Genomic DNA, 72,089 nt, shown 5'->3' on the forward strand with positions numbered 1-72,089 from the left:
AGATATTAATGGGATGTAACAATTTAGAGTATTTCTGCCCATGGTTATTTATAATTATTATCTTTTATAAACTTTATTTGGAGACTCTATTTGTCTTTTGTAATCTTTATTGGAAACAGTTATTTTTCCAAATTTTAACAGAAGATATTGGCAACACAGATGAAAGACTGATGATCAATATTCTTGACATATCTGTTGTGGGGCCTATGGTTTTCTTGAAGCTAAGTATTACAATTGAAGACTGCAAACACCTAGCAGTGTTTGGAGATCAGCTCTTTAAAATGGTTAACCTTATGCCTTTAGTAGCTATATAAGTACTGAGAGGCTTGTCCAAAACTAGAATCTGTTTTTTAAATCACATTTGATGTTGTCTGTACTTATGTAAAAAAAAAAAAAAAAAAAAAAAAAAAAAAAAAAAAATACTCTCTGTAAAATATATAGAGTATTAGAATTCAAGGCATTCTCTTTCTTTTCATACTAAAAAATTTAACCTTTTTAAAAAACTTATTTGCATCGTTTCAGTTTTTTCAAATTATTGAAGTGCATTAAGCTGCAAATAGGTAGTGTTTTCTGCTAAAGATTGCTATGGGAAAGGCAAACATTCCTAAAGATTAAATGTATACAGTTTATATTGCTCAAGGTGGAGGATGTGATGATCCTTCTATTATAATGCATTGATGCATTTACCTAAATGATGACGTTCCACAAGTAGATATCCTAGAGACTTTGATACTCATACCTGGTTTTTGGTTGGGCAGAAGATACTGGTAATAAAATCAAATATGTTGCTGATGCCTAAGACATGGTTAGGGAACATGGAAAATATTCTAATTTGATAACTTTATGATATTAAAATGTTAGGTTTCTACTCATTAGAAGATGTTAGTAATATAATTCTATGCAAGAAGGTCCTAAACAAAATGACTGCTTTGAAGTTTAGGTGGAGTTAGGAGTGTGTTAGGAAAGTTTCTAGGTGTATGTTTCCTGCTTAGCCTCATAATTCTGCCTCATTTTTTGAGAATCAACTTAGGCAGGGAAAGTTCTGGAAATATGTAAGCCAAATAAGGATAGTGGTGGTGGAGGGATTTTGAAAAATGAGACACTTTTACTTTATACCTTATATTTTTCTGATACACATTGATGCTACGTGGCTTTCTTTTCCTATTTATAAAAAAAGCCTATATATCACAGCAGTTATTTTGAAAGGATCTTTTTAGGACATTTATGTCCTTAATTGCAGTATGGCCTTTGTTTAGGAAAGAAAACATGCCATAAACAACATTGTATTCTCATATCTGCACAGTTTCTAGCATAGAGTTGTACTCCATAAACGATTTACTTTATTCACTTGTGTTTACATGTAAGAAACAAACAAACCAAAACTCACACCTCTCTTTCCTTAAAACAACAGATAATCATTGGTAACATTTGGTGTGACCACTGTTGGATATCATCATTCCTTTACCTGCCCCAAATAGTCTGCTCAGGGACACCCTTAACATACTCCTTTTTCTCCTCAAGCTTTTCCTGCCACCCCCTGCCCCCATCCATCCACATAAACTCATGGGGAAGTAATCATTTGGTATCTATTTCTGCCACGTCTGTGTCATTACAAGCTCCCTTTCATCCGATTCTCCTCCTCTACAGCTACTGGCATAGTTCCACACCTCACCATTTTTGAGCACCACACTCTACCTCTCCCATGGAACACTGTAATAGCCTCCAAGCTGGTCTTTCTACCTTCAGAGTCTCATATTCCAATCCACCATGCACAGAGCGAGGCATCATGAATTTAAAAATGGAGTTAGTAATATATCTGCCGTGCTTAAAACAAAATATGAGTGGTTCCCTATTTCTTATAAGACAAAATCCAAGCTATGATAAAATAGAGATTCTTAAAATTGGTTAATATTTATGTTTAAAATCCTTATTTTCTGTGGATTACTCGATTCCTGAAACATGTTAGTTGGCTTTCATTTTTAGAGTAAACTGATAGACATCTATTTAAAAAACAAACAAACGCTAACCTGTTTAGAATTCTTTTTGAGTGTACAGTGGTCCTGGGTAAACAAATGTTATTTCTCTCCATTATAGTGATTTTTGCCATTTATATAATCTAAAATATGAGCTCAAGGATTAATGATATGTCAGGTCTTTTTAGAAATCTATTCTCACTGGCAATACAAACTACAAAAAGAGTCCACACTATTTAAGTGGAAATACATCAATCACGGAAATGAGCAGGCTGCAGGTCCAGGTCAATACCTTCCAGCCCATTAAACAGAGGGAAGGAAAGCAAGTTTGCTTACGTTCAATATGCCAGAGAGCAAGGATGAATAGCAATAACGCACGTCTCTGACTACAGCTTGCCAATATTAACTTAAAAAATTATCAATCATTAATCCATCACAGTCCTAATTATTACTGAACTTCTGCATTAACAGGAAAGGAAATTTAATGAAATAGGTTAAAGAGCTTTAGTTGAAAAAACCATCTTATTAGATTATATCTAAAAACCCATCCTGATACTAATGAACCTAGATATTTAAAAAGAGTCCTGTGACAAGATATGAAAGAGATTATGTCATAGAAGAAATTAGAAATTTTAAGATCTACTCATTTTCTAAACACAGAAATCTTGTTATTCTAACATTTATTCATGTATAAGGTGATGTAAGAAATTCTGGAGTGTTTTTATGTTATTAAGTATAAATAGTGAAGGAATGGATGTTCATTCTGCTTTCCTCCATCAAGTGAAACCCAATGACAATTGGGGGGAACAAAATTCTCATAATAGACTAAGATAGTGTGTGGTATTAACATGATGAGAGTTTAGTTGAGTCAGGACGATATAATGCACTCTGAGGGTGAAGCTTGAGTAGTTAAAACAGGAAGCCAGGCTGTTCAGTTGCAAATGCCTGTAATATTTAAACCTGGTCCATCTGTCATTTTTGTCCTTTCTCTTCTCTGGGTAGATATGGGGATGAGGCAGGGTTTCACTCCTTGCAATATGTCCGTGGAATAAGTGCAGAGTCAGAGATTCGTGAGGGTGCTTCATCATATACTTTCATAGTATGCTTCAAAAGTCTTTAATAACCTTTATCTTATTTTTGGTTTAAATTACTATGAAATCCTTGCAGTGCATTTTATATTTTTAATACATTGTATTAATATCTATAGAATCGAACCACTTATTGTATATTGTTTTTATATTACCCGTTTAATATTAGTGATTCTTTCAAATTTTCTTTTACAAGTGTTCATCTCAAACACACACAATTTCATTGCTGTGTTTTTATAATGATAACGTTTAGATAAAAATATAAATAAAGAAGACTCCATTTGGTTCTCCTGATTAGAGAATGAAAGCAGCAGGGGGGGAAAGGCTATCCTTCAAGATGATGAGAGTCAACATCAGTAAAGCAAGTGATGCTTGGAAGTAATATTTAAAGTTGAAAACAGAGTAAAGTAGTGGTTATTAGCTTCTAGAGCCTAAATGTACCCAGCACATGTGATAAGATCTTACATTTGATAATGCAAATGAAGTATAGTCATCCATTAATATCTAGAGAATCAGGGCCCCATAGCAAGCCCAAGATACACCTGACAATGTCTCCATTACTTTCAGTGGTCAGACACTGTGACACAGTGAATATAAGTATGTCCCAAAATATCAACATGCTGTTCTTTTATCTTGGTTTAGTATGTACACTATTCTTTTTAAAAACATTGTCATTGGTTCTTCATTTTAGCTTAATTTTTACTTTAAAAAATTATGAATGCAAATAATTTTAAACATCAAATAATTTTGCCAGCTTATGAAGACAGAGCAATTCCTCTCTCCCTGCAATTCCTATTCATCATAGGTTCTTACCTCTTTGAGCCATTTTAGTTTTTAATTCTTTTTTTTTTTTTTTTTCTGGTAGTTGTCGCCATATTTGCAAATAACTGAGCTTATAGTAAGTTTCTTAATTTTTCAATTTCAGAATGTTTGTATTTTTATTATAAAAAATGTCGTTCTATGAAGATTTTGCCATTTTTAGACTTTCACTTACTCGCCCAGTTTTCAAAACGACCCTTCCACCTTCAGCAAACTTTGTGTTTCAGTTTCTCAGGTTCCACTTCTACAGTAGTGACCTGCCACACCTCTGTCATGCTGAGGAAGGGGCTCTGAACATCCAACTACTTAGTACACAGACTTTCAGCTAGTCCTTCTGTTTCTAGCCTCACTTCCCGAGCCTTACTGGGCTTCTCTGGTAGTAGTCAGCCTAACTCCCCAGTTCAGCCCCTCCAGACCTAAGTTTCAGCTTTCTTCAGTATGCTTAATCAGCCAACACTGGTGTATGTACTTTTGAGTTTCCAAAATTTTGTCACTGTCAGCTTTTATCCTCTTCTCTTTGTTCTTGTGGAATTATACGGACTTTTATCCTTTTCTTTACATGTGTGAAGTTTCTGAGGAGAGCACAGGTCACAAGTTTTCATCCTGCCGTGTCTGTGTCATTGACGTGTTTTCTGTCTGTTATGTATGAACTCATTAGATATAATTCAAATGTAGTATTACACAAATGGGTTTATTTAAAATAGCTCAAATCTATATGCTCTTTCTTCTGCCTATAATTATTTTAATCAATTATCTTCATTTCAACAATTTATAAATTGTATATTACTAGTTCATTTCTTTTTCTTAAAACAACTATTCTTACATGTGCTCAATAACACTGAATTCTACTAACTGCATTAAAAAATAAAAGCTCATTTGACGTTTTTCAAATGTCTTCATAAATGATTACTCATTAGACTTCCCTCTGGCCCTGGGGAATAGTTGGCAAGAGGCAACCTTATCTTTACATTCACAGATAGAATGTCTGAGCCACTGAGGGACTGAGAAATTCCTGAGGTCACGCTAAAAATCAGTTGTGGTATTAAAATAAATTATTTCTGACCTCTATTGTTTTAATATAACCATGAGATATCAATCAGTTCTTCATAGTCAAATTCACCTAATTGCAATGACATATCTTCCAACATAATCTATGTTCACTATTTCCCAGAAGTATTTGAAGAAAAATTAAGAAAATGTATATATCACAAGTATATACTATAGATAGCACAAACATTCACTTGGAGAAGGGCCTACCCACCTGGTATATTTTTTCCTCATCTATACTTGTCAAAGATTCAAAATAATGTAATGCTGTCTAGGGCAAACCAGGCACTTGGTTACCGAAGACGTGAAAACCTATATGTGTGCTGTCTTTCCACTCAACCGTATAATGCAGCATTTTGCCATCTTTATTAAAAGTCTGACTTTGTACCACACCATGCATTTTATAATATTTCTATCTAAATGCAGATTTCTACATTCCATGTGTACAATGGAGTCAGGTTTTCCATAAAAATATCAGCAGGAGAGTACATTGAAATTCACTTTGCATATTAAAGAAATCTCTCTCTGAGATTCCTTCTTTTATTTGTTTTATCAACTCAAGCAATAAGCAAGAAAATTAGAGTTTCAGCAATGATGGAAAAGCTATTTATGATTTTATCAGCCTTGCTGCTTTTTTTTTCCTTCTTAGACAATTTACAGACTCTTAAGAGGAATCCAGTTTAAAATGTTTTGCTGGAAAATGAAATAAGTCTATCTGTATCATTTCACCCGAGTACTGTAGTACTCTATTACGGCGACAGCTTCACTTTGAGTAACATGCCCCCTGAATGCTTTTCTTCCCAATATCTACAGCACACATAAAATATGTCCCATAGGGATATGTTTCACTTGAAAACATTATTACAAATGTCATAATATTTTCCAGCATATATCTTACTGGAATGTTTGGGTCAGGAATGCAGTCAGAGTCTAACAGATCGAAAATAATGTCTCTACACTTATTGCAAAATTTTTAACAGAGAGCAAATTTGAAAATGACTATCACTGGAATTATGGCAAATTTCCAGCTAACTTATATGCAGTTTATTGAAGCTTTCCATATGCTCATAGACAATTAAGTATGTAAAGAATAAACATATACATGGATAATAAAGTACATGTGAAATTAAAGAAACAATACTTCTAAACCTATAAATACAAATATTAAAAAAAAGTTTCCCATATTTATTTTTTAAATTTATATTTAAAAATCCATCTTACCTCTTAAAATATTGTGTTATTAAAAGAAACCAAGGTAGGTTATATATACATAATATATATTCACAAACTAATGAGCATTTATATCTGAGGTAAAGCCTGTTATTAAACTGATGGCAATAACTTAGAATGTTTAAACAATTTGAATAAATTTGTCTATCCAGGTTGGTGAATATCTAAATTCAAATTGCTGAAGTGACCTGAAAACTATTATTTTATGTACATTGTTGTTTTGCCTTTGTATAGGTAGCTGACATTTATAGCATAAAAACAAGTAGTTTTCTACTGTTTTTTATTGTTCACCCAGATTCTACAACTTTTATGACCAAACTATTTTTAATTAATTTAATTTCTACATATGTGTTTTATATTTAAAAATAACAAATTTTAGCTTTTTCATTATTTACTGTATTTGCAACATGGAGAAACTGCTTAGGAGAGAAATGGAATACTACAGTTTATTTTTCTAAGTCTCAATGGGCCAAATGCATATCATAATAAAATATATAGATATACAACATTATATGTTCACACATTTGAAAAGTAATATTTTAATACATTTTGAATAAGAGCTCACAGCACCTACTTCACTTTTACTTGTTAACATTTTAAAATTGGAATAAAACTGAGAATACTTTAGATGTTACTGATTTTTACTAAGAATTATGATGGTGATTCAAATTCAATCAAATGGACACCATTTGGAGGAATGGGAGGTTTAATCCACACTACTGTGTGACTATCTCATGGTCAAGGTTCAGAGGCGGGTTGAGTTGTCCATGATCTGGAAAATAACATGAGGCAAAATTTGACCCTGCATATATTCTCTTAGTGGTACAATACTCTAATTACAGTACATATGAGCTATTACTAGGATGTATTTTTTGTTTTTCAGCACATCACCTATAAAAACCATTTACTGCATTTGTTCTAACCTACATTTCCTTCTCAGCAGAAGCCCAATAACTAAAACACATTTGATCTGTCCCTTTAATCCTTGTATCCTAATATTTTATTCTGTTCAACTGGCAAAAACAAAGGAAAAAATGCTCTATGTGACCTTCTTTGGGAAAACAAGAAAAGGCGTTGTTATGGAGGGAAGAATCATGTATGTCACAGACTTTAAAAAAGATTTAGAATGGAATTCAGCAGAAAGGGAATGATTTTCACTGCTTTAAAGGAAGAAGTTGGGAATAGTAAATCGAAAGAGAGCCTACTGCCAGGCTAAAAAGACAACTATTATTGGCAGCTTTAAATGAAATGAAACACCTCACTTCCAGCAGAAGGTTGCACATTGTCCCTGGTGAAACAAAGAATTAAATACTTGTCACAGGTGATCTATGGCTGACATTCTGAACGATATGGCAGAGGAAGGTTGCAGACCTTTCTGGTAGCTGTTTTCTCCCAGTTGAGCAATGAAAAACCAAGGACAAAGCTTCAGTTCAATGGTTCTTTTTTTTTCCTTCAAATTATCCTTTTTAGTTTATCCACAGGAATATTTGAAAGGAACAGCAAGTTTAAACTCAAAGAGGTATGATGGTGTCAACAGTTTGTAGTCAAATATTCTTTTGAGATTCTTATACTGCAGCACAATTAAGCCAAGTATTGTGACTCCTAGTGTTTAGTTATTGAGAGCAGGCACTCATCAGCCAGAGTAATATAAAGTAAATAGAATTTTACTGAATATTCCTAGGTGATCTCCAACCCACTTTAAATGGACATATATCTTATTCAGGATAGGCCTTGATACCTGCACTGAATGGCGACTATGTGAATTTATATGAATGAAGAAAAGGACAGTCTGTTCAAGTGTTGTCCTTTCATTTTTACCCTTTACTTCATATTTTCCGACCCCTTACTAATGAAGGAAGATATTTAGAAACTCAAGTATATGAACTAGGATTTGCATTACTGAAGAGTTGGAAATGTTTGTGATTGCAAAATTGCAGAATTATTTCACCACTCTTCATTATAGAGAGCTACTTTGCCAAGGGTAGTTTCTATGAGGGTATATCTCTAAAGGTTTCATAAATCGGTGCGTGGTTTACACTTGTTATAGTGTTAGTGAGTCTAGAGGAACAAATGTTCCACATATCTCTTAGGTCATTCCTCTAGAATATTCATAGGGTCAATCAAGCTAATGGCATTTAGTTTTTCGTCAGAGAATTGACCATGTTGTAGTTTAAGTTCAGTAATAATAGTTGGAAACTTCAGTTAACTATAGACATAGCCAACTGCAATTTGACTCTCAGTTTATAAGGCCAAGAAATTATATAGCAAATGGATTAAAATACTCAACGATATACATGTATATGCATGAATAAGTATGTTTGTGAATGGTCTGTGCATGTGCAAGTACATGTACACATACATAACACTTATAGTTTTGCAAATGAATTTCAGTCCCCTCAGCATTTCACTGGAAATGCTATTTTCTTTAAAGTGTGTCCTTTGAATTCGCTATCATTTCTACAACCCGCTCCAATTTATGGCCCAGAGGAAGCAATGTTAAATGAAATGGAAATGTATTAGATCATCGTTCTTGCACATAAGTGTATGGATTTTGTTTTTAGTTCACTTAAGGATTTAGAATTAACAGCTTTACATTACAAAATAAAATATGACTATATATGTTCAAATAATTCACATAGAAATGCCGTATCTATTGAGATTATTTTCCATTAATAATCTCGATAATTTTTTTTCGTTCTGATTTGGCACGATAACCAATTTACTATCTCTGGCCTCTCAGCTCACTTATTTTCAGTCACTTGAAGCTAGTGTGGTTTGCCTCCAGGTCTTTGCACAAATGTCATTTCTCAGTGAGGGCTACTCTAAATACCCTATTTAAAATTTAAACCCACCAGACTTCCTGACACTCCTGATCCCTTTTATCCATCTCTAATGCTTTTTCCATAGCACTGTCATCTTCTGGAATAAGATAAAATTGATATGTATTATATTTACTATTTGTTGTCTATTTTCCACATTAAAATGTAAACTCCACAAGGCTGGGTTTTGTTCCTTGGGTTTATCACCTATCTAGGACCATGACTAGCACAAGGCAGATAGTCAAGACATACTTGCTGAATGCATTTCTTCTTATATTGCTGAATATGAGATCTTAGAAATGTTCTTTGTGAATCGATCTTTCAGGATAAGTGAGATTATTCTGCAGTAAAAGCAACTACCACATTTCAGTGAGTTAAATCAGCGAAGATCTATTTCTTACTCATGCTACCTGATGGTTATGGATCAAATAGGGACTTTGATCTATGTTTTTATCTGTGAGGTACCCAAGCTGAGGGAGGCTCCATCTGAGTGCTTCCACTATTGTCAAAGCATGAAAGGTAAGCTTGACAATTGATGTGCTGGCTGTAAAGCTTCCAGTTGGAGGTGACACATGGCTCTTCATATTTCATTGGCCAAGGCAAATTGCCTGGTCATATTAACTTCCCACAGCCAAGGAAGTGCCATCCTACCATATGCCCAGATGGAAAATGAAAAATATTTGAGTGAGTGCTTAATGACCAAAAACATAGCAATAATGTTTGATATTTTTTCCAAGTCATGGGTTATACGTATGTACATAACATGTCTGAAATGGAGTAATATAATTCTGCCAAAATTGAGCTATTTTTGTGAAAATTTCACAATTTTATTTACGACATCAATAGCTCTGTAACCTCATTGGACAGAAATCTTCACTGCAAGTGTCCTACAGGAAAGATCAAATGCAAAGCACTCAGTAGAGAGAAACAAATGTAGTTATACGAGCTGATATTGCCTGGTTCCTGTTCTGTGTCTCAGAATACTGATACTTTTTTCCCACAAAGAACTGATCTCTAAGTCAAAAGCAATAAACTGGCCTCAATGCATCAAAGTTTCATTCTTTTTATGGCTGAATAGTATCCCACTGTGTGTGTGTATATATATATATATATATATATATATATATATATATATATTTTTTTTTTTTGTTCTTCTTTTTTTTGGTTTTGTTTTGTTTTGTTTTGTTTGTTTGTTTGTTTGTTTATCTAGTCATATGTTGATGGACCTTTGTGTTGTTTCTACCTTTTGGCTATTGTGAATAATGCTGTTATGAATATTTGTGTACAAGTATCTGTTTGATTCCTTGCTTTCAATCCTTTTGGGTAAAAACCTAGTGGTGGAATTGCTGGTCACATGGTAATTCTATGTTTAACTTTTTGATAAACTGTTTACATAATGGCTGGACCATATTACATTCCTACCAGCAACACACATGGGTTCTTTTCTTTTCAACAGTTGTTATTTTCCTGTTTTTGCTTTTTTAATTACAGCATTCCTGGCAGGTATAATGTAGTATCTTATGGTTTTGATTTGCATTTCCTTAAGATTAAGGTATTTGGACATCTTTTCATGTACTTATTGGCCATTTGTATTTCTTTGGAGTAATGTCTACTCAGTCTTTTGCTCATTTTTTTTTTGGGGGGGGGTGTTGTTTGTCTTTTTCTTACTGAGTTCTAAGAGCTCTTTACATATTCTGGATATTAAACCTTTATCATATCTATGATTTGCAAATATTTTCTCCCTTTCTGTGGATTATCTTTTCCCACTCTTGCTAGTGTCCTTTGATATGCACAAAAAATTTCCCACTGCCTAGTGAAGGATATTTAGACAGGGGTATTATTAACAATCTTGTAATTAGCATTAATAATCTTGAAACTATAAATGCTATTCTGAGTTTTTCCCTGTAGAAGTAAACTTGATGGATAAAGCCTATTCAATTTTAAAACTTTTTGTTCTCTCTTTTGAGGTTGCTCACCAGTACTGTATGGAAATACCTAAACTCCCCCCACATTGTCACTTGCATTATCCTCCTTTTTTATCCTTTCATCTAATTAAACTGTTTTTTTAAGTGACTTTATAGTCTTCGAGATCCAATTACCCTGTGTGTGTGTGGGGGGATGTTTTGGAAACAAATTTTTAAAATAAACTGATGTTTCAGTGCAATAGTTAAGCTTGTTAACAAAGGAAATCCAGGAAAATACTTGAATAATAAATTTTAAATGAATAGTATTTGATTTATTAAACTAATAGTCATTTATAAAGTTAATAAATTTTGTAATTCATCTACTGTTTAAATATGAATTTTAACCTCCTCACTTGCACAAATAAATGTGTAGCTAATAAGTAATTCCTGTTTGTATGAGAAATGCATTGCAATGAGAAAATATTTACTAACTACTACTCATATGCTAATAAATAGTCCCATGTCACAATTTGTTTCTCACATATTCTAAAGTTTCATGTGGTAATTACTAACACAAATAATTAACACCTTAAGATGTAATTATTGTAGTAAAATAAATATGAATCATTTAAAGCCTGATAGTTACCTATAGTAAATATTTGTAAAAACAAAAGTAACTGAAAATATTCAGAGATAAACTGTCAATGCTTTTTGCATAAAATATACGTGACTTATTTAATTTTCACAAACACAACAGTTCATATTTATCACACTGGCAATAAATAGATTTAATCATTTAATCATTATGTTAATCTGAGATTAAGAAATTCTGCAGCCAACATGACATGGAAAAAAGCTCATGGAGGTTTGCACTCAGACAGTCCTACACTTCAAAGTTGCTTTAGCTATTGCTGTCTTGTGGGAGCTTGGGCAAGTTACACGTATTTTCTAGGCTTCATGACTTTTGTCCACAAATAAATATGATAATATCAGTTTCATTGGGTAATTGTGGGATTTCAATGAGATAATGTATGTATCTACCACAAGGCCTAGCAAATAATATATGATCAATACATATTAGTTTTGCCTTCAGATAAATATAATAAATGTAGATGGTCCATAATACGGAAAATAAAGCTCAAGGCTTTTCCATACGCTACTCTTCTACAAAAATATGGGGGTGACATTGTTTGTATTCTTGTTTGATGTCTATTACTCTTTGATTTTATACAGTTATTTTGTTCTGTTGAAATGCTTAACAGTAGCCTGTGGTATTGTTTAAACAATAAAAGATTTGTCTCTGAAATTACAAGCATATTTATTTCTAACTCTAAGAATTGTGTTAGTATTAGTGGGAGGTTAATGTGGCTGTAATACATAGGGAGGCAATGACAGGAATTCCTGTCTACCAACTAACCAACTGGTTCTCTCAGAAAGGGAATTCCATACGTCCCTCCTGTTGATGCTTTAGTTCAGTACTGCAGGCTGCCTATATTAATTCACATGTGGGCTTCTACATAGATTCTGGAGTAGACAGTATTTGTTTTTAGAAAAGATAGTCACCTGAAAAACTAAAGTTGCTTTTAATTAGAGTCAAAGATTTATGTAATAAATAAACCTACCCTCCTAAATACTGCATATAACTATTGTTCCTTTTCTGCGAGTTCCAGATTTCAGGGCATGTGAACACAGACATGGCACATAGTAGGCATTTAATAAATATTTTTCAGAAACATATCAAATAGGTAAACATGGTAAACGTAGAAAGAAGAACAACTATTATGGCTTTTGTCCTTCTTTGAGGTTGCTGCAGTGGTTCATGAATCAGTCATCTGTTCACAAAATAAGTGCAAAAAATGTGTATTTTTTCCCAAAAAACCCTGATTTATTAATTAAAAACAAACAAACAAAAAAATCCCCAGGATCTATTACTGTGTGAGGATGCCACGACATCATGCAGAAGACATGTTTTCTTCTGACCTTACTAATTATTGGCCTGGACTGTAGTTCTTTTTTCTTTTTAAATTTAAGTTTATTGGGGTGACAATTGTTAGTAAAGCTACCTAGATTTCAGGTGTACAATTCTATAACACATCATCTATATATCACATTGTGTGTTCACTACCCAGAGTCATTTCTCCTTCCATCACCATATATATGATCCCCTTTACCCTCATCTACAACCCCCCTGCCCCCCTACCCTCTGGTAACTACTAAACTATTGACTGTGTCTATGAGTTTTTGTTTCTTCATTTGTTTGTCTTGTTCCATTGTTGTTTTTAGTTTTTGGCCAAGACATAGAAACAACTGTAGTTCTTTTTAACTAACCCTGACACCACTAACTTGCTGAGTCTATCATTCTCCACTATCAGCTACCACTTTTTAAAGTCATGATGAAATATAAAAGCAAAAGGAAATATTGATAATTTAATTGCTCTTATTTCATAGTTGCAAATAGAATGTTTGAGAAATAATTGAAACTTAATAGGTTTTAAATGGAAAATTTAATCTCCATTTTTCATTGCTATCCCAACTTTATTGATTATTACACTTTTAATTTACATTGCTGAGTCCCTGCCTCCATTTCCTCTGAGAGCCATTTTCACTAGGGAGGAGAACTGGGGATCTAGGGAGGTACAGAAATGGCTGTTTGTGAGAGAAATCTCATTTGGCCCCATTCCTACAGATTCTTATGAGAAAAACTGTCTGAAAGTAGCATCTATGATCCTAAGGTTAAGAAGGTGCCTGCTCAGAGATGCTAAATGCTCTCTGAGCTTATTTTTTTTAAAGTACCATTTGGGCCTCCAACCAGTTCAGTTCTGGGGCTTGCTTTCTTGTTGCTTTCATGTTAAAAAAGCTTCTTTATCAAAGCCCTTAGGCCCAGTGGTGATAACTGCTACAGAAAAAATACTGGTGATGGAAAGATATATTTTCAATAACCCTTGACTTTTATTATTTCAGCCACTGCTAGAATAAAGGGTAAGTGGACCCTTGATATTTTAAATGTTCCATGTCCCCCTCCATATACTTTCCAGGTCAGCATTCTTTACTGATAAAAAATTCTGGTCTGGAACTTGGTTTGCTGTCATGGAGAGAAGTGTCTGCAATATTAGCTTTGGTTGTTATCCCCAAAAGCCTAAGATCAATAATGGTAGCATGAGCTTTGTAGTGCTTTTGTTATCTTCATTATGTCTGGAAACCAGACGTCAGATTAATAAATCTCTAGGAGGGTGCTTGGAGGGTGGAGGTTTCTTGAAATAGGAGAACAACACAACCTTGTGTGCTGAAAATTTAAACATAATCAAGATTTTGTAAATGCCACATAAAATTTCTCAGAAGAGCTCTGTAGCTTCAGGTCAATGTTACGGACAAAATTTAAACATTTTTGTTATCCATAATACTTTTGCAAGCACACAATATTATTATATCTCTTTCTACATTAAGTGATGCTCTCATGAAATGCATTACATGACAAGAAGTAGTTAGACAAAGATGTATGGAGCTAATGTTATTATTTTTAGCATATTTCAAATTTGTTCAAAGATTTTAAACCAATCTCCTTGTGTGTGTGTCCTAGGATACTGGATCCATATGAAGGCTTTCAAATGACCAGTTGATATAGTAGAAAGAGCACTAATATGAGAGCTAGGGCAGATGAATTCTAGTGATGCCACTGGATGGTGGGCAAGTTAGTTCATGCTTCTGGACCTCCAAATACTCATCTGTAAAATGAAGTAGCTTGATTAGATGGTCTCTGAGGATTCATTTTTTTTTTTTTTAATTAAAGTTTATTGGGGTGACAATTGTTAGTAAAGTTACATAGATTTCAGGTATATGATTCTGTAATATACCATCTATATATCATATTGTGTGTTCGCTACCCAGAGTCAGTTCTCCTTCCATCACCATATATTTGATCCCATTTACCCTCAGCTACCACCTCCCTCCCCACTTACCCTCTGGTAATCACTAGACTATTGTCTATATCTATGAGTTTCTTTGAGGTAGAAAATTCTGTTTTATTCAGCTATAATTGTTGCAAAACCATTGAGGTCAATTTGAGATAAAATTAGTTGAAAACTTTATTAAAAAGTATTTTTCATTAATATGGATTTCCAGATATATTTTGTCATTTTGGCATTGCTATTATATCATTAATTTTTGTAAAATAATTTTAAATATTACCTTATCTGTTCTATTTCTTAGGCTTGTGATAGAATAAAATTTTAGAAAAAAGTCAATATTTTATTTTGTGTAGCACCTTATATATTTTATTAAGGGCTTTCTTATATTTTACCTGTTACGCTATACAAAACAAATTCCATGACATTTAGAATGAAAATTATGGTTACCATGTTAGGTTTGAGATAAATTAGGTTAAATAAATTATTTATTCAGCTTCATATAAAAACACAGAAAAAGTTTTATACAGGTAAGGTTTATATGAAATCAATCTTCTCTGTATAAACAGGGAAATCTATAAGATAAACAAGTATAAGCACACAAACAAACTGAGAATGAAAACTTATAAATGAAAAGAATAATAAATTCCATAAACCCAACTAAAAAGAAACCAATGTATACTTTTTAAAAATACATTTTAAAAGGTATTCAGTGACCTGCTAGAGGTGCCAATTTGAGAATGTCCTTAGATATCTCTCTTCTTATACAAATGTTGCATTTGATTAGTTAAGACTCATAGCACATTTGTTTGGCAGTAATCTCAGCTGAAGTGTTTAAAAGTCAATGGTCAGGGTTCTTTGAAATCTCTTTTGTTTAATCAACTTGTACATTATTCTTGTCCTCTGGTGAAAGACTTAATAAAGTTTGAAAGACTTGATGAAATAAGTCTGATTTGGAGAAGAATTGGAAGAAAGATGTGACAGACTTTAGGAGTGTAAAAGTAGTTAATTTCAATAAGCATTAGATTAAAAATGAAAACTAAACTTTCTTAGATTAGATTTTAATGTATTGAAACAGTTTTGAAATTCCAGAATCAATAAGCAGGCTTTGATTCAGACTGTCTTACTGATTTATTCAGATGCTGGTTATGGTCTGTTTAAACAAATCAACTGTATATGCCATTCTGTAGAATCCAATAGTGGAATACCACAGTAAAGTTGGTTTTACATTTTTTCAGGATTAAAAAATATAGATATATTTTGTTTGCCTGTTTTGTATTGAAAGTCTATGTAACTATAAGACAACATATAATGCTTGAAATTCATATAATTAAAACAATTTAATTAAGTAGTGTGTTTGGCAATGCTGTTGATTTAAAAATATTAAGAAAGTATGGTGATTATTCAACTCATACATTAAAAAATAAATGATTCCTTGTTTTCCTTCCACTGAAAATATTTTATACTACTTGTCTTCATTGTACATCATTTCAAGGGACAATGTCAAATGAAGACCAAAAAAGTACCAGTGCTCCCCCTAAGAGGGCATTTAGCCCATCTTTAAAATACTTTCCCAGATTAGTAATTAATAAAGAGCCTTGTTCAATTTTTAATATGCCACTAACATAAACCTATTGGTGTGAGAGTCAAAGACGTGTTACACTTTCTGAAAAACATATTCTACATTGTTTAGAACAAAAGGATAAGTATTTCCTCTATATCAATTACAAGGATGAAAATCTTATTTGTTTTTTATTGCTTGTTTACTTGAACCACTGAAGAGAAAATACGGGTAAATCTATATTACTTCAATCATAATAGGAAATACATACTGCTAATTTGCAAACCCATCCTTCCTTTAAAAATTGTTCTGAGAGAGGGAAAAGGATGGAAGAAAAGGAAAGAAATCAAAAACTATATCCACATTGTGACGCAAAGAACAAAAGAATTTCGTTTAAATCATAGATGTGAATAGTCAAGGTAAAAAAGTTCAATTGTGACTTCAGATATTAAATGTAGGTAACATAGGAGTAGAGTATGGTGATGTCAGTAAGAGAAATAGTAGTCAAAAAGAAAAAAATATTATTTATAAAGTTTGTATCATTTTAGACTTAATTTTTAAAAAAAGTAAATTATTTAAGTAAAACATTTTGGGAACATAAAAACTAAACACGTAATTTATGGTTAGTAGGTGATGGTATTGGCATTAGTGAACTCAGTATGTCTCATATCTGGGGTGATGATGCATCTGTTAATTCAGACTCATGTATATTTATGTAGAATTTTAAAAACTTCTTGATAGCAAATGAATACATAGCTCTGCATCTGGTGACATTATAGACAAAATGATCTGTATGTATTGCAATATAAAAACAGAAAAATAATGGTAAATAAGCCTAGATTTCATGACTGGTATAAACCGTGTTTCCCAGAAAATAAGATCTAGCCGGACCATCAACTCTAATGCGTTTTTGGAGCAAAAATTAATACAACACCCGGTATTATATTATATTATATTATATTATATTATATTATATTATATTATATTATATTATATTATATTATATTATATTATATTATATTAGACCCGGTCTTATATTATAGTAAAATAAGACCAGGTCTTGTATTAATTTTTGCTCCAAAAGACACATTAGAGCTGATGGTCCGGCTAGGTCTTATATTCGGGGAGACAGGGTACATGGTCACTCATTTGTGTTTTCCGCCACTGTCATTCTACTATATTTTGTTCTTCTTCAAGAATATGTTCACACTGATCTGTGAAAAAAGAAACATCTTTCGGTCAAATGTTAGTCTTTGTAAATACTAAATTTATTTGTAGCATATGAGATAAGCGTATCAGCAAGTTCAGGGGAACATACTTTTCTGAAAGAAATTATGTACATGAAACACTTAAAAAGTACTATTTACTTCACTGTTCTACATTACCAGCACCAAATTGCACAAAGTAAATACCACTTTGCAAATATTTACGTATATTTCTTGTAATTGATTTGAGAGTTAAGGTCAATGATCATATCATGTTTAAATAATGATTGAATGGTGAAAATGCAACTTTCATAAGATTGATAAGATAACGATCATGTTGTCAATGTTGACAGAACATTAACTAACTTTATCATCTAATGGCTTATTAGTGGCCAGTAACAGACCTTTCCCTAATCAGTGAAAAAAGTAACCAACACAACAAAACACTCAGAACCACTACATGATAGGACCATTTGAGTTAGGTACTGTTTCATACCTATATGTGAATTAATTGATTAATCTTAATTTTTAGACAAATAAATAAATGTGTAAATTGCAGATACAGTATGAGACACCAAGGGTATAATACTGAGCAAAACAAAAGTGTAAATATATAAACACGTATATAAATAATAAGATATACTGTAATCAACATAATAGATGAAATGGACCATTTCCTTGAAAGATACAGTGTACCAAAACTCTATATAACAGGGAAAAATATGTAATCTAAATAGGCCTATAACTATTAAAGAAATTTCATCAATAATTAATACCCTTCCAAAAAGAAAGCACCAGGGCCAGATGTCTTAACTTGTATATTCTATTAATTTTCTAAGAAAGAAATGATACTTATTCCACACAAAGTCTCCCCCCAAATAAAGGGAATACTTCATAAATCATGCCAAGAGGACAGCATTATCCTAATACTAAAACTAGACAAAGACATCACAAGAAAAGATAACTGCAGGCCAATATCTCTCTTGAATATAAAGAAAAAAGTGAAATCATCTTAATTTTGGTAGTACCCATTTTTGAAAATTTCTCCTCAAAATTTTATTTCACATACTGAAATCATAACACAGTTTCAAAATATCAAATTCAATTTTCAATGTCAAGATAAAGTTTGATTAGAGAAATCAGCACAATAAGTTCAAATCAAAGGCTTAGGTACATGTCATATCTCTTTTGCAACTGGATGGCATGTTCCTCCCCTGTCATAACCTACCAATCTCCATCCCTACATTACTGTTTTCCACATTATTCAGTAATCTCTTGTACGCTTCATCATCAACCTGAAGTGTGTATTTCTTGGACTGTTTCATACTGTTTCTTTGAGACCATCTAGAATTTATATTCCTCCAAGGCCTTCCTAACAGACTTTCTAATATATCATAATCTATATAATGAGAACTTTAGCTTAACTATTTTTTCTTTCTCTCCTCCTTAAAATAATAAAGAAAATATGAAACAAACAAACAAAACCACTAAAGTATATTTGAGAATATGTATTCTGAATCCGTGGGCCAAATAAGGCACCAGAGTGTTGTCAAATAACTTTCAATTATGTTCAACATAATTTTGTGAAAAAAATAATATTTTGTTACAGATTAAAGGGAAAAGTCAGAATTCCATATAAAAGTGCAAAGTTAATTGCAAATATAATGGAAACAAAATACGTCTCAAACATTCAAATAAACTGTAAGGAAAATAACAAGGAACAAGATGTGACATTAGTGTCTAAATTAATGGCTCTTTCCTCGTGATTGAGAATAGAATTTGCCTCTGAAGGAGTTTCAGCCAGACGAGCAATTGCTAGGTTACAAGAAATCAGGGCTTGAAGAGATACCACTCCATGAAATCTGAGGAACAAAACCAGTAGTAGAGAGAAGGAACAAATACAGTTTGATTGAAGCAGAGTTGATGAAGTTATTTTAATTGTTTGCAATACATCATGCTTGCTACAGACTTAACAGGGAGGAATCAGCTCAGAGTACAGAAGACAGAAAATCTGAAGATTTCCCATGGCCACTCTGCAAAAGTAGGCTTTAAGGAAGGAAATGAATTTTCCATCTGCTGAATCCCTGACGTTTCTAATTTATATATACACTTAGTGACTGGTACAAGCAATTGTATGATTAAAATGTTCACTCTGTTTTTTCTGTAATTCAGCTTATTTCATCAGCTTGTAGGGACTCTGAAAATTAGATGTACTACTTTTTACACATTTTTATTTATAACATTTTTGTACATTCATATATATGTATATGAATGTACAAAAATGTTATAAATTATATCTAGAAATATGATTTTATATATGTTATATATAATACATAAAATTTTATATATATATAATTTTATATACAATTATATATATAATTTTCTGCCTATATTTTTGCTTTTAAATTAGAATTTCTCAAACATTTTTTGGTAAATAAAATTATCATCATTTTAAATAATGTAAACATATTTAAAGTTAAATGATGGTAAGAATAATTAATGATTATTTAATATGAAGCTGAGGGATGGGGCATTGTTTATAACTTACACTAAAGTTATCTATATTAAACTTAATGGCATATAATATGAGCTATAGCTCAACTTTCCTACCCAGTTGTGCTTATTTTTACTCTTTATTATATAAATTAGAAACTAGCACATTGGGGTAAAGAGAGTCTATTCAATAAAAGGTGCTGGGAAAACTGGACAGATATATGCAAAAAGGAGGAACTGGACCACCATCTTAAATGTGAGACCTGGAACCATAGAACTCCTAGAAGAAAATATAGAAAGTAAACCCTCAGACAGACATTACCTTTAATGGTATTTTTATTGGTAAATCTCAGATGAAACAAAAGACAAAAATAAACAAATGTGACTACATCAAACTAAAAAGGTTTGCATAGCCAAAAACAAAACAAAGCAAAGCCAAAAAAAAAAAAAAAAAAAAAATCAACAAAACAAAAAGACATCCTACTGAATGGTGGAAGATATTTGCCAATTATACATCTAATAAGGGATTAGTATCCAAAATTTATAAAAACTCATGCAATTCAACACCAAAAAAAACAACTCCATTAGAAAATGGGCCGAGGACTTGAATAGACATTTGTCCAGAGAGGACATAGAGATAGCCGATAGACATATGAAAAGATGCTCAACATCACTAGTTATCAGAGAAATGCAAATTAAAACAACTATGAGATACTAACTCACATCTGTCAGAATGGCTATCATCAATAAATCAAAAAATAAGGGTTGGTGAGGATGTGGAGAAAAGGGAACCCTTGGGCACTGTTTGTGGGATTATAAATTAGTGCTGCCACTGTGGAAAACCGTATGGAAGTCCTCAAAAAATTAAAAATAGAACTACCATATGATCCAGCAATTCTACTCCTGGGTATTTATCCAAAGAAATCCAAAACACTAATTCAAAAAGATATATGCACTCCTATGTTTACTGCAGCACTATTTGCAATAGCTAAGCTATGGAAACAACCAAATACCATCAATAGATGATTAGATAAAGAAACTGTGGTACATTTATACAATGGAGTATTACTGTGCCATAAAAAAGAATAAGATCTTAACATTTGCAACAATGTGGATGGACCTAGCTGGTATTAGGCTAAGTGAGATAAGTCAGACTGAAAAAGATAAACACCATATGATCTCACTTATATGTAGAATCTAAAGAACAAAATAAATGAACAAGCAAAACAGAAATAGACCCATAGATACAGAGAACAAATTGATGGTTTCTAGATGGGGGGTGGGGGGATAGTTGAGACAGGTGAAAGGATTAGGAAGTACAAATGGCTAGTCACAAAATAATCACGTGGATGTAAATATAGTATAGGGAATACAGTTAATAATGTAAAAACTATGTATGGTGCCAGATGGGCACTAAACTTATCGGGGGATCACTTCATAAATTATATAAATGTCTAACCACTGTGCTGTATGCCTGAAACTAATATAAAATAATATTGAATGTCAACTATAATATACATATACATATAGTACCACAAATATATATGCATTTTAAGAAAGGAAAATACATTTTAATAAAGGAAAAAACTGTATTAAAATTGTAATACTCAATATATACCAATAACAAAAGATGAATACAAGTCACGTTTGACTTCTGCAATTATAAGAGGTGCTCAAAGTGGTTACCATCAGTGTCCAGACACTTTTGATTATGGTGAACTACTGCTGGAGCAACACTGACCAAAGTGTCCACTTGTATACATTTTTTTGTCACCCCTGGTATTTCTTTATTAGAAGTAATTTTCTGGAACAAATTATTAAGAACTGTATTCAGACTTTTGTACAACCACCTTTAAAAGCACAATTTTTCTAATAACAGAGTAAGTACTATGACATGCACTTCTTTTTTTAAATTTTATTTATTTTTTATATTAGTTTTAGGTATACAAAACAACATAACGATTAACATCGTATGTAGCTGTTACTGTATATATGTGGTAGTAGGATGTGAAGTACAGCATAAGGAATATAGTCAATGGTATTGTAATAGGTATGTACAGTGTCAGATGGGTGGTAGACTTGTTGGGGTTATCACTTTATGAGGTGTGTAAATGTCTAATTATTATGTTGTTTTGTACACCTGAAACTAATAACAGCAACTAAAAAAGAATTTCAACACACAATACACACATGCACAAGATACTGTTATTCCTAATATCAATTTTTAAAATTCCAAAAATTCCTAATTTCAATTTTTAAAATCACAATTTTTTTCATACTGTTTGAGGCACACTACACATCATTCAGAAAAGTAACTTGACATTTCATAAATTTTCTTGACATTATCGAGGTCATAAATAAATGTGAAATATGTTCTTTAGTTTGAAAGCTCATGCAAGAATCTTTCCTTTGACAGCTAGTGTTCTACACTATGAAGAAGGAAAACCTGTGCTTGCTACCATTTCTTTACCTCACACATGGCAATGATGTGTCATTGGTGACTACGATTTAATTATGCTCCTAATTTTCACTGTTTCATTCCATAGTTAAAGTCAGAAGTCATAGTGTTGACCAGCTACTATTTTCTCTGAATAAAGTCACGTAAGGATTGCAACTTTTTAAAAATACATTTATTGTAAGAAAAGATGATATAGGAACATTTGTGACAACATGGATGGATCTTGAGAGTATGATGCTAAGCGAAATAAGTCAGACAGAAAAAGCAGAGAACCATGATTTCACTGATATGTGGTATGTAAACTAAAAACAAAAAAAGAACAAGACAAACAAATGAGAAACAAAAACTCATAGACACAGACAATAGTTTAGTGGTTACCAGAGGGTAAGGGGGGTGGGGGGTGGGAGATGAGGGTAAGGGGGATCAAATATATGGTGATGGAAGGAGAACTGACTCTGGGTGGTGAACACACATTGGGATTTATAGATGATGTAATACAGAATTGTACACCTGAAATCTATGTAATTTTACTAACAATTGTCACCCCAATAAATTTAAAATAATAATAATTAAAAAAATACATTTATTAGTTCTAGTCTTTTTGTGCTCATCTATGTTAATCCCAATGTACTTTCTTCCTTATAAATTTGCCTTATAAGTGAAAAAAGTTATTGTAACCACTATACAAGTATAAAAGAATTATACAAACAAAATTCAAAGAATTATAGCCACTATTCCAAGAAAATATTAAAATGAATACTGATTCTTATCATATTAGTTAAAAAAAGAAGTCAAGAAAAGAAAAACAGATGAGACTAAAATTAAATGAAATTAGAGATCAATACAAATAATTTATATAGAGAAGTACTATCTTCAAATTTAAAAAATCTCTAAATACCACATGATCAAGGAAGAAATCACATGAGATATAAAAATATACTTTGATCTATTTATAAACTATAATAAAAATGTATCATATCAAACTGTGGAACACAGCTAACAATGTCCTTGAAAGGCAAATTTACATTTTAACTGCTAATATTGGGAAAGATAAAAGGTTTAAAATCAATGATCTAAGCTCCCACCATAAGAAACTAGAAAAAAAAAAAAAAATTAACCTCATGAAGCAAAGAGAAGAAAATGACAAAGAGAAGTACAGAAGACAATAACACAGAGATAAACGGAAAACAAAAAAAAATTAAAACCTCAAGGTTTGTTTTTTGAAGGGTTAATGTAATTGACAAATTATTAGTTAGATCAAGAAATGAAAAAGAGTAAGAAAACACATTAATAACAGGAATGGTAACAGAGGAGATCACTAGATCCTAGAGGCCTTATGAAGATAACAATGCAATTTTATAAATAACTTTATGGTAATAATTAAAAAACAGTGATAAGATGTACAAATTCATTAAAATAAATGAATTACTAAAAACAATTAAAGCAGAAATACAAAATCTAAATATCTCAATACATGTTAAATACCTAAATTTATTATAAAATATTTTTACACAAATATACTAAGTACTGTTTTCACTAGTGAATTTTCTTTTTAAATATTTCAGTAAGTAATAATACAAACCTCCCAGGAACTCTTTCAGAAAATAAAGAAACACTTATTTTATGAAACCTGCATAACCCTGATACAACAATCTCACAAGGGTATTATGAGAGAAAATTAAAGATTCATATATCCCTGTTGAACATCAATGCAAAATTATTTAACAAAATATTAGGAAATAAATTGCAAAAACTTTTTTCTAAAGGATAGTACTTAATGCCAACTGAGACTTAATTCACAATTGGCTTTAAATTTAAATATTAATCAACATAATTTATCACATTACCAGAAAAAAGGTTTAAACCCATGTGACCATATTAATAGATGTAGAAAAACCACTTGCAAGCAATTCAACATTCATTCATGTAAAACTAATTTTTGGTGGTAGAATTCAGAACTGTAGTTTGCTATGGTGGTGGAGGTGGTGGCGATGGAAATTGATTGGAAGAGGGCACAGATCAACTTCTTAAGTTGCCAGAAATGTTCTTTATCTCTTATGTGGTTATATATTGTATACATTTATCAAAATTCATTACTTTATATACTTAAGAGCTGTACATTTACCTGTATACAATTTTTATTTCAAATAATAATTACTTGAAGTAATTATTGTTTGTAACCTAAGATTGCCTTTTATAGAATAATTATATGAAATAGTAGTGATGTTAAAATAGTAGAAAACTTATAAATGGATTTTTTTCCTAAAAATCTAGGGTTTGATGTGGGTCAAGACGTGTGCGTACTTAGAATTTTAGGAATCATGTATATGAAAATGAATAACCTAAAATTGTTGATTGAACTTTTGAGAAAAAAAAAAAGGCAATCATTAAACTTAAATGTTCAGGCATTCTTTGAAATGAAGTACCTTGTGATATTATTGGCACCAAGGAATGCAAAATTATTTCCTAATTCCTTATTCCATTTTAAATGAGCATAGATTGAAGCAATTCTTCAGATGATCATGGCAGCCATTCTAACAGGTGTTAAGTAATATTTTGTTGTGGTTTTTATTTGCATTTCTCTGGTGATATTGATCTCCTTTTCATGTACCTTTCAGTCATTTGTAGATCTTCTTTGGAAATATATCTGTATAGATCTTCAGCTCTTTTTTTTTAAATTGGATTGTTTGTCATTTTACTATTGAGTTTTATGATTTCTTCATGTATTTTGTATAATAACCCCTTATCAGATACATATTTTTCAAATATTTTTTTCTGATTTAGTAGGTTGCCCTTTATTTTGTTAATTGTTTCCTTTGCTGTGTGGAAGTCTCTTAATTTGCTGTAGTCCCAGTAGATTTTTGCTTCCCCCCCCCTTTTTTTAATGTCAAATCCAAAAATACATTGCCAAAACTAGTGTTGAGGTGATTACCCCCTATGATTTCTTCTAACAGTTTTATGGTTTCAGGTCTTATATTCAAGTCTAAATCTATTTTGAGCTAATTTTTGTGTGTGGTATAAGACAGTTTCATTCTTTTGCATGTGTCTCTCCAATTTTCCCAATGCTATTTAAGAGACTATCCTTTTTCCATTGTATACTCTTGGCTCCTTTGTTATAAATTAATTGACTATACATATGTGTCGTGGGTTTCTTTCTGGGGTCTCCATTCTGTTGCATTGACCTATGTGTATGCTTATTGCCAATATCATACTGCTTTGATTACTATAGCTTTGTATTATAGCTTGAAATCAGGAAATATGATGCCTCCATTTTTGTTCTTCTTTTACAAGATTGCTTTGGCTATCCAGGGTCTTTTGTGGTCATACAAATTTTAGGATTGTTTGTTCTACTTCTGTGATAAATAACATTGTAGTTTTGATAAGGATTGCATCAATTTGATCTGCAGATTGCTTTGGGTAGATGAACATTTTAACAACACTAATTCTTCCAACCCAAGAGCGTGACTATTTGTCTATTTATGGGTTTGTTTGTTGTTTTCATCAATGTTGTACTTTTCAGTGTAGAAATATTGACCCTTCTGCGTTAAATTTATTCCTAGGTATTGTATTACTTTGATGTAATTTTAAATGAGATTGTTTACTTAATTTCTCTTTCTGACAGTGTGTTATTAGTGTACACAATCACAATTAAGTTTTTTATTTTGACTTTTTACCCAGCAACTGTATTAGTTGCAGTGTGTTATGATGGAATCTTTAGAATTTTCTATATATAGCATTATGCCATCTAAAAAAAGAGAATTTTACTTCTTCCTTTCTGATTTGGATGTTTGTTGTTTCTATTTCTTGTCTCACTGCTCTGGCTAGGACTTCTAGTACTATATTGAATAAAACTGGCAAAAGTAGACACACTTGTCTTGTTCCTTATCTGAGTGGAAGAGCTGTCAGCTATTTATCATTGAGTCCGATGTAAGCTGTGGAATTATTTGTTGAATAAGAAAATAGTAGTTCTGTGATTTACCAAAAAGTTTTGGCTATTTTGTCTTACAAAAGTTAAGCGTATTTACTAAAGAATGCCTTATAGCATTTACTGTCACAATAGGTATCAAGATTCCCCAAAAGGGACACATTTTCTTCCAGAGAATTAAGGTTAATATTTTTTGGAAGAAGTGTTAGGAAATGTGGCTTTGTAGAGTTTTATAAAATGAGAAGAATCTTTTTTTTTTAATCTTTTAAAGAGAACACCTTGGTATAAAATCACTATTGTCTTATTTTTCTACTTATATAACTTGTTACTTATCCAATGTGTTATTATTTTGGTACCTAGTGATCCAAAACTTTGCACAAAAAAGGGTACAAATTTCTCACTAAAAACAAACAAACAAAAATAAGCAGCTGAACTCAGAGCAAAGTTCTCCCAAGAAATGCCAGTTTATATCTGCAGTGCTAGGATTGTCAGAGATGACAGGGCAAAATGATTTTAACATTCACTTCAAGCAAATAAATTTTCACTGTAAATTCAAAAGTATATGACCATAATAAGGTATTAAATTTTTATTGAATTAAATATTCCATTGAAGCATGCTTAAGTCGAAAGGAAGGGACTAAGTTTCTGAACCTTCAGTAGATCAGAGGAGGAGTAAACAATTGTATCATAGTAAATCTTTCATACTCATCTATAAGCACTAGAAAATAAATTCTGCTGGCATCGATGTATAATCAGTTTTTTCCCTTGTAAGCTAAAGACCTAAATAATTGTAATAATTTTCCTCAAAGAGATATAATAAGTATGAATTAGATCATGAATACAGAGCTCTGTGTATGTATCTTATCAGTGGTTATGTTCATGTAAATATGAAACATTCAGAAACAGTAAATCATTAGTATTTTTTAAGTGCCAGGCACTATATCATGGGCTTCAAGATGCATTATCCCACTCGGTCATTTTGATAGAATCTAGGGAAAAAACTAAGTCATTTATATTGTTTACTATTAGAACTAAGCCACACCCAATCTTCTTCTGAGTGTTAAACTTCATACAATTTGCCAAAGTCTTAGTAACTTCTAAGATGAGTGTTTTTTATTCTAGTGCTATTTGACATCTTAAGGTAGAATCCAACTAGTTTTATGAGGGCACTTTCTTTTTCACAAAAGAAAGCTGATTTTTTAAATTGAATTTTCGAAAGGAGCCAACATTATTAACACCTATTGGTTAACAAGAAGATTTGTCCCATTTGGCTAGAGTCTGACCATTTACATCAGTAAAGATCTTTCTTTAAAAACCTATTGCAATCTACTCGATTCATGTAACATAGAATCTGTACAGATTTTGCTTATTTTTTATTTAGTATCCTAGACTTTAATCTCAGTGGCTCATAGATCATTTTAAAACTACCAGAACAAGAAATTATTTATCTAATTTTAAAACTTGTATCTTTGGACTAGGAAATAGTAAATGTTTCTGTTCCCTCATTTATAGCATGTCTTGTAAAATTGTGCACAAATAGTGACAAAATGGACTATTCAGATTTATTGCCTTTAGAAAAGGGATTAGAATGTATATATATCAAAATTCTTTAGCTCAAAATATCCTGAAAGTAGCAACCTTTTCAATTATTCTTGCCAATCACCAATAGTAACTGTGTTTTGATTGCATCAGAAACTGCCTTCCTCTCTTGATATTCTTTGTAGCTGTTTAAGTAGATTTATTCCAGGTAGTAATCCTTATTTTCATCACTGTCAAATGCACTCTACACTTGGATGGATAAAGTTAGATGACAGAATAATATTTCCTTGATTATAGTTTTCACAAAAGGCGTCTTTGGTTGTACGTCCTCCTATCTGACTATTGATTGATTACATCCCAACTCTTCAATCGTCTTCACCTTCATTTCCTCCCAGTGTTTTTCAAAACTCAATTTTAATAAGAAACTTCACTCAAAAAAAATGTTAGTTTTATTCAGTTTATACACATGCCTATAACCTAAGAGACAGAAAGTGCCCACATGCCTTTTGTCAGTAACGCATGACTATACAAATTCCCTGGTTTTGGAAACAGTAATAAAGCCATTGGTTTCTTTCCCCAAATCAATCATTAGATTTTTGTATTTTCCTGATTTCTTAAAGGAAAATATCTGTTTGCCATTTTACTTATGGTATTGAACAGGAAACCCAACTTCCCATTATAGAAATTTTTAGAATAAAGTTGATTTGGATTCAAATAATAGTTAAAACAAACACACATTTAACACTTTTTATATGCTAGTTACTATTCTAAGACTTTACCTTTATCGCATGTATATCATTAATACTACCCCAAATTTTATGACGTATGCTCTATATCTTTCTCCATTTTACAAATGATGACAATGAGGCTCAGATCTGTAACTACAAAGGTGATTAAGAAACTTTTCCAAAAGGTGAATGGATTTAAAAACAAAACAAAACAAAAAAAAAAAAACAACTTCCAATGTTACACATCTACTGTCTTAAATAAATTAGTATCTTTGCAATTTGAGTCCAGAGCCTATAGTCTTGACTACTACGTTATATAAAGTGTTCAACACAGTGCCTAGAGCACAGATCATTATCAGTTCAAATGTTTATTCTCTTACTTTTTTTCACCTTTAGATACCTATGTAATCAATTCTTATAAAGGTTCTTTTACTTATCATTCTTACGATCACATTCTTTAAAATTTCCGATGAAGATGGTCATTCTCCAGGCCTGAACAAAACCGGCCCTGAACCACCCATGAGTTTGCTGCAAAATAGACAAAAACTCAACATACTAGGACTTCTATTTGCAAATTTTCTAGGCCATCAGATATATTAAAATCCTGAACTGGTGGCATATATAGAAGATTTGGCAGGATTTTACCCCAAGGGAAGAGAAAATGGTGACTGGAAGAAAACATTTTGAATCTTTGTTGAGATAAGAGAAATGTAGAAACTTGTGATTTTCAGAACCAAATTTCTCTTACATGCATCTTTTGTGACAAAAGTCAGCGATTTCCAAATAACATTCCAATTTGGTACATTCTTTCTCAGAAGATTATCATGAGGATGTGAGAATAGGAGAGAACTTGAATTTAGCTGTACAAAATTTAATAAATATTTGATTGCCTCTGATATGCATTATTTTCACGTATTCATTAAGAAAGAATTTAAGTGCTACCAGGCATTAAAGTAGATACAGATATAGAATAACAACTAATGTACTATGACTCCTCTTAAAGGATTATCGGATATTGGAAAAGACACATAAATAAATATAAATTAATAGATAGCATGATTATAATGGACAAAGGCCATAGTAAGTGTATGGTTGTACAAAGGATGGACAGCCCACTTATCTTTGAGAAGAGGAGGTAGCAAACAGAGGTGAGAAATAAGTGTTTTAGAGAGAGGGAGCATCCTATGCAAAGGCCCTGATTCTAGAAAGCATCTAAAATATATGGCGTGTTTGTTTCTGGATCCAATCCATGAACATGAAATACCTTTTCATTTCTTTGCGTCGTCTCCAATTTATTCTAATAATGTCTTGTAGTTTTGGGTGTATAGGTCCTTCTCATCCTTTGTTACGTTTATGCCTAGACATTTTATTATCTTTGTTGTAATTGCAAAAGGAATTTATTTTTCGTTTCTTTTTCTGAAATTTCATTGTCGATATATAGAAACACAGTAAATAGAAGACTGGAACCAATAAATCGCATAAAAGGAAGCACAAGTACTAAACTTATGGAACTTGGGTTTAGAGAGGAGTTTATGAATTTGACCTCAAAGCAAGGGAAGTAAAAGCAAAAATAAATTAATGGGACTATATCAAACTAAAAAACTTCTGCACAGCAAAAGAAACCAGCAACAAAACAAAGAGGCAACCAATCAAATGGGAGCATGTATTTGCAGACAACACCTCTGAGAAGGGGCTGATATCCAAAATACATAAAGAACTCATTCAACTCAAACAACAACAAAAAACCACAAATAATCTAATTTAAAAATGGGCAGAGGACCTGAACAGACACTTTTCCCGAAAAAGACATACAAACAGCCAACAGATATATGGAAAGATGCTCAACTTCACTAGCTGTTAGGGAAATGCAAATCCAAACCATAATGCCATACCACCTCACACCTGTTAGAATGGCTATTATCAAAAAGACAAGTAGTAACAAGTATTAGAGAGATTGTGGAGACAAAGAAACCCTCATACAGTGCTGGTGGAAAGGTAAATTGGTACAGCCACTATGGAAAACGGTATTGAGATTCATCAAAAAATTGAGAATAGAATTACTATACAACTCAGCGATCCCTCTTGTGGGTTTCTATCCAAAAAAAATCTGAAAACATTTTTCCATAAAGTATGTACCCTATTTTACTGCAACATTATTCACAGTGTCCAAGACATAGAAACAAATGAAGTGTCTCTCAATAGATGATTGAATAAAGAAGATGTGGTACATGTATACAATGGAATATTACTCTGCCATAAGAAAAGATGAATACTGCCATTTGCGACAACATGGATGGATCTTGAGATTATCATGCTAAGCGACATAAGTCAGACAGAAAAAGTTCAGAACCAGATCACTTCATTCATATGTGGAATAAAAAACTGAAAGCCACAAATGAACAAGACAAGTGAAGAAACAAAAATTCATAGACACAGACAATAGTTTAGTGGTTACCAGAGGATAGGGGGGAGTGCAGTGGTAGAAGAGGGTTAAGGGGGTAAAACATAGGGTAATAGAAGGAGAATTGCCTTTGTGTTGGGAACACAAAATGCAGTATATAGATAATGTATTATAGTATTGTACACTTGAAACCTGTGCAATTTTACTAACCAATGTTACCCCAATAAATTTAATAAAAATATATGTAGCATGTCAATACCTTTAACTTCCGAGTGATGTACTTCAATTTCCTTTTCCAGTTGTTTGAACAATATGTCTCCAGTAAAACTTTCATATTTAGAAAATGACAGACAATTTATTCTCTCTGTACGAGCTCACACCATTAGAGTAGTCTTTCTCTACCCAGATATTATCCTCAGAATGTCTGTACTTGTTAACACTCAGTATTGCATCACATGCTACCATAATTCTTCTTATCTATAATTTGGCATCAAGTTTAAAGCCATTATATAATGTGTTAGTATTATAATTAACTCAAAATGATTGAAGCACATTTTTTAATGTCCTTAAAAAACAGAGTGAAGTTTGCCAGGGTCACATTTGACAAACTGTGTTGTGATAAAAGAGACATTTGGGTGGTACTTGGAAAATATATTATCTTTCATTTTCTAAGAAATGGTATGAGATAATTCTGTTATTTCTTTAGAATTCAAATGCCTCATGTACTGTTTAATACCTTATTAAAGATGGAAAACAGTCTCTTTCCTGATGTTAGCTACCATGGAGTTAACACCCGAGTGTGTGTTGAATCAGAGGGAATGTTACTACCTGGCATTTGGGCTGCAATACTTGAATCTGTGAACACTTGATCATGAGCTCCCTGAAAGGTTAAAACAAAAGTTTCTGATCACTTTAAAATATTCAGAACTTATCTTCCATAATAAAATTTTTGTTATTGCCTTTTAAATCAACTGATTTTTAAGAAAGTACATTTTTCCATACACATAACATTCAATTTTCATATAATTTTACTTTCTTTTTCTGAAGTAAATGTTTCTAAAAGAGGTTTGCATTTTGTTTTCAGTAAGACTGACTCAAATCCCTACCACACTAATCTGCTTTCCTCAGTGCTTTTTATATACTCATAGTTTTCTCCTAATAGCATCTCATCTGTTGTTTGGCTTTGTGTTTTGGACCTGCTGTTTGTTTAAAGGCATACCAGTACTTAGGATATTGCAAAGGAGGAGGTATGACGATGCTATTATAAAAAAGTACTATAAAGCTCTTTCAAGAAAAAAAAAAAAATTATCTCCTGGTAATTTAGAGACTTGCTCAGCTTAACGAAACAAAACATCGTAAACAAGAGATTTTCTTGTTTCCTGGATGTTTTATTATTATTACTTAATGTTAAAGTTTTACCCTACGTTTGGTTCTCTCTGATCCCAACTGTTATCTTCATCTTACACCAGCTTGGATGCTATGTTACTCCTAACTGAAACAGCAGCGTTTTAGCTGGGATTTCTTTTAGGAGTAGCTCACTGACCCTGATGTGTGCCTACAGAAGGACATGCTCCTTTAGCACCACTCTCCCATATTATTCTCTTCTTATTCTCCTTCTGGTAGTGAGTGTAAGATACTTGAACTGAAACAGTGTGTTACAGAGACTACTAGTTTCTTGTTATTTATTTTTCCCTTTCTTATTAACAGAACCTTAGTTTAATAGAATGGAGATGATACATGGTACTCAAAAACTACTTTGCACAGCCTCTCTTGCAGTGAGATATGTCAATGGAATGCGAGGGAAAGTCATTGATTGGGGCTTCAGGAAAGTCCATTTATGTCTTTACCCTTCCCATTTGCTGCCTGAAACACCGGACATGATAGATGGGGTTCAAGAAGGAAGATTCTGTATACCTTCGAGGAAGGAAGCAATACATTAAGGGTAGCAGAGGAGAAAATAGAAGGCAACTAGGTCCCTGATGACTTTTCAGAACTTCTATATTAGCTTGGACCTGTCTAAACTTAGACTTTTTCTAGAATAATACCCTAATTTAAAACGTGGTATCAAAGTCTCTGTTACTAGCAGTCTAACACAATTTCTAAAGGATACACAGAGCAAATACTTGATTAATGAACAACTTCAATCAGTAAATCAACTGTGCCCATCCACTCCAATTCTGTGTCCCTCATCATGTATCATTAAATAGAAGACTCACTGAAATTTATGGCCCACAGGTTTCTGAAGCAGAAGTCGACGAGAACCATCTCGAGCCACATGATGACATTATTAATGCTATGAAGGTGAAGACTAGAGTAACTGACATGAAACAAACATTTTTTCAGTAATACTATGGACTGGGAACTGTACTGTTAATCTCATTTGGCAGAACTACTGTGTGAAATAGGTATTATTATGTTAACTTTTCCAGAAAAGAAAATAGAATCAGAGAAATTAAGTAACCTCCAAGGCCACACAGTTCATTATTTCTAGAGCCAATATTCAAATCTTGATGTCATGCCTCCAAAATTCTTATTTGTTAGGCTTTAGTAAATAATCAGGCAAAATATCAGGTGGTAAGTTGGTGCAAAAATAATTGTGTGTTTTGCAATTATTTTTAACCTTTTAAACTGCAATTACTTTTGCACCAACCTAGACAAAGTTCATCAGAGCTCAACAAATTGGAAAGGATAGGAAATCCTACCTTTTATTTCTCAGCAATGTGGCAACCTCTACATCTCATCAGGCCTGCTTATAAATCATAGCATCCCCACATGAGCTGTAATAAAATTACATGAAGAAGAATCTTACTGAAGTGGAATAACAAGGACACCAGATGTGAATCAACTGGAGAAATGAATGAACATTTTATCCTTATTAGTCACACAACTCTAGATTTGTCAAGACATGAGCTTTTATAAAATCAAGCAGATTCTCCAATGTCTTGCTTTTATACTCACAGAAAAGTGCTGATAGTTGCAAAATATGAAAACCAGGTCCTATATTTGTCAGTATTGATAAGAAAAGAAAATAACAAGGTCAGTAAGATATGCTGACTTGTGACTAAAAATATGAGCACATATTAAATTTTGCTACATGTGAGGACGTGCTCAGAAATTGGGCAGGCACAGTTTCATAGTTAATCGTCATTGCATTAATCAGTTCCCCTGCTGTTTCCTTTCATCTTTTTTGAAAGTGGTTTGTATTTAATTTGCCTTAGATGCTGTAAAAGTGCAAAAAGTATTTAGTAGATGCACATGGGTGGGGTGGGGAACAACTATGAGATCTTAATAATGCTCCTTGCAGTAAGATTATTGATAAACTCTAAAGGGGAAGGGCTTGGGGGGGAGTCACTCCCAGATTTGATTCTGGCTCTAGAAATAACAAGAGTTACTAGGGCCCAGAGATGAAACAAGAATTAACTATAGGAATAAGTTGAAGATTCAAGTCCCTTTTTTGTGCTCACAGTAGGGCTCAAACCTCACAAAATTCAGTAATGCAAGCTACAGTATATAAAACTTTAGATAAAAATGAGACAGAGGTGAGACAGGCTTTTCCTGCACCTATTGAGATGATCATATAATTTTTATTCTTCATTCTCTTAATGTGGTGTATCTCATTTATTGATTGGAGTTGGTTGGATCATCTTGCATCCCAATGATAAATCCCACTCATTTATGGTGTATCATCCTTTTAATGAGCTGCTGAATTTGATTTGCTAATCTTTTGTTGAGGATTTTTGCATCTGTGTTCATCACAGATATTGGCCTGTAATTTTCTTTTCTTGTGATTTTCTTCTCTGGCTTTGTTATCAGGGTAATGCTGACCTTTTAAAATGAGTTGGAAGTATTCCTTTCTCTTCAAGTTTTTGGAAGAGTTTGAGAAGGATTGGCACTAATTCTTCTCCAAATTTTTGGTAGAATTCACCAGTTAAAGCCATCTGGTTCTGAGATTTTGTTTGTTGGGAGATTTTTGATTACTGATTCAATCTCATTACTAGTTATATGTCTATTCAGATTTTCTATTTCTTCACGATTCAAACTAAAAAGCTGCACAGCACAGGAAGCAATCAACAAAATAAAAAGCAACCTATGGATTGGGAGAAAATATTTGCAAACAATATATTTTTTAAAAGGTTGATATTCAAAATATCTAAAGAAATCATACAACTAAGTAGCAAGTAAAAAAAAAATCTGATTGAATAATGGGCAAAGAACCTGAACAGACACTTTTTCAAATAAGACCTACAAATGGCCAACAGGTACATAAAAGTTTCTCAACATCACTAATCATCAGGGAAATGAAAATCAAGCCACAATGTGATATTACCTCACACCTGTTAGACTGGCTGGCAGTCATCAAAAATTCAGGAGATAATAAGTGTTGGAAAGGATGTGGAGAATAGGGAATCCTTGTGTACTGTTTGTAAGATGGCAAATTGGTAGAGCCATTATGATAAACAGTATGAAGATTCCTCAAAAAATTAAAACTAGAACTACCATGTGATCCAGCAATCTCATTTCTAGATATATATCCAAAGGAAATGAACTCACTATCTTGAAGAGATATCTGCTTGCCTATATTCATGACAGCATTATTCACAACAGCTAACTTATAGAAACAATCTAAGTGTTCATTATCAGATGAGTGTATAAAGAAAATGTGGTATATACTATATATCTATGTATGTAAAAGAATATTATCCAACCATAAAAAAAGGAAATTCTGCCATTTGTGACAACACGAATGAACTTGGAGTACATTACACTCAGTGAAATAAACCAGACAAAGACAATAGTATATAATATCATTTATATGTGGGATATAAAACAAAACAAAATGTCAAACTCATAGAAGCAGAAACTACAATGAGAGCTAGGGAGTGATAGGAATGGGGTGATGTTAGTCAACGAGTATAAACTTTCATTTATAAGATGAATATGTTCTGAGAATCTAATGTAGAACATGATGACGCTAGTTAATAACATTATGTTGTATACTTGAAATTTTCTAAGAGAGTAAGTACATCTTGAGCATTCTCATCACACATATAAGGGAACTATGTAAGGTGATGGATGGGCTAATTAACTTGAATTAGGTAAATATTTCACAATGTATATGCATGTGAAATCATTATACTGTACATTTAAATACACAAATTTATTTGTCAATTATATCTCAATAAAGCTGGAAGAAATAAACAGGGATATATTGCTAAGAAATTTGTAAAAAAAAGAGCCATAATATTAACATGTATTATGTATACATGATAAGGCCTTTCTGGCTAATATAGGGAATGAACAGATGGACTAATGAAACAGGGAAATTTCAGAAATAGAACAAAGTGAATTTGATAAACTATGAAAAACTGATATAGAATATCAGTGAAGATAATAAGTTAATCTTTTCAATCAGTGGATAAGGACAAACAGATTTCCATTCAGAAAAAAATAAAAAGACAGAAGTGGACTCATATTTTACATTATATAAGAAGATAAGTTCCAGATGGACTGGATATATAAGTCTAAGAAATTAAAGTTATACAAGAACTAGAAGAAAGCATGGGTGAATTATTTTATGCCTGGCTATAATGAAACCTTCCTAATAATGATTTAAAATTGGTAAGAAGTTATAAAAAGGAAATAATATATTTTATTAAATAAACATTAAAACAATGAATGGACAAAATGTCAAAGACAAATGGGAAACTAGGAATTTGCAATTTACATCACAGAGAATTAATAACTGTAAAATATAAAATGCTTCTAAAATAAGAAGAAAATATAACGTAACAACTTAACAAAAAAAGAAATGAATAATTTACATAAAAATACACAAATATTCATTAAACAAATAGAAGAATGTTTAAATTCACTCATAAAAAGAGAAGAATAAATGAAAACCACTGAGATAACATCTTACCTCTGATATCAAAAAAAATAAAACAAAAGAAAATGTTTCAAAATATACCCTGTTGGTGGATATCCAGTGAAATTCTCACCATTAGACAAAAAGTATAGTGGTTACCAGATGGTAACAGGGGTGGGGAGGTGGTACACAAGGATAAAGGGGGTGAAATATATGGTAGCAGAATGAAATTTGATTTTGGGTGGTGAACACACAATGCAATATATAGATGATATATTATACACTTGTAATCTATGTAATTTTATTAATAAATATCACCCAACAAATTTAATAAAATTTTTAAAAAGGACAAAACTTGAAGTGCTCAAGGCAACATGGGGCAAGTTGAACAACAAAAGTAATAACTATGTTCAATTAAAACATCAAAATCCATTAAAAATAATTTATATTTATAGAGAAAAAAACAAATAAAACTTCTTGGACACCATTGAATATTGCTAGAGCACCAACTCAATATAATGAGTATTAATAATTACAGGAAAATAACCCAGCATTTATTTTGATATCCAGTATCAACTGCATTGGTGATAACCAAATAGCTTGACTAGATTAGGGAAAACAGTAATAATTCCATCTAATAAATTCAAAAGGCATAATTAAATTGAAATATTACCATTCTCACCTCTCATGAAAAAAAAAATTGATCCAGGCAAGTCATCAATGGATAATAGTAAAATTGTTAGTTGAATGGTTCATTGAGAACTTTAACCTGACTGTGGTCACCTCCCGAATTAACCAATGTTAACATCATTGATATTCAATGAGATAACCAGACAACATATGCCTACTTATAGGATATAACATCAAAAAAGCTGCAGATCTTATGCAGCATTATTGTACATTATTTGTGTTGTTGGTACAATAATGCTGCATGAGATCTGCAGCTTTTTTGATATTACATCCTATAAGTAAGCATATACTTATGTGTTCATGTTAAATCAAAGTGAGAGAAAATTTAGAGACTAAAAGGATAAGTTAAATGACATATCAAGGAAGCAATCAGTCAAATACAAAATGTAGGGCATTCACTGGACACTGAATACATTTTCTAAAAGAACACTATTGCATGCATGAATAACAACAGATTAGCAAACAGAAAAATAAAAACTGTTCTGGATTGATAGATACTTAAAATATTGAAAGGAACATAAGAACCAATTGTATAACATGTATAACTTGTCTAGATCCTACTTTGAATGAATTGACTATATAAGGGCAATGTTTGCCAATTGGGATAATTTGAAGAAGGCTATTAGATAAGGCACATTATTAATTTTGTTAAGTGTGATAATGGTATTGGATTATTCAGAAAAAATTATCTGTGTTCTTGAGATGCATACTGAAATACAGAGGGTGCCGAAAAAAAATGTATATGCATTTTAAGAAAGGAAAACTGTATCAAAATTGTAATACTCAATATATACTGATAACAAAAGATGAATGCAAGTCACATTTGACTTCTGTAATTACAAGAGGTACTCAACGTGGTTACCATCAGCGTCCAGACACTTTTGATAATAGCGAACTACCGCTTGAGCAGCATTGACCAAAGTGTCCACTTGTACACATTTTTTGGCAATCCCGGTACTAATGGGTGAGTTGACATGGTACATGGATTTTGCTTTGAAATACTCCAGTAAAACGTTTTGAAAATATTCCCACAGTGAACCTGTACTAAATAAACTGCTTGTGAAGATAGAAAAAATATGTTTTTTAAAATTACGAGTAGAGGATGGATGAAGCAAGAATGGAAAAATTTGCCTTTCAGCTAGCTTCAAAATCTATCAACATTTTGCTATACTAGTTTCAGCTGTTCCCTACCACTATTAAAAAAAATGAAAAATTAAGACACACAAAAATGTTACAACTAATATTCAAACCATATTTGTGTGTGTATTTGGATATTTTCTTAATTTTTAATTGCTTTATATACATTCAATAAATGATTTAATTAATTTTGGGATAATTTGGAAGTATTTATAGATCGTCTTTTAAAAATAGTAGAATAGGTAGTTCCACAAACAGTTCCAAGACAGTTCCAGAAACATTTTTCTGTCAGGTGTGCTCACTAGGCTGAGGAAACCAAGGGAGGCCCCCCTCAATGACTTTTTCATGAATCATTTAAAATAAGATCACATAAAACATTTGAAATAAAATGTGGAGAAGAAATCACTATAGGCAAAACTGTGTTGTGACGAGCACTGTATAATCTAGCACAAAACATCTATGATTTTATTATGCAGGTAGAAGCTTAGTAAATGTGTCCTGTGTTCTCGCATCACTACACTGAAACACCAGAAGGTTTGCCTCTCAGCATGCAGACTCATGAAAATACAGTCTAGGACTTGGTAATGTCTCCTGAAAATGCACACCTTGCTCAGGCACCAAATGACCTGAGTGATTTATGAATCATGTTAGAGCTTAGTGACTTAGAAAAACACTCTTTCCCTCTATCTTCTTTATCAAATCTATATCTTATGGGCTGCCAACACATTAAATAGATAAACTTTCACAATTTAATGTTTAAAGATAAAAAATGATGTTAATTATGGATTGCCTTTGGGCATTTTAGATTGCATTTAACAATTTAACATTTTTATATCATTTAGGCAACATATCTGGAGGGCTACTATGTTCATGTTATTGTAGCTTCATCAGGCTGTTTTAACTTTTGAATCATACGGTGATTTCCAAGATTGTTTTAAGAGAAGCTCACTGATAGCACAATGCAGCGAGTGGCTTGGGGGAAAAGCATGCATTATTGTATCTTTTATCCTGTACAAGTTTAGGAGTTAAGCTTTAGTAGAACTAATAGCTAACTTTTCTTGAGCTCTTCCTATTGATCCCACACTGTAGTGAGATATTTACACATAGAATTTCATGGACTAATCACAAGTTTTATAAACCAAGTACTATTATTACCTTTTGCACTTCATATAGCACCTGGAACATCACTGCTGGTTAAAGTTTGTGAATAAATGCATAAATACGTTGATGTGTGGGGAAAAAGCATATTCAGAAAGTTTCTGGTAAATATTTAAGCTTTTCTAAATAACTTCTTTTCTTTTGGCTGCATTAAAAGCATATGAACCTAGGATGAGAATGCAATGAGGCATTTTGCAGTTGTTTATTTTGTGTTTCTATTAAGTCACAATTGTGTTGAGTGACAGATGATCTTCACTATTTGATTGATAACTTGTAAAAAAAAAACTGATTTGGTGAAATAATCAAATTTGGCTTTGTTTTTGTAATTTCATTCTTAAAATTGAGATATTCTGGTATACATAGGGCTATGACAAGAACATTTTTTCTCCTGTGTTTTCTTTCATACTCTGTCCCTTTCTCTGTGGACCTGGAGTCTTGGATTCAAATTCCAAACTACTCTGCAATTGACAAGCAGAAATCACTGGGATAGGAACCATAAAGCCTAGATCTGAAATTGAATCTCCCTTGGAATTTTGGAATTTTGTGATAAAATTGATCCAGTCCAATTAAGTTAGCATGATAATATCTTTCTACTATCTGTCTTTGTGGCCTCTACTCAGTTTTAGCATTTCTGCCAATGTTATTCCAACTTGTGTAAATGATTCTTTGTGTGACAGATATAAGCTTTAAATTCTTTTCCAAATGCTGCTGAAAAAATGTTAGTATATATGTTACATTACTTTTTTTTCAAGTTACAAAAGTAATATCTGCTCACTGTGATAAATTAAAATTGCCAAATGTCATATTACTAAAATTAAAATGCATAGATCTCCTGCCTTTTTTCTGTTATATGTGAGAAATATATATATATATATGGTAATATATGTTATATATATATATGGTAATATATGTTATATATATATGGTAATATATGTTATATATATATGTTATATATATATATATATATATATATATATGGTTATATAGAATTATGGTATTAAATAGTTTGGTTATATAATCTAATCAGGTAATCTTGGATACGTACAGTTTTTTTCACCACTTTTCTTCCTTAAATAACACTGATGAACAACCTCGTATATCCATGACAAAAAATATTTCTTTATTAGAAGTAATTTTTTGGATCAAATTATAAGAACCACATTCAGGCTGTTGTACACCACCTTTAAAAGCACAATTGTTCTAATAACAGAGTAAGTACTATTACATGCATTTCTTTTTATTTTATTTTTTTATATATTAGTTTCAGGTGTACAAAACAACATAATGATTAGACATTTACACCCCTCACAAAGTGATAACCCCCCCATCTACTACCCCTCTGACATCATATATAGCTGCTACAATACCATTGACTATATTCCCTATGCTGTACTTTACATCCTGTGATTACATATACATATACATGTAGCCATAAAAATGTATAAACATTTTAAGAAAGAAAAAACTACTAAAATTGTAGTACAGTGAATGACGCTAGCATTCACTTGATTAACACCATCTTTTGAGCATACTTGATCATACTACACATTGCTAGTATAATTCAATTCACCTTTGAAAAGTAATACATAGATAACATCTCTTAAAATGTGTAAATTTTTTTGGCACTACATATATATATATATTCCATATTATATATATATCTACATAATATATATATATATATATATATATATATATATATATATATATATTCAATATTGTTCAATAATAATATATTCAAAATTATTCTACTTGAGCTTCAGGTGTACAATGCAGTGGTTAGGCATCTACACAGCCTATGAAGTGATGCCCCTGGTAAGTCCAGTATCCAGTATCCATCTGGCACGCTACATAATCTTTACAACATTATTGATTACATTCACTTCTTTAAACATTTGATACACATGAAAAGCTTTAGATGTTTGGATTTGTGTGTATGTTGGCTTCTTGAATTTCACCTTTCCTAAGAGAAATTTGTTGTTGAGTTTCTTATATACTTTTAACTCCATTATTTATAGAGTAATTCTCTCTGTTTTCCAGGTTATCTTGTGGCTAGATAAAAATTGCCATTCTTCCATCTTTATTGTTTTACACTATTTATCTATCAGAACTTGTCTGCTAGGAGACAGGATGTCTAATACTATCCCAAGCAAATTAACTCTCTATTTAGATTTTTCCTATGATAAAATAAGACCTGAACTTCCTAACATAAACACCTCTCTGTATTAGTATCCCTTGCTTTTTTAGTCAAAATTAAAATTTTGGGGGCGTTTTACAGTTTTCTAGGAAAAACCAGGACTGCATAGCAGGCATCTCTGGTTCTGTAATCTTTATACTAAACAGTGCTTTTGACAAAACTGCTACAGTTTGACTTCCAGGGCTGCAACTTTTACATACACAGTCACAATTAAGAGCCTGGTCACCTGGCTAAATCTTATGCTATGGATGCTGCAAATGCACACTAATTAATTTATATAAACCCATTTGCTTAGGATTATTAATTATGTGATCAACGTGCTCTAGGCCAAGTCACCCCAGCAACAAATTTTACAAGATGATTCACAATGATTCAACAGATTTAGCCAGTGTTTTGCTGAGGTCTCATTATGAATTGACTATGAGACTAAGCATTTTCACAGAGGTTATCTCAAAACATTCTAACCAGTTGTGGCAGACAACATTATACCCACTTTATTGATGAGAAAACAGATCTCATTGTGATCCATTAACTCTTCAAAGTCACAGTTGGTGAAGGATAGAGTTAACATTTGCACACAGGTCTTTTAACTCTAAAGTTACCACGTTTTTCATTGCCATGTTCACAAATTGTTTTGTTCATTTGTTACTCATTTTAAAGATATATGTACTGAATTTCAACTTATTGCAAGTCCTGTGCTTAGTACTGGGAAATAAAAAGAAATATAATTAATTAATTAAATGAAATTAAGTAAAGTAGCATGGATCTTACTTTCTTGGAATTAAATATTTCAGGAAGGGAGACAAATAATCAAAATATAACACAAGTATTCCTAAGAGAGAAAGTAAATGAAAAAGGTCAGAAACTCAGATCTACATAAAGAAAAGAATATTGTAGAAGGAATAAGTGAAGGTAAAATAAAAGGTTTTATTTTTTTATTCTTAATTGATCTAACAGTTTTTTTCAACAAATAACAACAATGCATATACATATGAAGTGAATGCTAACAATGATACAAGAAATGGAAGCAGGGAATTAGGAATATTTTATTCTAAAAAAATTATATTATCTGTGAAGTGGTAAAGTGCTGTTTGAAAATGGATTGGGATTTGTTGTAAATGTTTATTGAAAATTCTAGGGCAACCACAAAAAGTGTTAAGAAAAAAAAAGAAGTATAATTTATATGCAACCTATAACCCTCTCCTCACAAGTACATAGTTTTGATAATCTCATGCATTCTCTATGAATCCAGCCTGGGTGCCTGGACTTCTGCCTTAGTGTCTACTTTCTCTGCTTCTAGTGGGTGTGATGGGGCCGTGAAGTTCTTACCCAGATGCAATAGGTCTGTACTGCTTCCCAACAACACCTCCATCCAACTTTACATAAAAAACATACAAATGATCCTTGGTTGGCCCTATGCATCATCACTGCTCATATACCCATAGACATAGTCATGGTATAAGTTGAACCTGAATTTGCAAATTCCACTGGATATAGTAAGTTGAAATACTGCCATCCAATCTCTTCCATTTTCTGGAGACTAACTTTTTCCTAATTCCCATCCTACTCATTTTCTTATTTCCCAGTAAGCCATCACTGAACATCTTATGGTGAATCCATGTCAGGTATGGATAGATTTTGGTATTCACAGGAAAAAAAAAAAAAATATATATATATGATAATAATCAAAATTAAAATCAAATGATTGTTAATATCTCTGAATGCTTACTATGTGTCAGGTGTTTTTCTAAATGTTTTACATGTATTAATTCATTTAATCCTCACAACAACCATATAAACTATCCTCATTTTACAAGTGAGGAAAATAACTGACATATGGAATAGGTTTCTCCTTTTGAGGCTTCCCTCTTCAACTTGTACGTTATTCATGTTTAGATAGAAAAGAGTGTTTTCAAAATCAGCATTGTATGTGGATATCCTTTCTGCTTACTGCAATCATGAATTACTCCATACGTTTAATTTTTCTTAGCGCTTTTATCAAATCTTATGTAATCTGTGGCCAATTTTTTCTGCTATTTTGAGATGTTCTTTGAATTTATTTTTTCTAATTATGGCATTTCTTGTTTGTACAGCTTATTTCCTTTTATAAGCCAAACTCATCTTTAACTTATTTTGCCTTCACACTAGTTTCTTGAATTTGATTTCCTTTCTTTCCTCACAATAAATGCATAATAAAAATTTAGTGCATTCCACCATGTTGAGCCACGTTTCCTTTTTAGAGACTCTTGCTTCAGAATTATTTGTATACCGTGCAATCTAGTTTGAGATAAATCTTTGACAATGTCCAGAATTATGTCCTGGCTTTCATTCTGGAAGCTTTTAGGTTCTTCTCTCTATCCCAATTATGTCAATATTTCAATAAGATATGATTAGCTGTAGGTTATTTTTTGTTCATTGTGCAGGGCTTTAAGTGAGTTCATTCAATCAGTAAATTTGTATCCTTTAGGCTGAGCAAAATTTCCCTTTCTCAATAATACTGTCACCATCTCAATCTCCTTTGTTTTCTCTTTCTGAAATTTATATTAGTCAAACGCTTGCTATCTTGAATAATAATTTTATTTCTAATTTCTATGTTTTTCTTTTTCTTGCCTTTACCATACTTCCTGGGACTTGGAAAACCCTCTGGTTTGTGTTTTCTTTAAAATATACATCCTGGGGGAGAATTCTCTTGTCTGCTCAGTGTATGAGAGGATACCTGGGGGTTTAAGTGATTCTTACACAAGTATCCATACATGAGTCCCATTTTCAATCACTCTACCTCTCTTCATATTTCTAGATTTCTTGGCTGTTGGATTCTCCAGGGTGATTCAGCTGGAAGCTTATTTGATTCTTCCTTTAGGGACACTGGCATTAGCTTTTCCATTTTGTCTGAGTCAGTGGGGATTATTTAACCTTTTTTCTGTCGTCATACATTGTGCTATGGATTTACAAATACCATTTCCTCATTTTGAACATGAAGTTAGTGTTCCTCCTTCCTATTTTCCTTGAAATTTTAGAGTGACTTTTAAGTCAGGATTGTCAAACATATTGAGATGTACCACTTTCAGCTGACCATTTCTATTTCCCTCTTTCTTATCTCCAGGACTCGGTACTTGCTATTCTTTCTTTAGAGAAAAACTTACCTTACACGCATAGCACTCTACTTATCCATCACAACAATAGTTGCATTTGGTGGTTATTGTCTAAATGTTTGTCTGAACAGAAACTTGTAGACCCCATGAGAACAAAACATGCTATGTTTGCTGTTATCTCCACTAGCACAGTATCACTCAATACATGTATGTTCAAAGGATTAATTTTTTTTTATTTTTAATTATTTTCTTCATCCTAACATGAACCAGTGGAAATGGAGAGGATTCAGGTTGATGGCTCTAGGCAGGATTTCTGTCATGTCTTGGATTCACACTCCAGAAAGACAACATAAGAGCCAATTAGCCATGCCATCTCTGCATATGGCTGTCACCATATGCCTCAGCATAAAGTCAATAGACACAAATGCACTATCATTTCTTCCTGGAATTGTGGCAGTGTTCATGCATCTGTTATTGTCTTGAGTTTATTATTATTTATTCCTATTTTATAGATTGCCTTAATTAACCCTTTAGGAGAAGATCTTCATACATATTATTTATCTTGGAAATTGTGCCTATATATTTTTTTCATGTCTCCACTCCTTCATTATCTTCTTTCACTTGCCAAACCTTTACTGCTGTTTTTTTTTCAAGCAAGCAAACAAACAAAGAAATGAACAACTCTCACTTGCCTCCTCAGAAATTGTTTTTGCCTTACCCACCTTCCTAGAGGATTTCTTCTATCTGAATTCTTTATCCCCTTCAATAAATCAGAGTGTAAAGATGTTTCCTAAATGCTTTCCCTTTTTTATGTAGGCAGGAAGTCAGCCTTCATTTACAGTGTTTGGAATAAGAAATAGCCCCAAACAGGAAGACAAATGTAGTATATCCCCTGGTTTCTAGGAATAGTTCCACCTGTGCTCATGTGAGTCTTGCTGACCATGCCTATCCAGAGGGGATATGAGGCCATGTGGCAGCAAAGGCATTTTTAAGCTTTTCAGTCTTCCCTTCCCTGCCCCCTTAACCATTCTTAATGTATTTATTAATGTATGCCCGTGTACTTTGTTTTCTTCAATAAATATACTAGTATGCATGGCCTTGCAGATGTGTACCAGCAAATCTGAAAAACTCTCTGTCTCACCTCTAATGGTCCTATTTGGTTGTGCCTACTCACCAGGGTATTCTAGCAGGTCATCTTTTTCTTCTATAAGATAGGACTCTCAAAACTGTAAAAGCACTCACCTTGCTACCTCTCTCATTTGAACTCAAACAGCTTTAAATTATGTGATTTTTTTTTTCACCCTTTGAAAGCTGAGTCTGAAAAATAGAAGGATTTACAATGGCCTTCTGTTGCTATTTCTTTGTCCTGTACTATTAAAAATGAGGCTGTAACTCACAAGGATGCATGGATTTCCCCTTTGGCACATTTATCTACTACAAGTCATCACTGGGTGAGGGTACAGACAGGCACTCTCCTCAACGATTTTCAACCTGCTGTTAGAGGGCTCACTAGTTGGCTTAAATAGACCCAGAGATGATTAAAGATTTATCATTATAGCATTTTTCTCATTTCTCCCAAGCAAACTAGAAATGAGTTGACAGAACGAGAAACCTGGATTAGTAAAATAAACAAGTATTGTCTGTGTAGATGCACATAAGGAAATCACTTTCTTTGCCCCAAATGATCATCTATTTGTTATCTAGAGAATACAGAGAATGTATTTATTATTCTTATACATTCTACAAACAAGAGAGCCCCAGTGAACAAGGAGAACAAAACATGCTCATCTTGCATACCACCTTCCTCCGATCAACGAAGCTGGCATTTGTCCTTCCCCTTTTGGGGACTTGCCCTTGAAAGCCATTAGCCAAACTGATGCTGATGCATCAAAAGGAAGCAAAGAAGCCCCAAGTGCCACCTTCTTTGCTTTGAGCTAATTGTCATGTGCTGCAGGGTTACAAAGGAAAAAATATTTTCCTGACCTCTACAAGGTTGAGCTTATTTTCTGAAGCATGAGATTTGATTACTTTTATTTCTCCAAGTTGAATCAATGACACAGTTTGTCAGAAAAGGAGTTGAGCTCTTTCTTCTGTTTAAAGAGTTAAGCAAGATTTTTAAAGCTGTGGCTTTCACAGAATAATTATTTTCTGGGTGGTGTAGCCCTGTTTTTCTATCGAGTCTGCTTGTGGTTGCCTATGTTGACTGACTTTGCTCTTACAGTATTGATCCACATAATCTTGCTTTTCTAAACACTGTCATGGGGACTAGATTAGAAAATGTTGTGTATGCACCAGAAGTGTGGAACACTATTTTGGACAACAAACTTTCTACTTCTTGTCCTATTTTCAGCTTTATTATATTGGGGGTAGGAGAGATAGGTCTTAAACAGAAATTCTGTTTCTTCCCTCCCAATCCATGGTTTAATATAAAAAGTATGTATATAAGTGGCTTTGCAAATCATACAGGATTATATGAATAGTCTGGGCTCATTGTTTAGGTACTTATTAAGTGCTAGTGCCTTCAATTGATGTTATAATTAGTGTTAAATGTGCAATTGTCTTTAACGAAGTGATTTGGGATTCTAGCAATACCTCAAAGGATTGGTAAACTCTTTCACCAGAAAAGGTATTTATAGGCCATCCAGTAAATTCTTTCACAGTCACCCCATCCAGGTTTTTATCCAGTTTTCCCCTGAATTATTCTTGAGAAAGGAAGCTTATTACTTTTTTTGAGGCTGTCTGTTGCTATTTCAACAACTGATGATGTTATTGACATATTGGTCATTATTAGGTTCTTTCATACATGAAGCCAAATCTGCTTCATTTTCACTTCTATACTTGCATTTAGCCCTGTGAAATCATCAGTAATGAGCTTCTCCCTTTTGCATAGTATGTTATTATATGTTCAGTACCTGATCACCTGTTTCTCATATAATATTTGCATGGCATGTTACTACTTATACAATGTATTGACATAAATGATCTCATTTGATCTGCACAAGAATTTTATGAAGGGTATAGTATTATTATACCAGTTTTATAGGAGTAGATACTGGGCCTTAAAGGGGCAAACTGATGTGTACAAAACTGCTCACCTCTCACATAAACAACAGGGGTTCAGCCCTAATTCTTCTGACTCCACTACTAAGCACTATTCAATCTGTAACAGTGAGCAGTTTCTGGACTTTTCACTGGTATTGTTACTGTTTCCTGGGTGATATCTACCACTTCCCAGCTTCTAATAATGTGGCTTACAAAATTAAACACTTGGTTGTAACCTGTCCAGTACAGAATTTAGTGAGGTGATCACGGCCCTGCCTGATTGAGATTGGTAGTATTTAGTCAATCCAAGGTCACATTGCCTTCCTTAGGCTCCCTTCACATTGTTGACTTATGCTGAACACAAAATGAACTTAGAGCTTGTTGTCATGAGATTATTAACAATTCATGACTCTTTTTTGTTGAAATTACACAGTTAATTTTGAAATACAACTTTCCATCACATACTTTTACTTTCTTTTCCCAATAATTCCAGAATTTTTAAAAATTTGGTTCTGTGTGTTCAGGTCATGGTACAACTGAAATGACATGCATTTTATTTGACATCTAACAGTCAGAGCATTTTCCAATGGCTTGCAAATTTATCTCCCTTCTCATATTTAATGTTCGTTCTCACCGAAAACTCACTGAGCAAGAACAAACAATATATTTTATTTTATGAAGACTTTTCAGTGTGCTAAATAAAAGCCTGGGAAAGTCTAAGTGCTGTAAGTAGTTGATGATAGAGATGTATTGGGTTAGCAGCATTCTTCAACTATACTACTCAGACTTCTTGCTACTCTGCTTCTACATTAGAACAACCTAATAGATGAACATACATACATGGGACAGCAATGAAAAATTATAAATTGTAATCAAGTTTACATTAAGTAATAATATATAAAAATAAATGCTTTCTACTCAAATGGTTCATTATTGGACTCATGTCTTGAGAGGAAATCAGAATTATTAGAAGGAGCCCTATACTTGGTTTCAAAGTTAATAAATGATATGAGATAGTTATAGTATAAAAAGAAACATGCTCTTTATTAACTGGGCTATTTTTATGCTATCTTCATTGTTTAAATTATGTTTTTTTTCCTATTTTTTATTGAAGTTATTGTTTTTTTAATTAAATTATGCCTATTTCTGCTCTGCTAAGGGAAACTGAGCCTAATATTGGACCTGTGGATGAGCACCCTTCCAGTGTCTGGCTAAGAATAGGCTGTGGGAAAGGGAGTGAAACCATCATAAGGGGAACTGAGGCTCAAGAGAGAATTGAGACCATTTGGGCAATGGCCTATCTCCTCCTGGATAATTTCCTCTTGGAAGATTTCTCTAAAACCTGGTTGGGGTGCTGGGGGAGGGGGTTGGGCATGGATTTAGCTTCACAAAGGGAGGATATTTTCTAGGTGAAATGAAACCACAGAGATAATCTTCTAAGGTATTAGCATCACTTATGAATCATAGCCAGTATTTAGAATCTAGTCTGTGCTCACTTTTGACCATTTTATAATTCCTTAATTTGATTGCCTATAGCTGGTGTGGTAGTCTCCTAATAATAATGAATATTGAACCCAAATGTTTTTCTGAACAATGACCACTACCTACTACTTTCGTTCAGTGCCAGGGATCGCCTATGTGAGTGAGTCTTCTCCAAGTAGACAGGTAAACTCTAAAGTGCACATATCTCTTCTGCTCTTTTTATGAACCTCTCCTAAAGATCTATATGGATGGGTAGCATACAAGTGAAACAATGTATGCTGTGTAGGTTGTGAATCCTAAATAGCACGGAATTAACCCTAACAAATATTGACTGGGTTGAGCACAAGTTTTGGTAACACCGAAGGGGTTGTTGATCAATAAGACCCCCTAATGATTTCACTAATTATCAAGGTGGGAAGGCTCTCTGTGCTAGTAGGCGAGCACTGACTCTGCATATGAACTTCAGGATGTTTGTAAACAGCATTCACCTAATTTTTGGAAAATTTTGCCCAAAAGTGGTTTGGATGTAAGCCAATCCGTTCACTTAGCCACTCCAGAGTACGAGGCAGATTCTAGTCCACCTCCAGATACAGTGATGGCTCCATTATATTTCTTGCAACACCTGACATCCCAAAGGAAAACTTGTCATATCAACCATATGATGAATCATCCTAAACCTGAAATGCCAAATCTCCCAAGAAAAGCTAAATACCATGTAATTCTCTACTGGACCATTCATCAATTCTTGGCCGCTGTCATTGAGAGATTAAGTTCTAAAGGACAGAAGATAAGGTAGCATTTTAAAAATATAAAGTGACTTCTGTATCAGAAACACTATTACCATAAAGGAGATCATTCAGCTAGAACAGTCAGTTTTGTTTTTGTTTTTTTCAAGCTTGTGTCATGAAACTCATGCAATTGTGAATGTTGGATTATATACCTGGGTGAGCTATGATAGCTGATAACTTTCTTTATGAATCTGCATCTCTTTTTGTTCAATGATACATTTTGTAGAATTTGCATTCATGCCAACAGCTATTATTTTCATACAGCTAGTATATATGCATTTCTAAACTAAAGATATTGCATTTGGAATAAACTATAATTGCAAAAAATGAGCTAGTAAATTTCAGATTAACAATCCATTAGATCAAGCATGGATTTTAGATATCATTACCTCCAACTCCTTCATTTTCTCAGTAAGTAAATCACCACAAAGTTTTGAAATGACTATTCAGCATTATGGAATCTATGAAGAGCAAAACTAGAACTTAAAACCAAGTTCCCTTAATTATTCAAGTACAGAGTTGAGACTTCAAGAAAGGATGTCAGATGTCCTGGTGACATTTATATGGTAATTTAAGGGCACGGGCTGGGCTTTGAAGCCCCTGTCAGACTTGTTTTTGTATATTGGCCTTGCTGCTTACTAGATATATTATCTGGTAAATTACTTAAACTCTCTAAGCCCTAGTTTCTTCACATCTATATGTTTTGTAGATACAGAAATGAAAATATCCATCCTAGAACGATCTTTCAAGAAGTAAAGGAGAATGACTCTATAGTACTAAGCTTTAGAGTTTTTCTTTCTTCTTTTGTTTTTTCTATTCCCAGGATACATATATTTAATAAACAACCAAAAAAATAAATCCACATCCCAAGATAGCAGTCCTTCTCAGAAGTAAGTTTAATATTTATTTATTTACTTCTTTATTCAGCAATTATTTAATTTTCATAAACATTGTAATCTGAAGAGATGTGACCCTTGCTTTTCTGAAACTTATACTCCACTGGGAGTGGTACTTTTTAGCACCCATTCCTAAATCATCTATTTCTCTTCTCAGGTCCTTTAGTCTACTCTGTATATGTGGTCTATACCCCAAGACAGAAAAAGAGAAAAAAAGAAAATTTCTACATATGCTTAGGAGTAATTTTTATGATTAAATTAAGTTTACCTAAGTTCAGTGTCTGATATTGGGAATTAACTTTATGCTATTGATTATAGCTTCACATGCATTTAAAATTAGAGGAACAGAAACTTTCAAAATGAAATATATTTACTCATAGTTCAGTCAAAATGCAAAGTTCTCTTATGGCAGCATTGACAAAAAAGTTTTCATATCGTCTCTGAGAAAGTTCTATGTAAGATTTTATAAGCAAGTTTTAATATGGTTTGTTATTAAAGTAACACAAGGATTTTTATGCATGTGAATTTATTTAAGTGTAAGGTATTTTGTATAAACAAAACAAGATATTAGCGTAAATTTACTGTCCCATAGGACATTTACACAGTTGTATTTTATGGTTGTTGATATTTATGGAGGTCATTAATGTAAACATTGGGGGAGAAAATAGTCACTTTAAATAAGGCAACATAATGAGAAACATGATCAATATGTACCACAAAAACATTTGCTTCAGGAAAGTTTTATTGGAGCGAGAAGCTTTGATTATCACAGTTGCCCAATTACAAAACAAGCGGGTATAAAATTCAGGGAATAAAAAGTGTTTTATACACACATTTCCTTTTATTTCACAATATTCTCCTCTCTTTATATTCCCAAGATAGTGACAAAATCACAAGTCACTTAAAAAAAACCCTCTGTCTATAATACAGGCAAGTTGAATCTCAGATTTTAAATGTACCTGTGTTTCACAAGGGAATCAAGGACTTTATTTTTGTGTTTGATTTCTGAAAACCTTTCTATTGTTATTTCTGTAGTAAAAATTTAGACTGTTTCCTTTAAGTGTATTCCACTTAGCTGGGAAGGCTGGGGCAGAAGCTGACAATTTTCTTCTTCATTGTGAAAGCTGGGAGCATGGAAGGCAGGAGCTGTAAGAGCCCTCATGCCAACACAAGGGGAGAACAACCAAGAGCCATGGGGGGGGAGGGGGCAAGTGACAGATGGGAGAGATTTGAGTCCTGGTGAGGTCCTTTGGGCACTGACTCAAGCCATACCTGAAGCTAGTACTACTTTTGAACACTGGACTTTTTAGTTACATCAGCCATATAGTCTGTCTCTGCTTAAGCCAGTTTGAGTGAAGTTTTCTCTCAGGGACCTTGCATCTTGAGTGAAATGACAAAAGAACAACAACAACAACAACAACAACAACAAGTCAGCCAGAAAGCATGCATTCCAGTAGCTTCCTGACAAGGTTATGGGTTAGTTCCTGCCTCCAGACTCCTGGAAGTGTTCTATTACTGTCTGTTCACATCTATTCTGTCACCTATTTTTTTTTTGCCTCCCGTCAATAATCAGGCTACCTGATAGCCTGTCAATAATTCATTTTCTGCTTTCAAAAAATATATCTATATATCCACATCTATATCATCTATATCTACATCTACATGCATATTCCAATTAAACTACAAAATGATATTTATCATGTCCATCTTAAAAGCATATATATGCATATAAAGTACTTTTTGTCAATAAAAATAATCTCTTTGGAGTTGAAGAGAGTTTGTTTCAAATACCTGCTTCTTTAGGTATTACCTCTGTGACCTTGGGGATATTACTAAATCTCTCTGAGCTTTATTTTCCTCAAATTAAAATGGGCTTTTATTTAATGATATTAAAATGATATTTTATTATGATACTTAAACTATAAGAAATATAACTTAAAAATTTAGTGAAGTGCCTTATACGCGTAACAAGGTTAAATAAATGCCAGTCATGAGATCAGATTTGTTGTCAATAATATATTTAATAGGACCACAAGTTTATTTATCTACAAAAAAAATGTGAGTAAAGGGAAAATCTGAGAATATAATATTCTCAACATGAGTTTCTGGTTTAATTTGGTATTTGGCTAGTGAATTCTGATGAAGTTTGTCATTCATTATCTTCAACTGAGAAATGATCTGTTAATACACAAAAGGAAATGAAAATCCAAGACACCTTAAAACTAAGAACTATAATACTATAATTTATGATGATAGAATTGGAAAAGTATAATTAATTGTCGATGATATCTGTGGGGTTTCATTCAGATTTGCAATCTGTATCCAATGCATGCATTACCACACTCTTTGCTTGAAAGTAGGAAGTGGAAAGCCTCATTCCTTCTCAACTGCCTACCTACCTTATAGACCCATGGTCTACATTTATCAAAAAACTGGACAATGTTTCTTGTGCTTAAGTACTAATATTTGAGTCAGCCAGAACCCTTGTTTTCACCTACATTTCCCTTCTTTTTATTAATTTTTTTCTATGCCACTTTCAATATCAAAATACCTAGAAAATAAAAAGACAATGAATGATAGTAGTTACACTTTAGGAAGAATGTTGACAGTAAGTTTTGATACTCCAGGATGATGGTTTTCCAACAAACAAGAACAGAAAATTAGTAGTCCATGCAAAACTCTCCATATAACCCTCATCAACTGACTTTTTTTTTGTTTTTATTTTTTTAAATTAAATTTATTGGGTTGACAATGGTTAGTGAAATTACATAGCTTTCAAGTGTAGAATTCTAGGAGTATAATACATCATCTATACATCACATTGTGTACTCACCACCCAGAGTCAGTTCTCTTTCCATCACCACATATTTGACCCTCTTTATGCTTTTGTACCATCCCCCCTACCCCCTTACCCTCTGGTAACCACTAAACTGTTGTCTGTGTCTATGAGATTTTGTTTCTTTAATTGTTTGTCTTGTTCCTTTGTTGCTTTCAGTTTTATATTCCACGTATGAGTGAAGTCATATGGTTCTTGACTTTTTCTGTCTGACTTATTTCACTTAGCATAATAATCTCTTGATCCATCCATGTTATCACAAATGGCAGTATTTCATCTTATGGCAGACTAATATTCCATCTTCTTTATCCTATCATCTATTGAGAGACACTTTGGTTGTTCCCACGTTTTGGCCACAGTAAATAACACTGCAATGGACATTGGGGTACATACATCTTTATGGATAAATGTTTTCAGATTTTTTGGGTAGATACCCAGAAGAGGGATTGCTGGGTTTTATGGTAATTCTATTCTTAATTTTTTGAGGAACCTCCATAATGTTTTTCATAGTGGCTGTCCAATTTACATTCCTACCAACAGTATATGAGGGTTCCTTTTTCTCCACAGCCTCTGCAACACTTGTTATTATTAGTCTTGTTGATGATAGACATTCTAACAGGTGTGAAGTGATATCTCAATGTGGTTTTGATTTGCAGTTCCCTAACAACTAGTGAAATTGAGCATCTTTTCATATATCTGTTGGCTGTTTATATATCTTCTTGGGAGAAGCGTCTGTTCAGGTCCTCTGCCCATTTTTTAATTGGATTGTTTGTCTTTTTGTTGTTGAGTTGTATGAGTTCCTTATATATTTTGAATATTAGCTCCTTAAGGGTGGCGTTGTTTGAAAATATCTTTTCCTATTTGGTTGGTTGCCTCTTTGTTTTGTTGATGGTTTCTTTTGCTGTGCAGAAGCTTTTTAGTTTGATATAGTCCTATTCATTTATTTTAGTTTTTACTTCTCTTGCATTTGACGTCAAATTCATAAAATCCTCTTTGCACCCAAGATCCATAATTTCAGTACCTACGCTTTCTTTTATGCAGTTTATTATTTTTCAACAAAGGAGCCAAAAACATACAATGTAGAAAAGAAAGCCTCTTTTGCTGGGAAAATTGGGGAGCCACATGCAAAAGAATGAAACTAGATTGCTATCTGTCACCATATACCAAATTAACTCAAAATGGATCAAAGACCTAAACATAAGACCCGAAACAATCAATTAACATTTTGCTTAAAGTTGCAGTCAAAGTAACAAAACACAAAAGAGAAATGAGGAAAATCACAACTATTAAAAAGAAGGAAAGTTTAACACTATGGACAGATGATAGGGTTATGTAATTAGGAAACCCTACTGCAGTACTGTCCAGTAGAACTTTCTGCAATGATAGAAGTTCAAATCCAGTCACAAGGCAAGGCCTGAGTTCAGCTAGTGGCCATCCAAAGCATTAGCTATTAACCACATGGGGCTATTAAGCATTTGAAATGTAGCATGTGTGACCAAGAAACTGAATATTTAATTTAGCTTAATATTAATTAATTTAAATACCAAATGTGGAAAGAGTCTACTACATTGAACAGCGCAGTTCTTGAGCATTACTCAAAATTCCTTAGGATTAAAAAGAACATCAATGGAAGATTTAATATCAATATTTATTAAATTACTTTTCCCATACACTATCATTAAGCAATTGAAATCATAATTGGAAATTTAAAAAATTCATTATTACATTAAAATATCCAAAACTTAACTATAGTAAACTAAATAAAATGAATAATTCTCTTAGAACTAGTAAAAAATATATATTTAGCTGAGAGTTTTGAAAAATATTTGAATAAATGAAGAGAAATATGTATTTGGATGAGAAGGCTGAACATTGTAAATATGCCAGTTTCTGCTAAATTAATTTATGGGTTTAAGAAAATTTCAATCAAAAATGCGATGAGATCATTCTTGGGAGTTAATTAATTTTTTTAAAGTTGATTTATTTTAGACTTGTACCTTGTATTACATTGTGCCTTTTTCTGCAGGGAGATTATAAAATTCCATACTTTTGAACTCAGACTTTACCTTGGGTCTGGATTTGGACAATGAAATATGGATACAAAGAGTGTTCTGGAAGTCAGCTATGTTTCTTTTTCCTGAGCCCTGAAATCTGTGATGTTTGAGTGTGAAAACATCCAGAAGAGCTGCAGCAAACCCTGCATAGATATGTGGCATGAGCAAGAAACAGACTTTGACTGTTGGAAGGCTCTGAAATAATTAGAAATATCTATTGTTATTTCATTTGGGTTCAACACATTTTAGTTCATATTAAAATGCATTCTAAAACTACAAACATTGTACCAATCTGGTATTGGTATAAGATTTAACAGACTGGTTATAGGAGCAGAATGTAGATCTTAAGTAGACCACAGAATGAATAGAGAAAAGATACTTTAAAAGGTAAATAGCATTTAATGTAAGGAATTTGGGAAAATATGGCAATTTGAACATCAATTCATACAAAGTGAAATTTACTACAGACTAAAAATTAAGTCTCAATAATGAATCTATTAAAAAACCAAAAACAATAGAAAAATGGGATAATTTTTCAAATTATGCTAACTAAAACTACCTTCAGTATATACAAATGTGATTAAAAAATCATGAGAAACATAACATTTTAAGAAAGTGTTACTTATAAATAGTAGCAGGCTAGGCTTGATTTCCTGTGTGTCTAAATAGATAGATGGATAGATAGATGATTTATCAATAAAATGCATACATGACAGTAAGAAAACAAGTTTTCGATAAATATGTGCAGATGATATGAGCAAACAATTTATAAAAATTAAGTGTATGAAATTTATAATATCTTACTAATAATGAGAATTATTCAAAGATAGACCTCTCTTCTTAATATTTCAAATGGGCAAATATTTTTTTTTGAAGGTAATACTCAAGGCTGAAGATGTTTTACTGAACCAAGCATTCTCATACAATTATTGTAGAAGTGTAAATTGGTACAGTTTCTAGAGAGCAAGTTTTCATTATGTATTAAGAATCATATTATTTGCGTCAGTAATTCTACTTACAGAAATTTGCCTCAAGGAAATACTCAATAATTTGAAAGAAACTTATGTACGGGATTTTCACTATATCTTTTGTTTATAGCAAAGAGTAAATGAGAAATAATTTAGATGTCCAACAGTGGAGTGTGTGTATGGTATCATCACCATATGAGATACTACATTTATTAAAATCAGGGTTTTAAAGAACTCTTACTATCTTAAGACATTGTTTGCCATGAAATATAAAATGAGTAAAAGATTAATAATAATACTATATATAATCTGAATTTGGGGGAAACATACATACATAAAGAAAATCAATTGGGTTAAAATATGAAAAAATCTGTGTTTCTGGATTTTTATTTACCTGGAACTCTTTGCCTTTCTTAATCACAATTGCTTATCCAAAGTGAAGTTGAATTCATAGGAAGAAATAAGGTATTTCACAGATATTTCAATAATAAGAAGTAGCATTGATTTATTTGTTAAAACAGGCAGAATAAATCTTGTGCCAAAAAAAAACTTTCTCCTCAGGACCTGTTGAATTTAAACTTTAATGAGAAAAGTGTAGTGAGTCAAAATATCTTTTACTATAAACACTTAAGCCTGGTTATTTCTAACATGATTGTTTGAACACTTGATTACATTAAATAGTGTGTTTAAATTTGGTTTGCTTATTATTGTAATGAAACTTGACCTATATATCAGTATATTATACCTCTTTTGAGATTCTAATTGGAATTGGTGCAACCAACTAGAGACAGTCATTTGCATTTATTCTTCTGGTCCTGAGTTAACTGAGAATGGATCTGTAAAACTCCCATAGGTTTTATGTCAAGCATCTCAGGAAATTCTTGAAGTCTAAAAAGGTAGTAAAATTCTTTGTTTGCATGGAAGCAATGGTCTGAAGGATAGCATATTTGAACACAGGAGAAAGAACAGATTTTACAATGCATTGCTTTAATTTTCAGGAATTTAAATGTAGAGCAAGAGAAGTAGAGTGAACATAGACCTAGCTGGGAGCTTCCATTTTGAAACTTTAATTTTGAGCTATTCCCTTAGCACTTCAAGCATTTTGTGAGGAGCCAGGCTGATAGATGCCTGCTGCTCACCGTGTGTTGCCTGCCACTACAGAGGTCAGACCTTTTACCTGCATAAACTATTAGACTTATAGGACTCTGATCTCCAGATTTTCCAGGTCAGTTATTCAAATGTCAGTAGGTTAACACAAAACATAGAAACTTGGCCGTTGACCCTAGCAGATTCTTGAGCTGGGAGTCAGAGCTAGGTTTTGGGGGAAAGTAGAACTATACAGTTTTTCTTTGTTTTTGTTTTGTTTTTTGTTTTGTTTTTTTTTTTTTGTCTTTTTTAATAAGATCTGCCAGCAAGTTAACTTTGATTCCTTAACTTTAAAAGTGAGACATCAACAAGTATTGCTAGATCATTTTTATTTGATGTCTATTAGGATTTCATCTATATAATAGCCAATAGTTATATTTTACTGGAAAACAAATTTTTTTCTCCGATTTTCTCAAATAGAACCTACTTTCTCCTGATTTCTCAGTGGTTGCACGAAGAACTTTATCCTAACAGATACTTCTGGTAGGCTGGAGAGACGGGAACTGACCTCAGAAGCATGAGCCCCAGCAATTGGGAAGAAAAAGACAAGGCTGAAAAGGGCAGATTAATTAATTAGCTGTGGTGGCTGGCCTTTGCAGTGGTGTCTAGAAAATCTTGCGCATAATGACAAACTTAGCTATGGTTCCCCTGGTGTCATTATCTACAAAGATGTAAAATGGTGGAGGAAATCAAAATGACATTCAAGACTTCAAATTCAATGGAGTGCATGAATGAGGTTCCAGGCTACTTATCCATTCAAAATAAGAACCATGATACGCAAAGTAGGTAGAATAGTTAATGTGGCGTAAGAAACTTGAAGACTTTGTGGTCAACCCCACAGGCTTGCTGTTGTCTGTGGTCCAGCTTACACAGTACTTGAATTTAGTCAACAAATTAATGCTAGATAATAAGAGTGGTGGGCTGAAGATACTGAAGGACTAAGTCATCATTGCTTTCAGCTGGGGATGATGGGCCTGAATTTATGTAGATAACCTCAAAAATTCCTGGAGAAAAAGCCTAGACAAATGTTAATAGTAAGAGGAAATAGGAAGGGAAAGACTTAACACTTGGCAAATGAACTACAACTAGGCACTTGAACTGCATTAGTTCATTTAATATTAGTAAATGCTGGGTAAGTGTTATTATATTTTCATATTATAATTGATGTAATGAGATTTGAAATATTAGATAGTGGCATAAGTAATATTTGCAGCTCAGTATTTCATGGTTTTGAAATATATAATTTTGGCCCCATACCATGAAGCACCCATATTGTATTGAGAGGGGGCAAAGGTGAATATTCTCAGCATACTTACTCATATATGTCATTTGACTAATGAGATTGGGTGCAAAATTTATTAGAAAGTCTTTAGTGTTTTATGGAATTATAATGAGTAGATTACTAAACTATTTTGTATGGCTAGTCATCTAAATGCAGAGCGCAGTAGTTCATATTACATGCCTTTTGGAGAATTCAGAGAAACAACTTCTTTGTCATCGAGGTGGGAGGCAAGCTGGATGAATACACAGATTGCCCTATAAACCTGTCCTCTCAAAAGTGCAAGATGTATTCATGGAGTTGGAATTGAACCTGCACTATAAAGAACGAGATTAAAACCTGAAGATCCTTGTAAAGGAGTTTAAGAATCTAGGAGCAAAACTATCATGGCTCTTTGAAGGCATGAAGCTTCAGAAGCATATGCTGATAACGTGTAAAATGGGGACAACGAGAAGCACACAAGGAGATTAAAATGCCAGTTACAGGAACAAAGAACTTCAAAAGGGATTACATTAAGATATAAAGAGCAGAGGAATTTGTGCTGCTTAGGTTGATGTTTCAAGTTATGAGTCTTCTTCACTAATTTGTCAGCCTGAATGTAGTTTAAGCTGTTATGGGCAAATTCGATGCTAATAATTGCTGTTTGTTTGAGCTTTAGCTCAGATGCTAGTGAATGATTTCTGTATCAGTAAATACCCAGGAAGCTTTCAAATTCTATTCCCTTATTGGTCTGAAAAGAGGCTTGCAATTCGTAAAATTTTCTTTAGTTGCTATAATGTATGCTTAATATTCATACAAAAATTTACCCAAAATATTACCAGATAAAAACTCAAATCAAATTGAGGTGACTGGGCTACAGAATAATAAAAGACAAAGAATCACTCCTTAATGCAATTAATATTTATGGAGTACTGACTATACGCTAAGCACTGGAGTGTTTGCTAGGCAACAATAGTCGATGCCATTGTCGATCTTAGAGTCTAGTTTTATCAAATAACCACATATGGAAATGTAAGACTGCAACTATGGCAGGGACAATGAGGAAGAGGTAGAGAGTGCTTATAAGAATACTTAAAATTGACTTTATCACGTGATGAAGGAAAGTGCCCTTGACGAAATGATATTCATTCTTGGATCTTCTGAAGGGTGAGTAGGTATTAACTAGGGGAAAAACGATGGGGAGAGTTCTCCAACCAGGGACATGATGCATGCAACGTGTTTTTGAGGTAGCAGGGATCAAAGGAGTAGAGAGTTTAGTGTAGAAAGAAGCTAGAGAGGAGGTAGAGACTGGACGATGCAGAGGCAATATTTTTGCGTTATGCTGACCAATGTGATTGCCACTAGCCAATGTGGTTATTTAATTTGGATTTAAAGTGATTAAAAATAAATGAATTAAGAATTTATTTCCGCAGTTGAATTAGCCATGTTTCAAGTGCTCAACTGTCACTTGTGGCTAGTGATTACCATATTGGAAAGTTCAGAGGATATTTCCATTATTGCATAAAGTTCTAGTGGATTGTACTGTGTTAGAGATTTAGCTTTGTCCTATGAGCAATGGGAAGTCACAGAAGGATTTTCTTCAACATGGAGGTATGAAGTGATATAATCAGAAGTACCATTTTGAGAAGAGCTTGATGCTATAGAATGGAGACGAGTTTGGCTGGGGAAAAGCAGATCATATTTGAGGAAGTCACTGAAAAATCTATTATAGCCTCTAAGAAAGAGGTTGTAATAGATGCAGATGAGAGAAGTGGACAGGGTTGTGTGAGTTTAGGATCTAAAATAGACAGGATTTAGTAATAAAGTAAATCTGGGAGTTGAAGGTGAGATTTTTGGCTTTCAATATTTCTGGATGGTGGTGTCATTGACGAGTGAACCACTGGAATAGGATCAGGTCTGTAGATGGGAGTGCTTTATTTGTGGTAACTGGACAGTACAAAATGTCAAGAGGAAGCTGAATATAAACCTTGCTTTCATACTTCTCAGCCACCCCACAATTTATTCTTTTTAGCAGACTATTCATTTTAGAGTAAAGTTGTGAGATGTATTATATAGTCAGATTTTTGTCACATTCCTTATAAGCACTAGACATTTAATTCACTGGAAAGGTAATACACTTATACTTTGAGTGCTAAATGGTACATCCCACAATGTGTTTTCATCATTTTCTGAGTATTAAGACCAAGTGCTGAAAAGTTTCCATTATTTGTTAGTTAACAGCAGAGGATGTTTTCATGTTTTTGCATACTATTTTTTCTGCTTATGCCATGTTACTTCCCCACGGTGAAAAAAGTGAGACTTTTCTGGTCTAAAACTTTCACAGTAAGCAGTTGTATGAGAAATATCTATGGAATTGCCTAGCCCAAAGGCAGGCAGTGTAGAATTCTGCTTTATAAATGAAAGAGAGAAAGATACTCACTAGATGTCTTGGCACAACTTGAAAGACATAATTCTTCAGCATTTCTTGATACCATAGCTGTATATTTTGATGGTATCTGTGAGTTGCTCAGAGAATTTCAAAGCAGTTTTAAATTTCCTTAGCCACAAAAAAACTTGTCAAAGATTGCTGAACAGCTCTGAAAATGTGAAAACAAACACTCCTGGTGAATACAAAAAGCTTACCGATTTGTAACAGGTATCAAAAGACAAAATCCAGCATTTCTTGTTGCGATAATATACTTTTTACTCATTCTGTTCAAGCATTCTCTTGCTTCATTTATTATTTCCATCTGCTTAGAAATACTATAAATTTCCATCAAACCCCCATATTTTGTTAGTGTGAGTGTAAAATAAAATTTACTTACCTGAATAACTAATTCATTACAAAGATAATTAAGGCATGTTAAACATATATAATTTTTTTTTGCAAGATTATTTTTAAGGGGGATGGTCTACACTCAATTTAAAGCAAACATTCTTCAATTTAAAATATCTTAGATTTTTTGTTTGTTTGTTGTATTCTATATCTTTATAGGAAAGAGAATCTACAGTGCATATGAAAACAAAACAAAATCTAAACTAATCCTTTCATTTCATTTATGTAAATACCCAAAGCATTTGACATTTTTTCTAAATAATCTGCTTAACTATCTCCTGACATATAAAAACAATGTCATTCCTTTTTAAACACTAAAAAGAAAATATGGGCAAAGTGAGTTTGTAATATCTGGTAAGAAATTAATTGGTAAAAGCTGGGAGAAGAGTTAATGGTTCCCGTTGAATATTAATCGATTAAGCATAACTCTAGAAATGCATATCATTGCATCAGTACTATAAACATATGTATGTCACTTATGGCTAAATATTATTCTACAGCTGTAGGTATTTTCTGAACATTTGGGATTCCAGACATAAATGATCAGTGTTAATGTTAACGTGACTGAGAATGACCTCTATGCCTCAGATGCTGACAAACTAGAGTTCATCCCAAACTGTTTTATCTATAACAAATATAAAAGCTAGAATTAATCTTTCTGTTCTAACTGCTACATTAAAAGATAACTTGAAATTTTCAAAAATTAAATTTAGGAAAAATAATTTTAACCTTGTTTAACAAGACAGGTAAATTTAGAAATGATTGTTTTTATTTCTAGCTTGAGATCAATATCATTCTTAGCATGGCAGATATTACAGATGACCAAAAAAGAAGAGTTCAGTTCTTTTAGGGTAATAAATACTATGTCTTGTTACTTTCATTATATATTTTACAATTTTGATGTAAATAAGAAAAAATTGTAGTCATAGAAGTCACTATTATGTCAATTTTATACATACTTTGACCAAAGAAACCTGCTTTGAAAAGTAGAAATGTACCCAGCTAAGTAAAAGACATTAGTTATTCACATTAACTCAATTTTCAGGTAAATAATAAATCTTTTCTGATTTTATAGCTAGTAGTTAATCCGGTAGAGTGGTTATCATCAACTCTAAGCTTTTTGGGGTTTTTAATTGTTCTGTTCAAATAAAAAGCTTTATGCCAGCTTTTGTTACCACCCAATTAATTCTCAAAACCAATTATGATAAAATCATACATAATAATCTCCTACTTATTACTAAGTATATAAAATTTGCCTCCATCACTTAGTTCTTTTGACCCACCATTGACAACTTCTGATTAGTGGAGCTCCAGTACTCTTTGCTTCTTTGCTTATTAGCTTTAACAGACATTTGGAAAAAGACACCCACTTCAGTTTGCTAATTCAAATCAACATTGTACATTCCCTATGGTTTGAATAGCTCTGTAATTATTTGTCTTGGAAGACCTGACTTCACATTATTTGGTTTTTTACATCACTCTTTCTTGAGAACAACATGATACTTACACAATGTGATGTGATTAACCTGGCTGTTGGCTGGTTATCACTCTCATTCATATAAATCTTCTGAGAATTGAAACCTAAACATTAGAAGAAACCTTTTTATACTCGTATGTTTATAAAATCAAGTGTATAAATTATATTTCTGATTAATTTTGATTTGGGTAATTGACTATTGTATGTCTATTCTGGATAATATTCTACATATTTTTAAACACTGATTCAAGTAATTTTTATTATATAGTATTAGAAAAAATGTTCTAAGTTATATTTGATTATAATATTCTTTCAATAAACATAATTTAGCATTATATAAATTTAAATTTGCTGCAACATCATTATGAAATATAATGCTAAGATTGTTTGCCATCTTGATTTAAAAATAATTCATCAAGTTTATTTCAGGAAATTAACAACATTTAAATGTATTTTTATGCTTCATCAATATAAATAAATTCAGTTAAGTTATTTTAAAGAAATCTATATTTTGAAGATACAAAAAATAATGAATTTGTGTTTATGCAAAACTCTGGCGTAAGCCATAAATATTATTAGCTCCGAGAAATTAATTTGTCTGCTTAAACATATAAAATGGCAATAAATTAATTCATTTTTACATGCTTATTTATAATAGTTTATTAATGATATCTGTCTGAGTTCTTATTAGATGTGTACATAAGAGATCCCATGTATCTAGTATACTTTTCCCAATGACATTAACAATGGTCTAAAACTGTGATTTCCGATCGTGATTTTAACAGGGAATGGGGACATTTCTATAATTTTGTGAGTTTGGCTTAAGATAGACTATAGAATTATGAAGTAACATAAACAAAGATATGTCTTAACTTCATAATGTCTTCTTTGAAGCTATCACATATTTGTCTCATACTGCATAGATAATATTCTCATAATTTTAATATTATAGTTGTCAATTAAAACATTTTTTGATCACATGTTGATGAAAAACTGCAATTCTTGTTCCAGCCCTGCAATTTAAATCCCACAGGTAAAGTTTGATTAGATATCCATGTCTCTGGTGACCAATCATGCAAGGATTAAAGTACCAGGCAGCAAAACTGGTTGAGAAATTAGTCAAAGGTTGGGAGCAGAGTAAAGTCACCCAGTTTTGGAATTAGTAGGACATGCAGTTAAAGAGTAGGTTAAAATAACAAAACTTATGAATGAAAAGTAACCTTGATTTTCTCAAAGAATCAGAAAAGAAAGTCTTTTGTTTAGAATGAAGAATTTGGTATGATTGAAGGAAATGAGAATGGTAGGGGAGATATTTAAAATATAATTGTGGTTTTTGGACAATCTTACTCTCAGTTAATAAACTTCTTTCTTAATTTTATGCAAACGGTCATATGCATTTTTAAAATGCATATTCTGCTAGACTAATGATATCATCTCAATTGGATAAATAAATGAGTTAGACTGTACTGTTTTTCAATGAAAATGCCAGCTGTCCTCAAACAAAGTCTTGAGTTGATAAATAGGAAGTTAAACAGCTTAAAAGAATTTCAGGTATTGTTTCTTAACACAAAGTGAAGATAAATATAAAACAGAATGTCAATGATATCAACAGAAACAACAATCACAAAACAATTTGAGACAGCTGGGAATGCATTCTGAAATAGAAATCTGAGGCCCTAAGTTGCTAGGGAACTCGATCATAACAATGACTTTCATCTATATTTGATTTAACTTTGATCAACTTAGAAGAAGAGGCATCTTTTAAAAGTAAACTGTATCTGCATTTGCAGCCAATTTTCACCTGGAGACATTTCACCTACAAAGACATTAATACATTTTTTGAATAATGATTTTGATAAGGAAATGACCCTCGGGGCTTTATTTCCTCTATAAAGTAAGAACACACATGCTTGTCTCCACCAGTTGCCATCTTTTAAAGCCTTCTCATTTAGCACTGGGACTGAAGGGATATCTCTTCATAGGGTTTGATATCGTAGCTTTGTACTTTATTGACTCTGGTTTACCAAAAGAAGCTAGAGAGTTCAATACTCAAGATAGATGCTGAAAAAAAACATCTCTTTGGTAATGCTACGTTATTGGCATTAGAAAATTCTGGCCTTTAAAGTGATAAGATATTATTTAATGAATTTCTGACTCTGTGTGTGTTTTAGGTTATTTTCCTGTGCTAAAGGAGAGTTTGAAACTTCAATTTCCCTCTTGTACTCAACTGACAGACAATAGTGCCTGATAAATAATTGAATGCTTTTGAGAGATTAACAGTAGTGTTTTCAACTCCACACTTTTGGGGAGGTAACTACAGAATCACACATTTATTCAATAAACTTTCACTGGGAATCTACTAAGACACAGATCTGCTAATCTGTGAGCTGCACAAGAGTAAGGCACTGTGCTAATTCACTTCTGTGCCCCAGAAATATAAACAGATCAGGTGACAAGAAATGAACACTAAGACATAGGTAAGTCTCTGATAATGAAGGAATAGTTTTGTATGCTGAACTTGGAAGACTGCTCTTTATTCTTCAGAAATTAAGGAATACGAAAAGATTTTAAGCAGATGTGCTGACTTTTACCATGTAAAAGATGTGATGTAATGCGTCATTCCTAAGCTAAGGTAGGAATGTTAGTTAGGAGACATTGGCATTATCTTGGTAGAGGTAATAACGGTGTGAACAAGAGTAGTCAAAGCGAGAGTAGTGAAGAGAAGACGAATTTGAGAAATATTTGAGAAAAATTTAACAAGATTGGGTAACCATCCTCCTTTAATTTGGAGAATTAGCATTCCTCCAGTCTTGGACTTTGGTTCCTCTTCTTTTTTTTTTTTAAACATTAGTAACATGCTGATGACTCTAGTTATAGCTCTATTCCAGATCTCCCTTCTGAGATCTAAGATTTATAAACACCTTCTTTCTTCTCTACTTGTGTTTTTCAATGGAATCTCCATGGCTAAATGATTCTTTTCTTGTGCCCGTTATCTTAGAATGTATCCCCATCATCTGACTAGTTTCTCAATCCAGAAATCATAAGCATCCTTAAAATATTATTCTTTCTTGTCATATCTAATCTATCATGTCTTTACCTTTCTCCTCCCCTCCTGGACACTGCTCTCTAGTCTAGTACTCCATTACTTTTTGTCCGGATTATTGAACGAACACCTTCATTGGGTTTTTCCACATCTACTCTTAGTTCACTCCCAACACAGTTTCCATAATGTAGTTGCCATGATCTTTTTACAATGCAATTCTAATATGATAAAGGCCTAAAGACCAGAAAATCTATACTTCATCCAGCTCTCGTGTTCTGTATTATATTTGTTTTAAATAGAGGCATGGTTTTCTTTTATGTGAAGGTAGAGATGTGAGCTAAACCACAAAGAAAATGAATTTCAAAATAAATAACAGTTAAATACATAACTGAATTAATGCCACAAGGTACATGCAATTAATGCCTAATGAATTGATCTTATTAAAATTATTATATGAGAGCAAAGGATGGAGAGCCAGCCTGAGTGGGGTAGTCATAAACATTTTTACAAAGATCAGTTTGGGCTAGGGCTGGTAAAATTAGTAAATACTGGTCTCTTTTTCAGTAAGGAATTTCCAGCAAGTATTTGCTTATAACTATATTTAATTTGTATCCTGTCTTGCTCCAAAAATATTGGCACAATAACATAAATAAGAGCATATATCACAAGTGTGGTGAAAATACACTCTGGAGGAATATTCTTAATAAGCTGTTACAGAAAAAGTAGAATATCATTTTTCTGGGGTGTCTAATTAACATTAGGAGGCTGTTCTTTGAGCCTCTACATTTACTGGATTCCTGGTGTGAGGCAGCCTTTCAACTACCGCAGAAGATCTCTGAAGGACATACACAAGAGAAACAAACAATAAAAACAAAAACAAACAAACAAACAAAAAGCACTGTGAATTTTATTAGTAGTAAAACCTGTTAAATTGTGTGTTTTTTTTGCTTTTGTTTTTGTTTTTTTTGTTGTTTTTTTGCTCATATACCCCATCCTAAATCTCAGAAGTGACACTTGCTGGAATCAGAAGATGGAGAAAAACTAGGGTCAGAGCCAGACAAAAAACATTTGCACCACTGTCTGCCATTAGCCAGCCCAGTCAAACTGCCTGCTTTTTTGGCCCCATGTGGGAAACTTGAGGAGAAATAAATGTCCCAGGCTAGCCCTAGGTTCTCAGTGCCAGGAGAATCTCCTAGAGGGAAGGAGAGAGAGATCTTTTCTCTCTTTGAAAATATCTTCCCAGACACTGATGGTTTGACTGCCTAGCTAATCAGATCTCTAGGTTTTAAGTAGTTTCTGTCATAACTTCTCCTGAGGGGCTACGGGTGAAATTAAGAAGAGGGCCTACCCCTATGAAGTATCTTCCCTTAGCAAGAAGATAGGCAGCTGAGTGAAAAAGGTGAAGGGATTAAGAAATACCAATTGGTAGTTACAAAATAGTCATGGGATATAAAGTACAGCATAGGGAATATGGTCAATAATATTGTAATAACTATGTACAATGCCAGGTGGGTACTAGATTTATTTGAGATGATCACTTCAGAGTTACATGAATGTCTAACCCTATGCTGTACACCTGAAATTAATATAATATTGAACGTCAACTGTAATTGAAAAAAATAAAAATTAAGGGGGAAAAAAAGGCAGCAAAGTGACAATAGCAATAATCACTCTTATGATGCCAAGACACACGAACTCAACATTATTTCCTAATCGAAATCTAGAAATAGCTTCAACCAAACTCATCTCCAAATTTATACTACTTAGTTCAAATGACGCTGGAGAGCATATTTATAGCATATTGTGTTTAGGGAAACCTGAGTTAGAGGCTCCTATCATAGTCAAAAGGGCTAAATATAAGGGGACCCAGATTACAAACAGCCTGAAGACATTTAGTAATAGTTTTTTTTTTTTTTTAAGTTACTTAATTAAAATACAATATTGGTAAATCATCTTTTCAAGAAGTTGAAGTACTGAATATGAGCTCAAATTTTCAGTATAAAATGGAGGACATGGTAGAAAATGACATGTTTATGAATTCACTACAAAAAGTCATTATTCCTCTGGCACTAATCTTGCTCCCCTGCCCCAGTGGACACTATCTTTTTATGAAACTATCAGATCTACCACTAAGTAGATAGAAATCATAACACTAACAAAAACAAAGAAAAAACAAACAAACAAAAAACCTTGCTAAATGGTGAAGAGAAAAAAATTCTCATGCACTTATGAGAAATTAATTATATTGTCAAAATTGTTACCAGTGGTGAGAAAAAGATGCTACTTTCATTATTTATTCAAAGCTGCCAAAGCGATATTAGAGACATTGATAAGAAAATAACATTTGCAATTTAAATAACAAAATATTTCTTTTTTAGCTATTTTGCTTTTATTTCTTGGACAAATGCATTCCTTTTTTCAGCGTGGCTGGGTTGATGGCCTGCCTTCATAATATACTGTTTGGAATGATTGAAATGCACTTCCTTAAAACAGAAAAAAAGATAAATGGAATTTTTTAAAAGCCCACATACATTGGTATATTTTGACATACAATTCTTTACTTGAATTTATTATAAAGTTTTATTTCAAATTGTAAGCTTTAGAATTTGGAAATGTGGAGAACGGGAGAGAGGGAAGTATTTGACTTACAATATGAAATAGGATGTCTCTCCTATAGAAGTCATTGTGGGTTTCATTATAATTAACCTGCCTTCATTTTTATTGTTATATTATTCAATTTCATTTTATAGTACCATTTAGACAGTAAACTTTTCACCCATCTGCAGGAACTGATAACAATGAATTTAATTTAAATTAAAACTATCAGTACAATTTAAAGATACCAGTGCTACTAAGAACATTTGCTACAATAGCATATATCAGTGTCTCCTTTTCCTTTTTTAAGAAGCCTATAAAAATCCGGGAGTTCATGCTGATAATTTTTACCCATTTTTTTATATACCAAACTGTTCACTTATATTAGTATTTGGAGATCTTTAAGAAACTAAGCTGTTCTTGATTCTAAACTAATTGGATTCCACCCTCTTTATGACTAGACTAATCCCCAGTTGTTTAAGCAATACTGATTATTTAGAATTGTTAGAGTTTAATTTGCTTTTCATTGAAAAATAGAAATTTTAATTATGTCTTATAAGTAGCATTATTTAAATGCTTTGGGCAGTAAATATATAATCAAGTTGGTACTCAGTAAAACAAAGGAAATATATTTTCCAGCAAAATTGAGAGATTAAAATAATAATAATCATAATAATAATAATGATAATGATAATATGAGATGATAAACTACCTTATGGGAAAAATAATTTTCTGATTGTGGTTTCACCACTTGCAATATTGCTTTGCAAATATCTGTGTTTTTAGACCATCCTTAAGTTCCCTAAGATCCTACCTCTGATTATGCAACCATATACCATATTGATGTTAAATTTCTCTGAATTTCTTTACCCTTATGATTTCAAGCACATTTTTAATTTGAATATTGTCTTGGGCTTTCTTCAAATAGCTTGTATTCCAGTGTAGGCAAGGAATATGCTTTTCACTATTCTTGTTCTTGTTCTCACAATGCCTCCATTGGATTTTATAAATTGAAAAAAGGGAAGTAAATCGATTTTAATCCACAGACTTCTTGCTTCTTGTTAACTAAACATTAAAGGACAATATTACAGTATGAGATAACAGTGATATGTGGAAAATATTAAAATAATCCATAAAATAACACCTCAGTAAATGAGTTAATAAATTTAAAACCTATGTAATTACAAAACATACACAAATAAAAATATTAGCAATTAAAACACACAAAATAATGCATCACATCATTGTGTTTTGCACAAAATTAGGAATTTTCTAGTATTCATTCATTTACTAAATAAATATTTACTGAGTATCCATTATGTTCTACCACTATTTTTGTTAATATTTTTCTTTGTTTTAGTGTGTGTGTATGTGTGTGTATGTATGTGAAAGTACTAAAAAAAACTAAATTGTGTAAGAGCAGAAGACAAGTTGAGGTATTGCAATTGTAAGAAAGGTTTTTGGAAGAATCAAAAACATTTGAGTAGAAATCTGAATAAACTGAAAGAGTGAGCCAAGGGGATATCTGGATATTCAAAAAAAAAAAAAAAATGTTCATTATGCAATATAGAAGCAATGCAAAAAATATTAGAAATAGAAGAGTACCCTGTTAACAGTGATGTTTTAGAGGGTTTTAGAAAGTGATAAGTTGCAAATAAATGAAGAGGAAAGGGGACAACTTTCCATGTGGGAGGAACAAACCTAAAGAAAGCCAGAGGGAGATGTAATCTTAGTGGGTAGAGCTCCACCAAGATGCATTCAGTGATCAGGTTATTGGTGAAGATACAGAAGCAAAATTGGAAGACAGGAAATCAAGTGACAGATCCAGAACCCATGGGAAGTGCAAAGGAGGAAGAGTCAGATCTCAGACTTATTTGGTGAGATGGCACAAACAGCCAAGTGGCAAGAATTCAAGGAGACTAGAACAGGTGAGAACACTGTGGCTCTCCTAAGACAGTTTACTTGTTCTCCTCTCAATGCTGAGAATTGTTATCCTGACTCCCATATCTTGTCATTTAAATCTTTTTGATATATGTATACATATATATATGTATATCTATATCTATATCTATATATATAGATATAGATATACATATATATATGTATACATATATATACACACATTATGTATATATAGATATTTATCTCATATATAGATAGATATTTATCTCATATATAGATCTATAGCTCATATATATCTGATATAGATATAGATAAATTTAAGTGTACAACTCAATAAGTTTTTACATACCATGTTTCCCCGAAAATAAGACCTAATTGGAAAATAAGCCCTAGCATGGTGTTTCAAGATGACATCCCCTGAACATAACCCCTAATGCACCTTTTGGAGCAAAAATTAATACAAGACCCTGTTATTTTCAGAGAAACACAGTATGTATGTATCCATGCCATTTGCTAAGTTAAATCAAAATATAG

This window comes from Rhinolophus sinicus, chromosome 2 (genome assembly GCF_057876585.1).
Source record: "Rhinolophus sinicus isolate RSI-liver-muscle chromosome 2, RSI-T2T, whole genome shotgun sequence".
In the NCBI taxonomy this organism is placed as follows: Eukaryota; Metazoa; Chordata; class Mammalia; order Chiroptera; family Rhinolophidae; genus Rhinolophus; species Rhinolophus sinicus.